The 72089-nt window shown below is 39.3% G+C and overlaps 2 protein-coding genes, 1 non-coding gene and 1 pseudogene across 7 annotated transcripts in view; 1 reads left to right on the forward strand and 3 right to left on the reverse strand.

Moving 5' to 3' along the window:
- Positions 1–20993: 20993 nt before the first annotated feature.
- On the reverse strand, positions 20994–21184 carry LOC143689260 (U2 spliceosomal RNA). Its single transcript, XR_013178708.1, has one exon. It is a non-coding gene; the product is annotated as a U2 spliceosomal RNA (small nuclear RNA).
- Positions 21185–23324: 2140 nt separating this feature from the next.
- Positions 23325–51100, forward strand: KAT7 (lysine acetyltransferase 7). 5 transcript variants are annotated; one of them, XM_077164718.1, is made up of 15 exons: positions 23326–23516; positions 25879–26026; positions 28299–28475; positions 29796–30035; positions 33657–33739; positions 36150–36239; positions 37720–37818; positions 40463–40573; positions 42147–42338; positions 44704–44793; positions 45018–45158; positions 46334–46427; positions 48015–48161; positions 48746–48852; positions 49503–51100. In XM_077164718.1, exons 1-15 carry the CDS (start codon positions 23502–23504, stop codon positions 49602–49604), a joined length of 1836 nt encoding a protein of 611 aa, XP_077020833.1. In that variant the 5' UTR covers positions 23326–23501; the 3' UTR covers positions 49605–51100. The 5 variants fall into 5 exon arrangements, with proteins under 5 accessions (XP_077020835.1, XP_077020833.1, XP_077020836.1 ...); XM_077164717.1 differs by lacking the exon at positions 23326–23516 and adding an exon at positions 24348–24481; XM_077164720.1 differs by lacking the exon at positions 36150–36239 and having other exon boundaries at positions 23325–23516.
- Positions 39905–40034, reverse strand: LOC143689336 (U2 spliceosomal RNA; annotated as a pseudogene).
- A 20345-nt stretch (positions 51101–71445) lies between the features above and the next one.
- The window catches only part of TAC4 (tachykinin precursor 4), a 7053-nt gene continuing 6409 nt past the window's right edge, over positions 71446–72089 (reverse strand). The window contains exon 4 of the mRNA XM_077164722.1: positions 71446–71906. Within this exon, the coding sequence (XP_077020837.1) occupies positions 71863–71906 (44 nt within the window). The 3' untranslated portion in view covers positions 71446–71862. The remainder of the gene's footprint in view (positions 71907–72089) is intronic.

Here is a 72089-nt window from a genome sequence, read left to right on the forward strand (position 1 = left end):
CCTTTGCTCACAGAGCAGCATTGAGCTAATATAGTTTCTCCAACTAATATTTCTGACCACTCCTGAGAGTTGAAGCTGAGAGCTCTGCAGACTGAAAGTGGGGAAGTTTCCAGGTTTTGTGCGGCCTGATGCCGAGATCATTTTGGGGTCCCTTTTAAGGAAAAGAGTAAAAAATTATAAACATAGAATTAGTTCCAGGGCCTTGGAAGGGGCCTGTGTAAATAAGGGGCTCTGACTCTTCGGTTTCATTTGCTTCATTGTAAATCTGCTTCTGATTGAAAGAATAATGCCCAGTGACATCCCATCCAACTCTTCAGCCCTGCCTGAATTAGGTGGCTATTCCTCGTCTTTCCTGTGGATTTCCTGTACCTAACTCATCTATTCCACAAGATGACTCCAGCTCAACAAAATGGCTTTGGCAGCCAACTCTCTCTAACGAAAAAGTCCCTGAAAGCTGGATTGACATTCTTGCCTCTTAGTAACTTGGTGGCACTTTCAGAGCGGGTGGTTTCTCCTGCTGTGTATTTGTGGAGGGTGAAAATCTTATAACCACTCTGGGAAGCCCCTGATGGCTTAATGCCTCTAGGAGTTGTGTTGTACAGTAGAAGGGCCTGGAATGTTCCAGCACATTCCACCAGTGACCTCTGTAACCCCTGCTTCCATTCAATTTGGTCAAAGGCTTGGTAGTGTACAAAGTGGCTTGTATTCTGCTAGGGTAGGAAGCAGCTTGGCCTTGCTTCCTCCGTGCCACTCTGATAATATCACACAATTTGGCATCTTCCCTGGAAGTCCCACCCAGACACTCCATCCAATTCTGTGACCTCCTGGGTGGTTGCCCAGAATATTGAGTCAGGCTTTAGATACCAACCCTGTCAATTTCTTGACCCTGAACACCCAATTCTGAATTCTTCCCTAAACAGGTTAGAGACCTTGGGATCCCTGAACCAGTGCCCAAGAAGTCCCCACTGGGTGGGCCACGGTGGCTCAGCAGGTAAGAGTGCTTGCCTGCCATGCCTGAGGACCCGGGTTCAATTCCTGGTGCCTGCCCATGTTAAAAAAAAAAAAAAAAAAAAAGAAGCCCCCACCATCTTAGAGACAGTCACATCAGGGCCTCAGGAAAGAAGCAATGTAATCAGGATGGTATAACTCATGTGACCCTGCTACAAGGCATAAAAGAAAGCTCCAGTTATTGAATGCTTACTACAGGCTATACAACTTGCACACATCATCTCATTTAGTCTCACAACCACACTATACAGTAGGTATAATTATCCTTATTTCACAGGTGAGAAAACAGAAGCTCAGAGAGGTTAGGAAAACTGTTGAAAGTTTTATAGCTGTAAGCGACAGAGCTCCGGTCCACCTGCTTCAAAGGCCTGGGTTTGTAACCACAACTAAGGTGCCCAGTGGACTAGGTCAGGGGGACCCAGCCCTAGATGTCTGCTTCCAATCTAAGGGTTGAAGGTCAGAGTTAGGAATACAGGCCTACCCCACTCTTCTGCCTTTCTGTCACCTTTCCCAGCCCTAAATTCCCTGGAAGTCTGATTCTGTTTATATTACAGGGAAGCAGTACTCAGAATTACAAAGGTGAGTCTGGTGGGTTCTAGCTGCTCCTGGTATGAGAGCTGAACATTCCTTGGAACTTCCCCAGGGCAAAAGCATTACTATCATGTGTCTGTCTTCAGTGGACTAGCTAGGACCAAATTCATTCCTTTTCTCCAAGCTTTCCTACCTTGGGGAAGGAGGGAGAGAGAAGGGGGAGCTGGGGATTTCCATAAGAGAAACCAGAGAAAGATTAAAGAAGGTAGAAGGGTGGTGCTGCCCTTTAAGAAAGCCTCCCAGAGCTCAGGAGCCAGGGACTCTTAAGAAACTTCTGAAGTGTGCCAGGTAAAGTGAGAAAGCTCTTTGTGGGGTCAAAAGAGAAGGGTTTTTTTTTAAGAGGAGGCCTTAGGGGGTACTAGACAGAAGAGAGTGAGAGAGGAGCTAAGACTCTACCCAGGCCGGAAAATGTGCTTTATTTCTGAAACCACCAAAACCAAGCGAAAGGGACTTACCCCTTGCCTCTGTCTCTCTACCTTTAGGGGTGGGGCAATTAAATAAGGGGAACTCTTGCTGGACTGTGCTTTCCACTGCCAGAAAACACTGGCTGCATCACCCACCCAGCCTGCCAGAACACTGCTGGAAAGAGTGACTGGGCGTTGTGTTTGGTTGATGAATGATGGGCATCCCTGCCTGCTGCCCATTTTCTCTCTCTCCTGGCTCAGTCTTCAGCCTTCTGCCTGGCAGGGAGCCCCAGGAGAGAGGTGGGGGAGCAGGGTCCTCCAGACAGTCTTTAATACTCAGTGATTTATAGGCTGCTAGAAGGGGAGGGGTGGGAAGCCTAAGCGGGGTTTCCCGGAAACATCACCACACCATTGACAAGAATCCATGTATCTATTTCCTTTATGCCTTGTGTCTTCATGCCCAGCTTTGGAACAAGAAGCATCTCTTACACTTCCTGGGCCTGGAGACTTTGGGGTGCCATCTATGGTGAAACCATGGAGCTGGCTAGGATAAGACTGGGATGAGTCTAATGGAAATAACATCCAAATCCTCAACCTTTCTTCAAGCTCCACAATGCTAGAAGGGGGAAGAAGTAAGTGAGGTCAAGCAGCTCAATAGCGGTTTCTGAAGGATTTATTTTTTTTAATGTGCAAGAATTCTTTTGAACCCTCCATGGCTCCAAGAAAAGCTATTTGAAATGTTCCTGCTTATGGGGCCAGGGGGTTAAGTGCCAGGGATGGAAGACTAAATGCCAGGGATGCTGGTTGTAGGGATTCTTGGGGCTGGGGCTAATGGCCTCCCTGCTGTGGACTCAGGAATACCAGGCCCAGGCTCTGGTTGCCCTTAGAGATGCAGCCACTTTCACTTTTGATTGAAGGGCATCACCTTCTGGGATTTTCCCTTCTTTTGTGGGAAACAGAGTGGAATATGCTCAGGGGACTAAAAGGGCATCTACCCACGAGTCAACACAGCTCTGAAGGAGATAAAAACGTGAGGTAGGATGACACAAAAGCTTTATACAATTTTGAAATTTGGCTCCTGCAAGTGGAAAGAAGAAGCATTTTAGGAGAGTACAGGGTAATTGCCCTTCATAAGGGTGACCTCAAAAGGTCAAAGGATGGACCTTGAATAGCCCTAATGTTCCTGAAACAGTCCATTGTGTAGCTATTGTCCATACATGTAAAGGAATCCTTCTTGACCCTATTCATGCTTTTTTCTTTTTCTTTTTCTTTCTTTTTTGTGTGTCTCTAGGGTTTCCCAACTGAATAATTACATGCTACCTATATCCAGACCCAAGTATACCGCCTTTAAACTTCAACAACAAACCAGTTCAATACATATGTCTTGAGCCCCTACTATGAGTCAGGCATTGTGCTAGATGCTGGAGCTACAGAGTTAAATAACACGAGGTCCCTTCTCTGGGCAGTTCAGACTCTAGTTTTCAAAAGGTTTTCCTTAGCAGATCAAATTGGGATTTGGTAAACAAATATGCATCTATTTCCTTTTTTTTTTTTAACTTTTTTATTATATAGTATAACATATATACAAAGCAAATGAATAAAAAAGCAATAGTTTTCAAAGCACTCCTCAACAAGTAGTTAGAGGACAGATTCCAGAGTTTGTCACGGGTTACCATATGATCCTCTCAGATTTTTCCTTCTATCTGCTCCAGAATATAGGAGGCTAGAAGGCTTAAATATTTTTTATCATCACAATCAACCCCCTTTTTTTTTTTTGCATGGGCAAGCACCGGGAATCGAACCAAGGTCTCTGACATGGCAGGCAGGAATTCTGCCTGCTGAGCCACCGTGGCCCGCCCCACAATTGACTTTTATTCCTTCCTTTTTGGTGAAAAAATAGCATATATACAAAAAAGCAATAAATTTCAAAGGGCAGCACCACAATTAGTTGTAGAACATATTTCAGAGTTTGGCATGGGTTACAATTCCAAAATTTTAGGTTTTTACTTCTAGCTGTTCTAAGATACTAAGACTAAAAGAGATATCATTTTAATGGTTCAGCATTCATATTCCTTTGTTAAATCCTATCTTCACTGTATAACTCCATCATCACCTTTGATTTTTCCATCCCTCTCTTCACGGGTGTGTGGCTATGGCCATTCTAATTTTTTCATATGGGAAGGGTCTATCACTAATATGGGGTAGGGAGATGGAACTAGCTGATGTTCTGCAAAGGCCGGGCCCTCTAGGTTTCAGGACTTATCTGGACCAGGGACCCTTCTGGAGGTTGTAGTTTTCTGAAAACTTACTAGTGCATGGAACCCTTGTGGAATCATATATTGCCGTAGGTGTTCTTTAGGAATGGTCCTGGTTTCCTTTTATATTTTCATATGCATGATCATATCCTCAGCCTCCATCTTCTTACAGTCTTGTTAATCTTGCCTCCTATGGTAACATTCCGTTTTTCCCTTGATGGATTTAGATGACTTTCTTTGGACTTTGATCTGCCTTCTTTGAGAGTAAAATGACAAGAATTAGACACTGTATTTCAAATGTGAATGCTATATGAATGTGTACAAGCATGACACTATGTTTTCTAACTTCTTTCATTTATCCACTCATCATTCATTCATTCATACACCTAAGTTATTGAGTGAATACTAAGTGCTGTGTACTCTGCTAGGTGCTGAGGATGCAATGTTAAGTAAAGTGGACATCGCCCTTGTGGAACCTACAGTCTGAGGTATGCACTGGGGAGACAGATGATAAACAATCCAAATAGCACACAAATAAGCATATAATTACAAACCGAGGCAAGTGCTATGAAGAAAAATACAAGGTGGTATAAGAGTGTGTAAGTGATGAAAGCCAGTACCATAAAACTCCTAGAAGAAAATATAGGGAAACATCTTCAAGACTTATTATAGGAGGTAGATTCCTAAACATTACACCCAAAGCACAAGCATCAAAAGAAAAAAATAGATAAATGAGAACTCCTCAAAATCAGATACTTCTGTGCCTCAAAGGACTATATTAAAAAAGGGAAGAGGCAGCCAAACTCAATGAGAGAAAATATTTGGAAACCACATATTGGATGAGGGTTTGATATCCAGTAATATAAGGAAATCATACAACTCACCAACAAAACAACAAACAACCCAATTTAAAAATGGGCTAAAGATATGAATAAACATTTTTCCAAAGAACAAATACAAAGGCTAAAAACACATGAAGAGATATTCATCTTCATTAGCTGTAAGGGAAATGCAAATCAAAACTTCAATGAGAAATCATGTCACACCTGTAAGAATGACTGCTGCTATTAAACAAACAGGAAACTACAAATGTTGAAGAGGATGTGGAGAAATTGGAGCACTTTGCACTACTGGTAGGAATGTACAATGGTACAGCCACTGTGGAAAGTTTGGCAGCTCCTTGAAAAACTAAATATCGAGTTGCCCAACGACTCAGCAATACCACTACTTGGTATATACCCAGAAAGCTGTAAACAGGACACAAAGAAATGTTTTACACCTGTGTTCTTAGTGGCATTATTCACAATTGCCAAAAGATGGAAACAACCCAATTACCCATCAACACATGAGAGTGGAGAAACAAAATGTGGCATATACATATGATGGAATATTTTGCAGTGATAAGACAAAATGAGGTCTTGAACCATATGACAACATTGATAAAACTTGAGGACATAATGCTGAGTGAAATAAGCCAGATACAAAAGGATAGATACTGTATGATTTCTCTAATATGACCTTAGTAAAGATAAACTCTTTTTTTTTATTAATTAATGGAAAAAAAGAAATTAACCCAACATTTAGAAATCATACCATTCTACATATGCAATCAGTAATTCTTAACATCATCACATAGATGCATGATCATCGTTTCTTAGTACATTTGCATCGGTTTAGAGGAACTAGCAACACAACAGAAAAAGATATAGAATGTTAATATAGAGAAAAGGAATAAAAGTAATAATAATAGTAAAAACAAACAAACAAACAAACAAACAAACAAACCTATAGCTCAGATATAGCAGCTTCATTCAGTGTTTTAACATGATTACTTTACACTTAGGGATTATTGTGCTGTCCATTTTTGAGTTTTTGTATCTAGTCCTGTTGCACAGTCTGTATCCCTTCAGCTCCAATTACCCATTATCTTACCCTGTTTCTAACTCCTGCTGGACTCTGTTACCAATGACATATTCCAAGTTTATTCTCGAATGTCCGTTCACATCAGTGGGACCATACAGTATTTGTCCTTTAGTTTTTGGCTGGACTCACTCAGCATAATGTTCTCTAGGTCCATCCATGTTATTACATGCTTCATAAGTTTATCTTGTCTTAAACTGCATAATACTCCATCGTATGTATATACCACAGTTTGTTTAGCCATTCTTCTGTTGATGGACATTTTGGCTGTTTCCATCTCTTTGCAATTGTAAATAACGCTGCTATAAACATTGGTGTGCAAATGTCCATTTGTGTCTTTGCCCTTAAGTCCTTTGAGTAGATACCTAGCAATGGTATTGCTGGGTCGTATGGCAATTCTATATTCAGCTTTTTGAGGAACCGCCAAACTGCCTTCCACAGTGGTTGCACCATTTGACATTCCCACCAACAGTGGATAAGTGTGCCTCTTTCTCCGCATCCTCTCCAGCACTTGTCATTTTCTGTTTTGTTGATAATGGCCATTCTGGTGGGTGTGAGATGATATCTCATTGTGGTTTTGATTTGCATTTCTCTAATGGCCAGGGACATTGAGCATCTCTTCATGTGCCTTTTGGCCATCCGTATTTCCTTTTCTGGTAGGTGTCTGTTCAAGTCTTTTTCCCATTTTGTAATTGGGTTGGCTGTCTTTTTGTTGTTGAGTTGAACAATCTCTTTATAAATTCTGGATACCAGACCTTTATCCGATATGTCATTTCCAAATATTATCTCCCATTGTGTAGGCTGTCTTTCTACTTTCTTGATGAAGTTCTTTGATGCACAAAAGTGTTTAATTTTGAGGAGCTCCCATTTATTTATTTCCTTCTTCAGTGCTCTTGCTTTAGGTTTAAGGTCCATAAAACCGCCTCCAATTGTAAGTTTCATAAGATATTTCCCTACATTTTCCTCTAATTGTTTTATGGTCTTAGACCTAATGTTTAGATTTTTGATCCATTTTGAGTTAACTTTTGTATACGGTGTGAGATATGGGTCTTCTTTCATTCTTTTGCATACGGATATCCAGGTCTCTAGGCACCATTTATTGAAGAGACTGTTCTGTCCCAGGTGATTTGGCTTGACTGCCTTATCAAAGATCAAATGTCCATAGATGAGAGGGTCTATATCTGAGCACTCTATTCGATTCCATTGGTCGATATATCTATCTTTATGCCAATACCATGCTGTTTTGACCACTGTGGCTTCATAATATGCCTTAAAGTCCGGCAACATGAGACCTCCAGCTTTGTTTTTTTTCCTCAAGATGTTTTTAGCAATTCGGGGCACCCTGCCCTTCCAGATAAATTTGCTTATTGGTTTTTCTATTTCTGAAAAATAAGTTGTTGGGATTTTGATTGGTATTGCATTGAATCTGTAAATCAATTTAGGTAGGATTGACATCTTAACTATATTTAGTCTTCCAATCCATGAACACGGTATGCCCTTCCATCTATTTAGGTCTTCTGTGATTTCTTTTAGCAGTTTTTTGTAGTTTTCTTTATATAGGTTTTTTGTCTCTTTAGTTAAATTTATTCCTAGGTATTTTATTCTTTTAGTTGCGATTGTAAATGGGATTCGTTTCTTGATTTCCCCCTCAGCTTGTTCATTACTAGCGTATAGAAATGCTACAGATTTTTGAATGTTGATCTGGTAACCTGCTACTTCGCTGTACTCATTTATTAGCGCTAGTAGTTTTGTTGTGGATTTTTCCGGGTTTTCGATGTATAGTATGATATCGTCTGCAAACAGTGATAGTTTTACTTCTTCCTTTCCAATTTTGATGCCTTGTATTTCTTTTTCTTGTCTAATTGCTCTGGCTAGAACCTCCAACACAATGTTGAATAATAGTGGTGATAGTGGACATCCTTGTCTTGTTCCTGATCTTAGGGGGAAAGTTTTCAATTTTTCCCCATTGAGGATGATATTAGCTGTGGGTTTTTCATATATTCCCTCTGTCATTTTAAGGAAGTTCCCTTGTATTCCTATCTTTTGAAGTGTTTTCAACAGGAAAGGATGTTGAATCTTGTCAAATGCCTTCTCTGCATCAATTGAGATGATCATGTGATTTTTCTCCTTTGATTTGTTGATATGGTGTATTACATTAATTGATTTTCTTATGTTGAACCATCCTTGCATACCTGGGATGAATCCTACTTGGTCATGATGTATAATTCTTTTAATGTGTTGTTGGATACGATTTGCTAGAATTTTATTGAGGATTTTTGCATCTATATTCATTAGAGAGATTGGTCTGTAGTTTTCTTTTTTTGTAATATCTTTGCCTGGTTTTGGTATGAGGGTGATGTTGGCTTCATAGAATGAATTAGGTAGTTTTCCCTCCACTTCGATTTTTTTTGAAGAGTTTGAGGAGAGTTGGTACTAATTCTTTCTGGAATGTTTGATAAAATTCACATGTGAAGCCGTCTGGTCCTAGACTTTTCTTTTTAGGAAGCTTTTGAATGACTGATTCAATTTCTTTACTTGTGATTGGTTTGTTGAGGTCATCTATGTCTTCTTGAGTCAAAGTTGGTTGTTCATGCCTTTCCAGGAACCCGTCCATTTCATCTAAATTGTTGTATTTATTAGCGTAAAGTTGTTCATAGTATCCTGTTATTACCTCCTTTATTTCTGTGAGGTCAGTAGTTATGTCTCCTCTTCCATTTCTGATCTTATTTATTTGCATCCTCTCTCTTCTTCTTTTTGTCAATCTTGCTAAAGGCCCATCAATCTTATTGATTTTCTCATAGAACCAACTTCTGGTCTTATTGATTTTCTCTATTGTTTTCATGTTTTCAATTTCATTTATTTCTGCTCTAATCTTTGTTATTTCTTTCCTTTTGCTTGCTTTGGGATTAGTTTGCTGTTCTTTCTCCAGTTCTTCCAAGTGGACAGTTAATTCCTGCATTTTTGCCTTTTCTTCTTTTCTGATATAGGCATTTAGGGCAATAAATTTCCCTCTTAGCACTGCCTTTGCTGCGTCCCATAAGTTTTGATATGTTGTGTTTTTGTTTTCATTCGCCTCGAGGTATTTACTAATTTCTCTTGCAATTTCTTCCTTGACCCACTCGTTGTTTAAGAGTGTGTTGTTGAGCCTCCACGTATTTGTGAATTTTCTGGCATTCCGCCTATTACTGATTTCCAACTTCATTCCTTTATGATCCGAGAAAGTGTTGTGTATGATTTCAATCTGTTTAAATTTGTTAAGACTTGCTTTGTGACCCAGCATATGGTCTATCTTTGAGAATTATCCATGAGCACTTGAGAAAAAGGTGTATCCTGCTGTTGTGGGATGTAATGTCCTATAAATGTCTGTTAAGTCTAGCTCATTTATAGTAATATTCAGATTCTCTATTTCTTTATTGATCCTCTGTCTAGATGTTCTGTCCATTGATGAGAGTGGTGAATTGAAGTCTCCAACTATTATGATATATGTGTCTATTTCCCTTTTCAGTGTTTGCAGTGTATTCCTCACGTATTTTGGGGCATTCTGGTTTGGTGCGTAAATATTTATGATTGTTATGTCTTCTTGTTTAATTGTTCCTTTTATTAGTATATAGTGTCCTTCTTTGTCTCTTTTAACTGTTTTACATTTGAAGTCTAATTTGTTGGATATTAGTATAGCCACTCCTGCTCTTTTCTGGTTGTTTTTTGCATGAAATATCTTTTCCCAACCTTTCACTTTCAACCTATGTTTATCTTTGGGTCTAAGATGTGTTTTCTGTAGACAGCATATAGAAGGATTCTGTTTTTTAATCCATTCTGCCAGTCTATGTCTTTTGATTGGGGAATTCAGTCCATTAACATTTAGTGTTATTACTGTTTGGAAAATATTTTCCTCTACCATTTTGCCTTTTGTATTATATATATCATATCTGACTTTCCTTCTTTCTACACTCTTCTCCATACCTCTCTCTTCTGTCTTTTCATATCTGACTCTAGTGCTCCCTTTAGTATTTCTTGCAGAGCTGGTCTCTTGGTCACAAATTCTCTCAGTGACTTTTTGTCTGAGAATGTTTTAATTTCTCCCTCATTTTTGAAGGACAATTTTGCTGGATATAGGAGTCTTGGTTGGCAGTTTTTCTCTTTTAGTATTTTAAATATATCATCCCACTGTCTTCTAGCTTCCATGGTTTCTGCTGAGAAATCTACACATAGTCTTATTGGGTTTCCCTTGTATGTGATGGGTTGTTTTTCTCTTGCTGCTTTCAAGATCCTCTCTTTCTCTTTGACCTCTGACATTCTAACTAGTAAGTGTCTTGGAGAACGCCTGTTTGGGTCTAATCTCTTTGGGCTGTGCTGCACTTCTTGGATCTGTAATTTTAGGTCTTTGATAAGAGTTGGGAAATTTTCAGTGATAATTTCTTCCATTAGTTTTTCTCCTCCTTTTCCCCTCTCTTCTCCTTCTGGGACACCCACAACACATATATTTGTGCGGTTCATATTGTCCTTGAGTTCCCTGATACCCTGTTCAAATTTTTCCATTCTTTTCCTGATAGTTTCTGTTTCTTTTTGGAATTCAGATGTTCCATCCTCCAAATCACTAATTCTATCTTCTGTCTCTTTAAATCTATCCTTGTAGGTATCCATTGTTTTTTCCATCTTTTCTACTTTATCCTTCACTTCCATAAGCTCTGTGATTTGTTTTTTCAGTTTTTGTATTTCTTCTTTTTGTTCAGCCCATGTCTTCTTCATGTCCTCCCTCAATTTATCCATTTCGTTTTTGAAGAGGTTTTCCATTTCTGTTCGTATATTCAACATTAGTTGTTTCAGCTCCTATATCTCATTTGCACTATTGGCTTGTTCCTTTGACTGGGCCATATTTTCAATTTTCTGAGCGTGATCCGTTATCTTCTGCTGGCATTTGGGCATTTAGTCAGATTTCCCTGGGTGTTGGACCCAACAGGTTGAAAGATTTTTCTGTGAAATCTCTGGGTTCTGTTTTTCTTATCCTGCCCAGTAGGTGGCGCTCGTGGCACACGTTTGTCTGCGGGTTCCACCAGTAAAAGGTGCTGTGGGTCCTTTAACTTTGGAAAACTCTCGCCGTGGGGGAGGTTCGCCAGCCGAAGCGGCTTGGAAGAGTGCCAGCCGGCCCGGGGGTCCGAACGCGGGGAGGGTCGCCGGCCGCCGCAGCCCGGGAGAGCGCCCGACCGAATTTCCTAGTCGGCCTGGGGCGCCAAGCATGGTGGGAGGGCGCCAGCTGCCGCGGCCCGGGAGAGTGCACTGTTCCCAGCCGGACCGGGGAGTCACATGTTTGGAAGGGATCCCCCCGGTCACTGTTCTCCGCGGTCTGGGGATTTCCGACCCAAGTCTCTCAATTGGTCCGGGGGCCTCGCGTGGTGGGGACGCCAGCCGCCGAGGCCCGAGGGCACCGCTTGCCCAATTCTGCCAGCTGGCCTGGGAAGGAGGAAGGGAGGGACTCCGGCCGCTTGCCGTCCCGCCCGGGAAAGCCCACGCCCCTCGGCGATCTCACCAGAGCTGGTTCTCCCAGACAGTCAGCCATTCCAGGATGGGGTACGCCGTCCCTTTGATCTCCGTCATGGCTCCGGGAGCTGCTCTGTATCATCTCCACTCCCCCAGTAGCTGTTCTGGAGGAGGAAAGGTGAGGGTGGCAAGGCTGTCGAGGACAGTGGTGGAGGAGCCGGTGAAGGCGGAAGAGGGCATGGTGGTGGTTGGAGAGCCGCTGGAGCAGGAGGAGAAAGGGAAGGATAAGATGGCGGATGGAGCGCCGCCGGCAGAGAAGGGGGAAAGATAAACTCTTATAGTGTAGAATATAGGGAACCCACAGATACACAGAAGCTAGAGATAGATGAACAGATACCTGATAGGCTGAACTTAAACATATGGGAATGAATACAAGTGAAGGTAGTTTATTAGCGGGTTTATAAGTAATATTGCCATATTGAAGATGAACATGATTGAAAGGGGTTGTATAGAGCCATGTATCCCACCAATTAACACTACAAATATAAATTTTTGCATGAACTACTTCAAAAGTATGAATCTTGTACAAAGAGTCAATAACAGAGGGCTACGGGGGAAAACTACTAGTGTATGCTATGGCCTATATTTAACACGAAGACAACACCAGTACCACAAAAATATTAGGGGTAAATAATTGGGGAGAGGAGAGGGACAAGAGTTAAAAGCAGGTTTGGGTTTTTTTTTCGTTTTTTTTTTTTTTTGGTGAGGGTGTGTTTATCAGTTATTTTTCTATTTGGTGCAATAAAAATTGTCTAAAATTGAGAGTGTTGATGATTGTACAACTAAGTAAGAATACTGTGAGACATTGATTATTTACTTTGGCCATTATCCATGATGCCCAGTGGATGGAGGTGGCCAAGGGGTACAATGACTGAGAAGCATAAAGGGAAACTGTGGTATATATATATATATATATATATACACATATATATATGATGGATTATTGTACAGCTACAGAAAGGATGAAGTCGTGAGGCATACAACAAAGTGAATGAATCTTGAAGACATTATGTGTTGCAAAGAGTTTATATGCTGGAAAGACATTGAATAACATATTGCTATAATCATATGGTTTTCTTTTCTCATTTATTAGTTTTAATTTTTTATTAGAGAATTTGTGGGTTTACAGAACAATCAGAAACAAAAGGACAAATATTGTATGGTCTCTTTTAGAAAATACTTATAAGAAAATTGGGGCCTGGATTGTAAGCTCTTATAGCAATCATATTTAGTCCAGAGCTTTAAGTGTTATTTCTAGATTCTGAGATGCTGCATATATTATATATATATATAACCTGGTATTTCCCTGGAACTTTGGGTACCTGTGTGACACTTAAGACTCAGAGTTGGAGTTCTGCAGCTCTGAAAGTCAGCGGTGCCATGTACAACAACTGTTAAAGAAACCAAAAAAGAGATCAGGCTTCAATTAGAGATAAGAATGCAGCCAACTGAGTCTGGGCTAAGGTAAATCAGAATACTGGCATAAGGATGACACTGTCTGTATTTTATAACTTTACCTACTGTATGAGACCAAAGGAAGAGAGGTTTATTTTGTCCAAAACCTAAATTTTATGTAGCACAAAATCTAAATCAACCTGTCTGGGTATTTCCTTTAAACAACCCAAATACATGGAGCCCAGAATGGAAATGAGGGCTTGCCATTCTGAATAGTTTTCTGTAATACCCAGATACATCCCAGAGTATGCTGGACAGATAATTTTAAAAGTATTGGCAAAGTCCCTAAGAGGGACAAGAGAAAAAATGTGGAACTATTAAACTCTCCCACCTGGGAACACTAGATACTCTCTCAAACACTAGGGTCTCCCATGTTAATAGCCCAAGTCCTTGATCCTGAGGCTTGCTCTTATTTCTGTAACAGAGAAGCTAAGGTTACCTATAATTATGCCTAAGAGTTACTTCCAGAGAACTGCTTTTGTTGCTCAGTGTAGCTTCTTTCTCTCTCTCTCTAAGCCCAAATCTGCAAGGAAAACCATTACTCTCACCCTTGCAGGGGACATGACATCCAGAACCATAAGTCTCCCTGACAACAAGGGACATGACTACCAGGGACGAGTCTGGCCCTGATACCATGGGATTGACAACGCCTTCCTGACCAAAAGGGGGAAAAGAAATGTAAGAAAATAGGTCTCAGTTGCTAAGAGAGTTCAAATAGAGTTGCGAGGCTATTCTGGAAGCTACGCTTATGCAAGCTTCAGCTAGATATTGCTAATTCCCACCGTTTGCCAAATCCCAACCAATATCATCCCTGTTAACCCTAAAGAACACCCAGGGCTCTATTTGAGATACTACAAAATTTATGTACGCTTAATTTACTTTTTGGAAGTCTAAAACATTCAGATAGTTCCTTGGCCAGATAAGTCCTGAAACCCAGAGGTGCCAGTCTCTCTAAGAAATTCAACCAGTTCCATCCCCCTATTGTCAACACCCCTTTTTTTCAACATGAAAAATGTTAGACTAGGCATAACCCAAATATCCCTAAAGATTGTGAGAAGGATCAAAAGAGAAAGAGGAGTTATAACAGAGAAGTTAGGATTTAACAAATGAGTATGACTACTGAACTATTGATATTTCTTTCTACTCTCCGGTGGCTTGGAGCAGCTAGAAGGAAAAACTTGAAATCTGCTCTGTAACTACTTGTTAAAATGAACTTTGAAATTTATTGCTTTTTTGTATATATGTTCTATTTCACAATTAGACGTTTCAAAAAAAAAAGGAGTGTGTAAGTGGAGATCCTGATCTAGTCCAGGAGGCCCAGGGTAGGTTTCCCCAAAGAAATGGCATTTAAGCTGAGATATGAAGGTTTAGTGGAAGTAGGTTAAAAAAAAAAAGAGTATGGGGTTAGAACATGCTAGGCAGAGTAAAAAGCATGTGAAAAGTTCCTTGAGTTGAATGAACCAGTGCACTCCTAGGGAACTATGGGAAGGCCAATGAGGCTGCAGCACAGAGAATGAGGCTGAAGGTTGTATGGGATAGGACTGGAGAGTTAACCAGAGGGCAAGCCATGCAGGACACCCCAGGCCAGGTAAGAATTTCAGTCTTTATTCTACAGCAGCACATGAAATTACAGTCTTTGTAGAAGAGCCAACAGTGGCTCTTTTCCCCAGGTTACTAATACTGCTTAAACTTGTACTGAAGGAGACCAGCAACAATGGTCTGAACTGCTCAGAACATTTCTCAGTAACCTGGCAAGGTGTGGCCATGCCTGGCTGGCAATGGGGACACCCCAAACTGATGGGTCTGTCCCAGCCTCTTGGAGGGGAGGGATAGCCCCTGCCAATGTGGATAGTGGGACAGGGGTGGAGTGGGTGGAGTGCTTTGCATGAAGTATCAGCTGCACAGTGACATTTGGAATTGCCCCAAGACTATGGCTCTTGTTCCTAGATAACTCTATCATGTGTACTCCCATTTCAATGGTCTGCTTACCCTGCTACCCTTTTTACAGCAGCTGTGCTCCCCACCCAATCTGGGGAAGGTCCTCTGGACTTCTTGGGTCTTGATTCGCTGAAGTTCAGGCTTCAGTACTGTCTGGAACCATGTGTATATACATATGTCCTTGATGGGTTACCACAGGTAGTAATGTAAGCCATGGAAGAAAAGAGACAGACAAGGGTCTGATGAAGGTCACATTCAGCCTTTCTGAAGCCTTCTTCCCTTTCAGTCATCTTTGGAGAATGTGGTTTGGTGTAGTGACATCTGCTGGCAAGGCTAGGCAGGTAAGGAAATGACCAGATGCCCACTCATCCTCATGAAATTTCCAGACTAGCAAGAAAGTGATTTGGTTAGGGTCAGGAACCTCAGCCAGATACAGCCTGGTGCTAAGAAGTCCAAGGTTGTAGGTTTGAACCACGTATGTTAGCCTTCAATAGAGGAGATGTTTTTCCTGGTGGTAACTTGCATCCCTTGCCTCGGCCAGATGATTCACATTTGGGTAGTTAGTCACAGGGGAGATTGGTAAACATGATAAATGATTCTGTGTAGACCCATTCCTAGCCCTTATTCCTGAAATGCATCTCCAAATAAATAAAATGGTCCTTATTTTACAGATAGCAGAATGCAGGGTCATTTTTCATCCTCCTGAGGTTGATTTGTTTGAGAAACTTTTTTTCTGGGACTCAATTACATCTTGGTCATCAGAAAAATAATGTCACAGAATCATCTCCATGGTTCCTATGGCTTTTAAAGTGGCCTCTCAACACTCGCCCTGGTGAGGCACGAACTGCCTCCTCACTCTTTCATCCATACAATCTATACATTCTGTTCACAAGTTTATTCTTCTTCTCAATACCATGTATAGATGACAGGCAGAATTTACCACTAGGTTTACTTGGGAAACTGGGGTGAGAGAGTGAAAAGAGGAGAAAATACTAGAGAAATGGGGCAAATTCTCTGCCATCTTAATAAGATTGACACTGTAAGTGAATGTAGCTCAGACAAAGCATCTATCTATCTATCTCTCATTCAAAGTTAAAAAAGAATCATCAAGACTCAAGCAGAGAAATTGGTAATGAAGATTTCACAGAAGAGGGAGGATAATTAGTAAATAAACACACGGAAGACTGAAGTACATCCTCACTAGAAATAAAATGCAAAAGCATATTTCAGGTGCAACTTTCATTTTTATTAAAATTGCATGATTTTAAAAAGTGGTTAACACAGTTGTAGGAAGAGGTCTTAAAACTGGCATTTTCACATATAGCTGGTGACACTGTAAATTTGCACAAATCTTTGGGGGAAAGAAATAAAGCAATATATACTAAGAGGCAGAAATAAAATTCAACAGGAGAGAATTATGGATGCATGCAGACACTCCGCATTATCTGACATAAAAGACCCTCAATTTGCCCACAACAGGGGGATGAGAACACATTATACTAGAGTGCTTTAATGCAATGTCACACAGCCACTTAATTATAATTATGAAGACTATAGGGAAACATGGAAAATGTTGAGAATATGTAAAAAAAATAAAACTTTATGTAAACAGTGACTGTGTCTATATTAAGATGTATACATATAGTAAAATGTATGCCTGTGGAGGAAAATTTGAAGGCAATAAAGCAAAAAATAAAAATAGCCTTGTAGCAGCAGTGGGATTAAGAATGGCTTTGTTTCCACAAAATGTATTTAGTGTCATTTCATTGGGTTAATAGTTTTTGAAAAGGTGGAGGGAATTGGGAGTAGGTAAAAGTCATATTCCCCTGCCCCTCCTGTATACACTTGTGCGAAATCATCAATTCCAGGAGCTGTTCATTCACGGTGTATAATCAGCTCCTAGTCCAATGCCTAGCACATTTCAGATGCTCAATAAATATTTCTTGAGTAAACATTTGAAAATGGCTGCATTCTAAGTCTAAACCCATGATTGAGTATAGTCTATCCTAGGGAATAAAGAAAAATTAGATTTTGCTGGAATGAAAAAATGAAGCCCTATCCAAAAAAGATAATTTCCTGGGTTTCTTCATAGGTGAACGTGGGCATGGAGAACCCAAGGAGACCAGTCCATTAAAGCAAACCTAATTACCATAGAGGAACATATGTTACCCTGAGGCCTCTGCTGCCATAACAACATCATGTAACTATAACTACAGACCTGGAGGGCTCTGATCCCCTGGCATATGGAAAAAGATGTCTTCATCATAAGATGGCTTTGTGCTCAGATTGACTTCCCTGGGGAGCTTGGATCAGGGAAGGGAGGTAGATAAGTGGGGGAAGCAGGAGATAAAGGGCAGGGTGGGAGAAGAACTACTATTGAATCAAGTTCAGAGTGATTTTCTACGCAATTTCAAACTGCGGCTATTTAACTGTTTAGATTTGGTGGTTATTTATAACCCCAGCTGCAGAGGCGGGGAGCTATGCCTGAACCTGCTGGGATCTGTCCAATAAGTTCCCCCCAGGTGGGGCTGGGGGTGTGGGATAAAGGTGATTACAAGAACCAAATTAACAAGTAGCCAGGAAGGTTAAGAGAAGCTCCAGCCTATCTCCAAAAAGAAAAAGAAAGGAAGGGTCATAGGTGCTGTGTTGACTCTATTTCTTTTTAGTTAATTAATTAATTAAAAATAACTAATTAATTAAACATAACAACATGCAAACACAAACATTCTTACCATATGATCATTCCATTCTTGATATATAATCAGTAACTCACAATATCATCACATAGTTGTATATTCATCATGATGATCATTTCTTAGAACATTTGCATCAATTCAGAAAAAGAGATAAAAAGAAGAAAAAAATTCATACATACCATACCCCTTACCTCTCCCTTTCATTGATCACTAGCATTTCAATCTACTAAATTTATTTTAACAATTGTTTCCCCTGTTATTTATTTTTACATTCTTTTTTATTTACGAAACATAACAACATACAAACACAAACATCTTACCATGTGATCATTCCATTCTTGTTATAAAGTCAATAACTCACAATATCATCACACAGTTGTATATTCATCACCACAATCATTTCTTAGAACATTTGCATCAATTCAGAAAAAGAAATAAGAAAACAGAAAAAAATTCAATCGTACCACACCTTTTACCCCTCCCTCTCATTGATCACTAGCATTTCAATCCACTAAATTTATTTTAACATTTGTTCCCTCCATTATTTATTTATTTTTAATCCATATGTTTTACTCATCTGTCGATAAGGTAGATAAAAGGAGCATCAGACACAAGGTTTTCACAATCACAGTCACTTTGCAAAAGCTATTATCATTATACAATCATCTTCAAGAACATGGCTACTGGAACACAGCTCTATGTTTTCAGGCAGTTCCCTCCAGCCTCTCCACTACATCTTGACTAAGAAGGTGATATCTATTTAATGTGTAAGAATAACCTCCAGGATAACCTCTCGACTCTATTTGGAATCTCTCAATCATTGACACTTTGTTTTGTCTCATTTCTCTCTTCCACCTTTCAGTCAAGAAGGTTTTCTCAATCCCTTGATGCTGAGTCCCAGCTCATTCTAGGATTTCTATCTCATGTTGTCAGGAAGGTTTACACCCCTGGGAGTTATGTCTCACGTAGAGAGAGGTAGGGCAGTGGGTTTGTTTGTTGTGTTGGCTGAGACAGAGAGAGAGGCCACATCTGAGCAACAGAAGAGGTTCTCTTGGGGGTGACTCTTAGGCCTAATTTTAAATAGGCTTAGCCTATCCTTTGTGGGGTTAAATTTCATATGAACAAACCCCAAGGTTGGGGGCTCAGCCTATTGCTTTGGTTGTCCACACTGCTGTGAGAGTATCAAGAATTCTCCACTTGGGGAAGTTGAATTTTCCACCTTTCTCACCATTCCCCCACAGGGATTTTGCAAATACTTTTTTATTCACTGTTCAAATCACTCTGGGATTTATTGGGGCATCACTCTGGACAAACCTACAAAATCTCATGCCCTACTCAAGGTTCCATGCACTTAAGGTGTTCAATTAAGCTGCCCACTTAAGTTATATTAGGAAATGCACTATTCAAAATATAAGTTTTGTACCAAATAAACACGACTCTATTTTTAAGACAACTGCAAATGAAAAGAGTTTAATATGAATTATGGTCCCATCAGAAACCTATTAGAGTCTTCCAAAAGAACAGAGACTAGGCCAATAATTTTAGTAAGAAATTATGGGTGAGATTGGGTTGGCGACACAAGCATTATTGCCCTAAAGAGGTCAATGCATGCTTCCCCACCAATGAAATTATTTGTAAACAGAGGAAACTGCTGTCCCCTAACTGCTCCTCAACATATCACTGGTCAAAAAGAGAGGATGTCTGGTTCTGTGCAAGTCTTGCCTAACAGAGCCATCACCTGGCACTGGGTTCAGGGATATTCAACTCAGTTCCACCCTATTTACTGAGCCCTTTTAGATCCCAGGCAAAGGAGAAGCTGGAGATGGTGGTGGCCAGCCAGGCAAGGCTCCCAACCTCTCCGAACTATACTTTGTATTTGAAATATGTTACCCATCTTTTTACTTATAAAGGGAATGTTTTAAAGGAAATTGAGGGATCTTTTACTGAGCTTACAAATGTAATCGAAGAGATAAGACACAGATACAAGTAAGACAATACAATAGAACATACATAAAAGATGGACCCCCCCCCACCTCTGCTCTGTTCAATTTCTCCTCATCTCTGGCCAAGTTTATTACAGCAGTGTTCTAACTGGTGGCCCTGACTCTGTCTCTCTGACACATATCAGTCCCCCTCACAGCTGCCATAAGAGATCCCTAAAGTGCAAACCTGATTGTATGACTCCTCTGCTGAGAGTACTTCAGAGGTTCCCATCGCTTCCATAGTCCAGGCTCCTTGGCAGAGCATTCAAGGCTCTTCATGAACCGATTCCCAAAACCATTCTTGCTTCTTCTGTCAATCACCCCAAGCCCAGCAGGCCGTTAGTCACCCCCATGTCCCATGCTGCTACAAACCTCTGTACTTTTGTACGTACTGTTCCCTTTGCCTGGAAAGCCCACCTTCTCCCTGTCCACCGGCAAATTTATTCATCCTGGAATTTTCATTCCTGTTTTATCTCTTCTGTGAATCTTTTCCTACACCTTCCAGATAAACCCATCCATTTCCTCTTCCGTGGCACTTTTGAACTTTGCTCATCCTTCTCTTTTCCCAGATAATATGCTGTAGTGTTTTGGAACTATGAGCTTATTGATCTGTCTGTCCCAGAAGGATTCTAAGTCCTTTTAGGGGAAAGATGGTATAATGCCTGGGTTATCACTCCGGGTCTGTTGAATTGAACTGAGGTTGAACAGACAAAAGCAAAGAACCACTGGGACCATGAAAAGATATATTTACAAACATTAAGACATTATAGCCATGAATTATACATATCAATAACAACAGTTATTCATTGAACAGTGCTGTGCTAAGTGCTTTGCAACAATCATCTCTTTTAAGCCTAATAACAGCCCCGTGAGGTGGGAATTAATATTCCTGTTCACAGATGTGAAAACTGAGATATGGATCAATTAAAAATCTTGTGCAAAGAGCATCCAGAGAGAAAGGAACAGACCTGAGATTTAAATCCAGATGTGACATGAAAGTCCTATACTGGACACTAGTAGATCTGATGAATAAGTAAGAGTTACTGTTCTTATCTGTTTGAGAAAGGCAGTGAGGAATAAACCATCTACCAAATTGTATAAGGAAAAGTATAAATATTGCAGTAACTGCAAAATTGCATAGCACCATGACTTACTACCTTAAAAAGAATAAATCAGGAAAAACTTTTTATACATTTATTGTCCCCCCGAGGGGCGTGCACTGTTCCTGGAAATACTGCAATACCAGGTCGATGCATGGAGTGGACGGAGCAAGCTCCTATTCCATCTCCTAATTCCAAAAATCCATTTAATATATTGTCCTCGGATAGAGGACATATCAGATATAAAACTGATAAGAACAGATACTACACTTGATCTTAGCCAAAAGGCCGAGAAGCGATAGGAAAACTTTTTGAAGAAAGTAAATTTTAAGGTGTGTTGGGAGATGCATGTAGGTAGGAAGAAAAGCCTGTGTGAAAGGGTAAAGGCAGGAAGGACAGTGGAGAGTATCTATGTAAAGTCTGGTGGCTGAAGATGGGCAGGGAGCAAATGGTCTAAGGCCTTGAAACCAAGTAAGAGCTTATTATGTCCTTACTTTACTCAAAGTAAAAATACTTGGTCTAAAACAAAAAGAAAGAAAAATGTAAGATTCCCGCTCCTTCTCTTTAAATACACCTAGTTGGTATAATCTCATGTTAAGTACACATTCTTTCCCCCTTAGGAATGTTATTTCTATCCTATTGGTGTTAAGTTTTTCATCTTTCTGCCAGAATGTACACTTTCCAAGTACAAGAACCATGTTTAAACTGTGAACTCTTAAGTGTTGGCCGCATGCAGAGAATGCAGTTTAAGAGCTTTACTAACATTTAACAGTTGTCATATTGGTATTTGTATTAGGAATGGTTTAAGTCAGGATAAGATCTTTTTCTCCAATACCAGTTTCCAGGGAGGGTGACTTAAATCCTGCACATTCAGAGACTGGAGAATAGAGATGATACTTTGATTAGCTTGTATTTAGTGTGGGTAGAACACGGTCTAGGCATTATTAGAGGGGATGTCACAAAAGAATTGAGATATGCTTTTAACACAAGAGGTCATTACTACTAGGTGGGGAGCCAGAAGCCTCAAAAGTGAACTCAGCACAGAACATTAAGTGCAAAATAACAGCGTAACAGTGTGATAGCCAAGGCTTGATTGCTGAGAGGATACAAAGCAAGAAGAAATATGAGCCGTTTTCAAATAAGTTCTTCTATGCAGTTCAACCTAAGTAGGCTATTCAAAAGTACTTCTACTAATTATTAAAAGCTAAATATCAAATTACTAAATACTGAAAGTTGCCTTTGTCAACACTGGTCCAGGATATCTCCACAGAGAGTGCTGGCATAGGGTCGGGCATCTTAACTCTTCAGAATCCTCTGTTCAGCCACCAATCAGATGTTTGCCTTCTGCTGCTTTGTTCTTGAACTCTGCTCCTTGGGGGAAATCTTCATTTTAGTAGGCTCAGGTTGGAACCCGGGTCCAGGATCCTAACTTAAGCCTGTCTGGATTCCACCCAGCTGCTGTTAACAAAGTCTTGGTCTTCTCAAGGCTTTTTTTCCAGCGAGGTTACATCTTTGACCAACTTCTTCCTAGGCTCTCAAAGGAGGCCCTAATCATCATCATCACCATCGTTATTTAAATATCTATACCTTTTTAAACTCTAGCTCAAAAACATCCCTTCCTCTTCTCCCCTGACCCCAACTCCCGGCTCACGCTATCTGGATTTTCAGAATTCACTCGGGATAAATAGGTTCAATGGTTCTCCGACTCTAGCATGGCACCCCCACGTTTTCGCTACATTTTTCATCCCTGGCCACTCAGTACTCTGAAATCCATACAAAATGGGGGAAGGAGGGAGAAGTTCACCACAGGGCTAAAATGGAAATTCTTAGGAGCTACTGCTTCTGGAGAATAATTGCCTCCTCCCACCACCCGAACGACCAATTTACGTACTGTTCGCCAAGGGCAAGGGGAGTATCTCCTCTACCAAAAAGAAAACTTTCTGATGATAGAAGCTACCCTTTCGTTCATTTTATAAGCCGCCATTCCCTCCCCTATCGAGCCACAGGCTGGTTCTTAAAAGTTTCCTGTGCAAAATACCCCTTCTCAATTTTGAGTTTACATGCTAAACGGAAATATCTTTAGCCAATTAGGCAACGAAGGAGTTAAACTTCAACAACTTCATGGATTTTGGGGGTTTCCTTCTTCGTCGCCAGTAATTTAAAACGACCTGGAAGGGAAACTTTGCCCAAGATAAAGATGAAAACCTTTAACTTCAACTATCAAGTTTTTGCCGCAAACAAGAATAGCTAACCACGCCCACAAAGGCCGCCATTCACCTAAATAGCCCTGGTTTCTGCTACCAGTGTCTTTTCCTGCCCAATTCCAAAATGGCGCTCACTAGCCTCACCAAAGAGGGCGAACGCCACGCCCGCTTCCCAGCACCATCTCTGGCCTGAGCGCAAAGTGACGCGACCACAGCCGGAAGTGAAGGAAAAAGCGCCTCAGCCCGCGGCGCCTGCGCAGAAGACTCTCGACGCTGTGAGGCAGGAGGCACTTGGGATCGTCCGCAGGATTGGGACTGCTACAGAGGCCGCCACGGAGCCCGCCGGAGCCACCGTTCCTACTGCTGCTGCCGCCGCTGCCCGGATCGGAACCGTCGGGCCGCAGCCGCCGGCGATGCCGCGAAGAAAGGTGAGAAAAACGAGAGGGGAGGGATGGCGGGTTTCTGAGGACAGTCGATTGAGCAACGTGATGCAGCTAGCCACGCTTCACAGTGGTTGGGGACCAACTTCCTGCTCCCCCAACTTAGCTCAGCAACCCTCTCTTCCGTCTGTACTCGATAGAAGAATGTGGGCCCGACCCTGGCCTGGGCCTATGCTTGCTACTATTCCCGCCCTCTGCTTGGCTGGATCGGAGGCGTTCTGATCGCTAATTGGTTGTTGAAACATCGAGACGTATATTGATTGGCTGGTGATACCGCCCATTTGGATCCAACGGTCACCTCCCCGCGTGCGGGGGCGGTGTCTGGGCCCGGCCTTACCGCGCTCTAACTGGCTGTAGAGAACTATCCCTCTTCTCTTGATTGGCTGTACTTGGCAGTCTGTCCCGTGGGGGCGCAGTTTAGCAGGACCTCTATTGGGCGGCACGGGACCCCTCCCTTCTGGGTGGGGATGCTGATAGGTGTAGAGGCGGGGTTTTTAAGGCTTCCTTTCTTTCCGGGGTGGGGGGGGCGAGCGGGGGCGGTGACAACAAAGCAGAGGACTCGGTGCTGTGGAACCAGTGTCCGCTCTCAAGGGATCCATTCAGGCCTATTGAGTCTAAGTCTTAATTTTTCTTTATGTCTTTAGCTCAGCAGCGCCTAGAAAATGCAGTTTGTAAAAGCAGAAACTTTCTAGAATTAGAAGAGAGTTAAAGGATTACCTAGGAACCACCCCGTCTCTCTTTTTACAACTGAGCAAACGGAGGCCTAGTAGTAGTGTGCCCAAAACCACTCTTAAGTGAGTGCAATGGCAGAGCCAGGACTAAACAACAAATCTAATTTGGTTGAAGAAAGGTTTGACTGCTTGTTATTGGCTGGCTTGCTGGGGATTGGAAAACTACTTAGACAATCCCTAGTTTAAGGGACTCGCAGTCTCATGAGGAAAACATACAGAACGGTAAGACAGTCTATGCATTCTCTAAGTGGAGAAATATGTAATACAAGGGCAGTGGGAAGCAGTTAAATCTGCTCTGGAGTAAATGGGGAGTATATTGGTGAAAGCCTGGGTAAAGCTGGGAAGGAATGTTCAGAGGTGATCAGGGGTTGAAATATCTGGATAATTGAACTAGATGATCTTTAGGACTCTCCCTCCATCCATTCTGTGACTCTGTTCTGTGGCCTCCATTTCTGCACAGACTTTCAAATTAAAAATATGTATTATATTTAAGGTCTCCTAAGATGACCTAGAGTTGGTAGGTGGTATTTATCTTAAGGCTCACCAAATGCAGGAATAGTGTTGGTGCATTGGAATAGGTCCACCATCCCCCTTCTGCAATTCCCAAATACAAATATCTTTGGAAAATTTAAGTTTTATAGCAATTTATTTGGTGTCAAAATCTGTCTTAAACTGTCCAGCAGCTATTTATGTTTTTTATATATCGCATTTAGTGTTACTGTTTTCACATTTTGCTGCAGAAATATTAATATGCTTGATTATAGGCTTTATTTGTATGTGAAGTAGTCTCTTTCCAATAATCTAAGAAATAATGAATAGCAAACTCAGCTGGACCCAAGCATTTTGAATAAAGGATTAGGGATTTGTAGTTCAAAGCTCTGTATTTTAGTAAATATTCTCCTTTCTCTGATTAAAGGATATAGTGTTAGTGCTCAGTTGATAAAAATTATCTTTATGGCTATTCACTCCTGAGGAAGCTAATGATTGACGAATAATTTTTAGGAAAACATTATTTTAAAAATCTGTTTTTTAATATCCCCAACTTTTCACATGCAAGCTGCCTTTTCCAGTCCTTTTAGAGAAACCTTTACGGGGAGAGGACATAAGAAAGAGTTTCTTTCTTTTTCTCTTTCTCTGGAAGTTCTCTTGGTAACATAGTTGAGGACCATGATATTTTGAATTAGCACATGGTTTCTTAACATATGATAGCTGTTTGTGGAGATTTAGAACAAAGGTAACCTGAAGTCGAATGGATCTTAGCCAAACATTTTTCTTACTGATTTGGACTTTCCATGTGCATTGATACATCAGCCAGACCATTTTTGAGTTGGATACTTTTGTTATGCTTATCTCCAAATGGATTAGTTTCAGAATTAGTGATAATACAGTAAGAGTTAATTTTTTGTTTATTTAACAAAAGTACCTTATTTGTAGGTTACCTGTTTAAATGTTCTTAATAAAGGCTAGTTGACTCTAGGCTGGCGGAGGAATTGTATCTGGAATCCTTTCTGAGGTAGAGCTTGGTGTTTTCGGCATCATGGTTTGTTTTATTTCCACTGTTAACACGATCCTATAGTTTAAATACTTCTGTGCTAATGTCTGGATCTATGGTGTTACAGAGGAATGCAGGCAGTAGTTCAGATGGAACCGAAGATTCCGATTTTTCTACAGATCTCGAGCACACAGACAGTTCAGAGAGTGATGGCACCTCTCGGCGATCTGCCAGAGTCACCCGCTCCTCAGCCAGGCTGAGCCAGAGTTCTCAAGGTAAAAGGCTTTGTTCTCTCTGACCACTCACAGCTGACCATTGGTCAGTCTGTTATTGTGGTAGTTAATTTGGAAACTGGTCCCTTATCTTGGTATAGATGTCAGAAACTGGTGAAATGCAGAATGAATAACTGTATATGTATCAGGTCTTTAAAAATGGTTCTGTTGGGGGTGCCATCCAATTTGTAGACCCAAAGGAACTATGACATAACGTGACATGTTAGAGTGTGCCATGATGTATGTCATAAGTCATTTAATTTTTTTAGACTACAGTTTTCCCTTCAGTAAAATGGGAATATTACCGCTTCATTTTCTATCACAACAGTTTAGGTTTAGGGACTTAACATAGTATCTTTAATCTATAGTTGAAGGAGCCTAGTACTTCTGAAACCATATTTAGTTGTGAAATATAGTCAGATACACACTTAATAAATACAAATGTACCCAAACATCATTGTGTAAATACCCAGAATTTGGGGGGAATAGTAAAAAATCTAGACTCTCAGAGTTGGAAGGAAGTTTAGGTTCTTTAGTGCCATTAGCCATCTGTACTTGGATTTGGAAGGCACCCTTGACTTCTGCTTCTACTCTAGAATTCCCTGGGGAGGAAAGAAGGTTGAAATGTGCAAAGCTGATGATCGGTAGGAGATACAAGATTAAGAAAAGAAAAATTATAATATGCTTTGAGTGCTGATTTGATCATTGCTAAATGCATGTTGCAAAACAGAGAAAAACTTCAATTTTTCAAGCAAGAAAGAGGGAATATTTTCTCAACAGCTGTCTTTAATTTTTTATTTTTAAATTTAAGAGTTTAAAGAATAGCTGTCTTTGATTTTGCAACTTTTAAGTTTTTTTCTACAATGGCAGTATTGATAAATGCCTAGTATAATTCAAATACTATGCTATGTAGTAGGATGCAGTGATGGAAAAATTATGTTCTTGCCCTCAAGGTAGGGCAGCCAACTAAGAACAGGTCTCCCAGAATGAGATCTTAAAGGATCAAGTAGGAAATGATGGGCTTGGTGTTCTAGGCAAAGGGAACAGCATTTTGCAAAGGAAGAGGCATAGGATTCTTAGAAGATGTCAGTGGTCATGCCCTGGACATCTGAAAGTTGTAAATACTTGAAACAGCTAGAAAATGTATGAGGTCTGGGTCTCTTTCTAGTTACTGTACTTCATTACTAGGGAATTGCTTGACTCCTAGGGGTTGCATTTGCAGTGTAATTTTTGTAAGGTGGCCTTCTCTAAGGCAAAACATAGACTACATTGAGAATGGAGCCCCTTGGAGGTGTACAAACTGACAAACTTTCTGAGTGCTAGCTTTATTCATCTCAAAGTTTGAGAGTTCCGGTTCTCTTCTTTGGAGAATCTGTAAGATTTATGTATTAGGAAATTTGTTTAAAATGTGACTTAATTTTTGCTTTGTATTTCTTTTATTTCATGATCAGTTGGAGAAGTAAAGCCTACTGTGTGCTTCAGAATAGGTTTTGTCATTCAAAAGTATTTAAAGGGCAGTGCAATGGTGGCTCAGAGACAGAATTCTTGCCTGTCATACCAGAGACCCGGGTTTGATTTCTGGTGCCTGCCCATGTTTAAAAAAAAGTATTTAAAAAGCTGTATTCTTTCTTTTGATTAATCTATTATGATTTTGCTTAAGACTATCAGAGGGCAATCAGGAAGAAAAAAATGAATCCTAAAGGAGGGAAAATATTTGTATATTGTTATACTTCAGTAATAGAACAGCTGTTTTATGAGCTGGGGTATATTAGCTCAGACCTTAAGTAGAAGGAGGGATCTGGAGCCTTCTCAACCACAGATGAAAGCATGAATCAGGGAAGAAAGAAAGGATGCAAATAATATTTATAAGACACTTCTGTGTACCAGGAATCAAGTTAAATGCTTAACATTCATTATCTCATTTATTCCTCACAACAACCTTATGAGGAATGTGCTACTATTGTTTTCCCTATTTTTAGATCAGGAAGCACGCTTTGGAGAGATTTAATTTCCCCAAGATGCCACAAGTAGTTGGAATGGTGGAGTGAAATTTAACCAAGTTTAGCCTTGATTGCAGAACCTAAACTATTACTGCTACCCTATATTGTATCTCTGTACCTGAGCTCTAGTCTCTTTTGCTTATATTTTTATAGATGTTTTAAAGGCTTGTTGTATTTTTTAAAATATGAAGAAGAGAAGGAGGAGTCTGTGAAATAAAACAGATTTCCTTCTTTTTTTCTCTAATTGTTTTATTATCTTTTAAAATTGGGTTCAGATTCCAGCCCTGTTCGAAATTTGCAGTCTTTTGGCACTGAGGAACCTGCTTATTCTACCAGGAGAGTGACTCGTAGTCAGCAGCAACCTACCCCAGTGACTCCAAAAAAATACCCTCTTCGGCAGACTCGTTCCTCTGGCTCTGAAACTGAGCAGGTGGTTGATTTTTCAGATAGAGGTGAGTGAGTATGGTATGATTTGGACTCATTACAGAGCTTTTATTCAAGTCTTTTGAGGAGGGCTTGGGGCAACTGCAGGTAGATGCCTAATACCAGCAAAGGTTTAAATTCAGCTAGGTGTATGCTATTTGCCTGATTCCTTTCTTCTGTCTTACACAGTAGCGTAAGACAGTAGCGTTGGTAGTAATGGATTCTTGGGACCCACAGTAGCTGGGGTATATTAGCTCAGACCTTAAGTAGAAGGAGGGATCTCAACCACAGATGAAGAAGGCATGAATCAGTTTTCTTAGAGCCGTGCTTGTTAATCCATTTGTCTCTGAATTTCTGAGTAGAGGTTGCAGATTGCTGAGCTTTTTCTAACCTGCCAACATGGTTGGTTGGTTTGTTAGATTATGTGTGCTTTTGTACAGAGTTTAAATGTTCTAAAAGCTATATTGCCAGTTTTTGAAAATAAGGAGATTTCATAGAAAAGCCTGGATTTCTAATCTCGTTTAAAAAAATGGAAAGATCTGGGAACACTGGGTAGTCATTCCCTCACAGCAGTAATTGGCTGAGCTCAGTAGTAGTTGTTCCTGTTTGATGGAGAGTGAGCTAATCATTTGCCATGGTCCATACCTGCTTCACTCCTATGTGTTACTCACCCAGCCCTGGTAGGCCTTTGGTTTGCAACTACTAACTTAAATTCTGGAATTTCAAGCTTGGCTTGTTAGATTACCAATGAGCTAACTCAGAGTCCACATTCTATTTATACTCTCCCACTAGGCCACCTCAGTGTCATCTAGAAAGAACCATTTTCATTTATCTTATGCAGCTCCTGGTAGGAGAGTAATATGATAATTTAAAAAAATTTACTTTCATCCAATGTTTTTTCTTTAATTTTTTTTTAAGTTGAGCAGTTGTAGATTTACAGAAAAATCATACAGAAAGTATAGAGTTCCCATATTCCTTCCCACCCCTACTGTCACCCCCAGTTTGTTATTAGCATTTTGCATTAGTGTGGTATCTTTGTTACAATGAAAGACAGTATTATTACAATTGTATTATTATTTTCATCCACTGATTACTCATGGTTGGGGTCTTAAGGGGAACATAGACAAGCGAAATATATTAGAAAAATTCGGACTTGATTTTAAGTTGCATAAAAAGGATGGTGTGTTGGTATCACTTTTCATTTTCCACTTAGCCTTACAGCAGATAGTAGCTAAAAGTTACTGGCTAAATCATAGAAATAGGATCTGGGAAACCCATAAACTCTTTTGAGTAATAAACATAAATACATGAACTCCATTTACAAGTTCTTCCAATCACATTTGCTTTAGAAACTAAAAATGCAGCTGATCATGATGAGTCTCCACCTCGAACTCCAACTGGGAATGCACCTTCTTCTGAGTCGGACATAGACATCTCCAGTCCCAACGTATCTCATGATGAGAGCATTGCCAAGGACATGTCCCTGAAGGACTCAGGCAGCGATCTCTCTCATCGCCCGAAGCGCCGTCGCTTCCATGAAAGCTACAATTTCAATATGAAGTGTCCTACACCAGGCTGTAACTCTCTAGGTTAGTGTGCCCAGGCTTCGTAACACCCTGTATTCTGTGGTTGTCTTTGGAAATGTTCTGTGTTCTGTTGTGATCCAGCTTCTTAGGCTCTTCAGTGGTCGTGTGCTCAATGAGTTGCCCACTTGAATGCAAGCATTTCTACTTCCTGGCCTACCGTCCATAATAATAACTTTTTTCTGATCTCTTTACAAGGAAATTACCATAAATTATGCAGTTAGGTAAGAGTTTTCCCCAGTGAAAACCCTGTTCTTTTTCTCAACAAAAAACAGAATGGAAGACCACTTATCTTCAAATATCTCGTTGTATGAAAAATAGTACAAGCTTAATGAGGTCTGTGGAAGCATAAGCTGATATAGAATTGTGGTTGTGTGATCCTAGCAATTAAGAGAAATCGTAAAAGTAATTTTTTTCTCAAGAAGCTGCAACACTAATAGGGTACATGTGAGATCCTGGCCTTTTGTGACTTCAGTAGTTTTGGTCTTGTGGCTTTGTGTACTGAATAAGTAAAAACAAGATAAACTATTCTTTCTCAGTTAAGTGAATAGCTCTTTGTTTTCTTAAGACTGACTTTTTACCCCTTATTATATTGCCTTAGGAATTCTTGTAATGGTTTTAATCTTATATGTGCTTTTTTGGTGAGCTTAGGTGGCAGATGCTGGGCTTAAAGTATCTAGGGTTGGAGAGCACTGACTGGGAGATAAGGGACCTTATGCTCCTGAGTCTGCATTACACATTCAGCTTTTGAATGTGGCCGTCAGGTTCAGAAAAAGGCCTCCTTTGGAGGCTAGCAGTACATTATTTATTTATTTGGATTCTTGTAATTTATTTGGATTATTTCCTAATAATAGCTGCAGTTTGTTGTATAATTTCAACTTATCAAAATGCATATAAAGAGCAAAAGTTCCTCTGAATTCCATTATCACCACTCAGAGATAGTTGTTTCAGGCCTAAAGTTGATTCCATTTGGGACAAGTAATAAAAAAACTAAGAATAGACAACATTCTATAAACACTAGTATCAGAGATGGCTAATATACTTTAAGAAGGGGAGATCTGCTTGCCACACAGCAGAGAAAGGAACTTTCCTCAATTTTTGCTAATCATTATCCATGCATTCCTATATTGTTACTTTTACTTTACTTACTATGTTTAATCAGTCATTCATCAAATATTTATTGAACGTTTGCCATGTACTAGACACTGTTAAATTCTGGAAATGCAGCTGTGGACCTGTCAAGAGTCCCTTGCCCTCATCAAGTGTTAAGTCCAACTGGAGAAGGAAAAGCAGGTAGATAAATTAATGTATAAAACATCAACTGGAGATAAATGCTGTGAAGGAAAATAAAGCAGCGAGTGCCCAGAGGGTAGGATGTTATTGTATATATATGGTGGTCAGAGAATGCCACTCTGATATAGTGACATTTGAGCAGAGAACTCAAAGAATTGAGAGAGATTGAGTATGAGTAGGGGAGTGGCAATTGCAGAGGCTATTTGCTTAACAGGTTTGAGAAGTACTTAAGGGCCACCATGCCTGGGACCAAGTAACCTGGGTGGAAAGGAGGAGATTAAGTCAGAGTGGGGGCCCTGTTAAGTGTCATGTATGCCCAGGGCTTACCCCCTTGATTGGGTGGAACATAGGGTAAATGTGAATCTTTTGCATCAGAGGAAAATTTACGTTAAATTTTGGTTTTAATATATTGGTGGAGTTTGAAAAGTATGAACCTGAGCTCCCCAAATCGTTCCTGATCCTATTTCAAAACAATGTGACTTTCTAAAAAATTTTAATATAAAAATATGTGTGAAAAATTAAAACTTACAAAAGGGTTTGAAGTGCATAAGTAAAAGCACTCATACTTTCAGAACCATATGCCCTAGATGTATAGCTACCATTGGTAGATTTTATGAATGCTTCTAGAAAGTCTGTATACATACATAAGCACATATATATGTGTACATATATCTCTTTTTTGCTAATGAAAGGAAAAATACTTATACGGTGGTTGTATGTCATGCATATTTTTTATTTTTGGCACTTAGAGTTCCATCTTTTTAATGGATACTGTGAATTCCATTGTATTAATAATCATTTAAATGGTTCCGTATTGATTGACACTTAGATTGTTTCTCATTAGCTTTTTTGAACATTTTAGCTCTTCTGAGCTTTGTACGTATGTATTTTCTAGAAAATCTGTGGGGAAAATTCATTGAACTGGAATTGCTAGGTCAATAGGTCCTCTATCTCTCTTTAAAGTTTTTGATATGGACATGTTAGATCTGTTTTAATTTTCATATTGTAAAATAAGACATGAGACAGAATTATTTACTCAAAAGTATTGGATACAGAATATTGAAAAAATGGCCCACTGTAGCAATGGCTCTATACATTTTATGCCTGGAGTTTGATCACTGAGTGTAGTTTTCTATGTCCAAGATAAATGGTATGGATCTCCAAAATTAACATTTTTAATAATATAGTTACAAAGAAATGGTAGCCTGTGTGTTGAGATTAATTCCCCCCCCCCCCCCCCCCCAATATTTGGCCTGGTTTTGCCCTTTAAAGCTTACTCTATAAATCTTTTTGTTTTTGTTTTTGTTTTTGCATGGGCAGGCACTGGGAACTAAACCTGGGTCTCGGGCATGGCAGGCGACAACTCTGCCACTGAGACACCATGGCCCGCCCTACTCTATAAATCTTATGGTATACTTTTTAAAATCCCTGTATCTCCTTTACCCAAAATTAAATGTCTTTTTTCCATGAAAGGTAGAGATTTCTGTGGACTTGGAAGTCACCTTAGCTAACTTTTTATCTCATAAGCATTGTTTCATCATCCTTCTCAGACTTAGGTATTTTGTAAACCTCTTGGTTGAAGAGATGTATAAAAAGGAAGTACTTTCAAAAACCCCATAAAAAAATGGAAAAATGAAGAGAAACCCCTTTAGATAAAATGAGCTTCTGTGTTATCATTAACATATTCCCTTCCTAAGAAAGCCTTGTGCTAACTGCCTGTTTAAAAGTTTGATTATAGAAGAAGCCTAAGTCACTTGTTTTGTTTAAATGAAACAAAAATCCCTTAGAAAAAAAGTTTATTATATCTTGTTCAAAATTATCAAAATATATTTATTTTTATAATAGAAAAGGCCATTCTTTCTTGATTTTTCAGAAAATTTATTTTGGCCATTTAAAGGAGTTAAGTTCAGATTGGCTCATCCTGCATAATAGAAAGAAAATTTATATATATACATATTTATAAATTTATACATATGATTTTATTAATATTGCATAGGAGAATTAAATTTCATCCACCAAAATAATATGTTCCTGCTTGTGATTTTATGCCTTTATTATATATGTTCAGCTTTATGATATTTCAAGTGGAAGAAACTGCTATTTATATTGAACTTACACAAGTTTGTTCCAAGATTGACATCCTGTGGAAGAAAAGAGTTTATAGTGTATGTAATTTGTGGCCCTAACAGCATTTACTTTTGGCGGATTCAGTCTGTGATCAGGCATATATTTGATTAAACTGATCTAGCCCAGAACAGGATTGTTGTAGCGAAAATATCTCTTTCTAGGTTTAAATCGTCTTCTAGATTGAGCTCAAGTTTTTCCCCTTAACAGGACACCTCACAGGAAAACATGAGAGACATTTCTCCATCTCAGGATGCCCGCTGTATCATAACCTCTCTGCTGATGAATGCAAGGTAATTGGATTCTCTTCATTTAGTCACTGAGGATTTACTGAGTGCTTCCTGTGCCAGGTGCTTTGCTAAACACTGGGGATACAGTGGTGAGCGAGATGAGCAGAATCCTCGATCTTATATTCTAGTGGGGGAAACATAATAAAAAAGAAAAACAAGAAACAGTTTTAAAAATATATGATGGGTATATTTTGAAAGAAATTAGCAAGGAGAATAACATCAACCTCTAGTGCATTGACTTGAAAAACTGCTAGGGACCTCTTCCACAATAAATAATTTGCATAAATGTGTGATCTCAATATTTATGCATTGATTTGAACTCCTTTCCTCTTTTTCTGTCCATTTGTGCTAAATATTTCTCCCTTTTGTACTCTCAGTCTGGCCTACTCTTGGCTAATTCTTTTAAATTTCTGAAAAATACAGCTCTTGTATTATCTTTGGGTTTTGGGATAAAGTACTTAGGGGTAGAGCCTAGGATTCTATCTTCTCTGTTATTGTGTGGGCTGCAAGGATGGAACCAAATAACTAATTATGTGAAGCAAGAGTTGAAATATTTTAAATGATTGTTCAGGTATTATTAGATCAAAGTATTATTGCTTTTGTTGCTTCTGTTATTTTGTTAATGAGGCCAGCATCACAGGTTTATTCTTGTCTGTGCCCGTTTAATTCTGAGAAAAATTAGATTCCCTAGCTAACATGAATTCTCCCCTGTTGAGGAATTTGTTCCCTTGTTTTCAAGTAGACCACAGGGGAAACATTTCCTTACTGTGTTTTGTCTTTTAGCAAAATAATATACTTTCAAAATGCCAGTATGGATTTTAAAGTCAAGGATCCTTATTCTTGTTTTTTCTTCTTTCTGAATCTTTTAAATAAGCAAGGAGGTATCTTCTACTCTTTGTGCAAGACTAAGTGGTGGGTCTTGCAATTTTCTATTCATTTTGAGACCAGGTCAACACAGGGGAGGAGCTCTGTGAACATCTGTACTGCTGTCTGACGAAACATTAGGGACTTCTTCCTCTGAAAATAACTGATCCCTGAGTTTTTGAGAATTGTCCTCTGCTACTTGTCTTTAGATTAAAGTTCTGATACTTCAGATAGTTTTACATAAATATCTTACTAAGTTATAACTTTTTAAATTGTTGCCTTGTAGCAAAATGAACGTGTTGTCATAAGCAATTTATGTTTTAAAAAAGAGAAAATTTTCAGTTTGGGAAGAAAATGCTGAAAAAAGCAAAATGTTTCTATCCTGATTTTTCCCCCACTTCCTCCCCCCCCTTTTCAAGGGGAGCTAGGCTGAGCGTAATCCATATCTTTAACTACTAGAACATGTGCTTGGAGAATCAAGAGAATTTCTGAAAGATGATGTATTTTTATTACATTTAAAATGCCACATGGAAACATTGACTAATTCCTCACATTTATTCAAAGCTCTAGAGTTTCTAAAGTACCTGCATATCCTTGATTGTTCTGAATTTCCCAGTACACTGTTGAGATCGTGATATTACCATTTTTATCCAGTCATATGTATCTGTGGCTGCATGTGCCAAACATTGTTACTAAGATAAAAGACTGCCTTTGAGGAACTCCTAAGGGAAGGCAACATAAACATGAATTAATTAATAACTAAATTTCATAAAGTGATAAATGCTGTGAGAAACAAGAATGAAGTATAGAAAGTGACTTTTGGGGAAATGTGGTGTAGCACTGCTTTTGCTAGAGTGGTTAAGGCATATCTGAGAATTGGCATTTGATGTGCTATGTAGATGACGGCAAATAGGCAGTAGTGTGAAGATCTAGAAGTAGAGAGAATGCTCTAAGTAGAAGGAATAGTGTTCAAGTTTTTGACGTGATCAGCTGTTTAGATAGTGTTGCCGTTTATTGATAAGGGGAAGATTTGGGGTGAAGCAGATTTGTAAGAGTCAGTCGTTCTGTTTTGACCATGAGTTTTAGTGAAGTTGAATAGGTAGTTGGATATATGTCTTCACTTACCATATGATTGAATTGAAACTATTGGAGAGCTATTATGGTTTGTCTAAGTTCATATTACTAGAATGAAGTGTCTGTATAGACTTGAACCCAAGTTTTCTGGACTTTTCTTTGTACTTCTTTACTCTATTCTTAATCCATTGTATAGTGGAAAGAGTCCAGTTTAAGAGTTATCAGAGTTAACTTAAGTCTTAGCTTTACCACCATTTAGTGGTAATGATTTCACTTCTTTGATTCTCAGTTAATGGCTGAGAAAATGTAAAATATGTAAAGTTTGTTTTATCTATTTCACGTAGGGATTGTGATAATAAATGTGAAAACCCTTTGAAACTAAAAGTACAGCCTAAATCAAGGGATTATTATTGTGTTTGTGCTTTTAATGTAGTCTAGAATCAGGCGGATTTATTGACGTTGTTGACGGTTGCAGGTGAGAGCACAGAGCCGGGATAAGCAGATAGAAGAAAGGATGCTGTCCCACAGGCAAGATGACAACAACAGGCATGCAACCAGGCACCAGGTAATGGGCCTTGTTAAAGCTCTGGCCATACACAGTTTGAGATCCATTTCTTGGATCTCCTTTGCCCCATAACTGTCTTTAGGCGTGTCCATGCCTATTTTTCCCTATGGTACATCTAATAACTGATTTTCCATTTGTAAACTCAGAATGATATTTGTTTTTTCAAGTACTAAATGTTCAGAAAACAAAACTTATTGAGGAATGATTCTATTTATAATAATGATACTAATAATAGAAAGATAGTCCTGATTATTTGAAAGTTTGCACTTACTGTTCCATTTCCTCATTTTGTATCCATTTTTTTAATCTATTGTACTTGGACTTCAACCCCTCCACTCTGCTGGCAGTTTCTAAGGTCACTAGACTTCTTTGCATTTGATAGTTGTTGACTATGTCATTTTTCTTCTACTTCACTCTTCCCTTGGTTTCCAGGATGTCTTTGTCCTCCTTGTCCTTCCTCTCTGAACATTCATGCTGTGTTAGTTGCACTTAATTCCTTGTTCCTGCCTAATACTTTTAGTCTTTACTCTTGCTGTGTTTCTGCTAGAACTCTCTACCTGCACCAAAAAAGAAGAGATTTTATTTATCATTCAAGGCCTTGAGCAACTCTTATTTATTCTAGGAATTCTTCCTAAATCTTTCTCACCATTAATGAATTTCTTCCTTATATACTCCCATTGTAATTTGCTCAAAATGTTAGTTTACCCCTTGTTGCATTATTTTTATATAGTTCATCATATGATGTCATTTTGTGGTTATATTAGGGTGGGGAGCAGAGGAAGCATGGTTTTGAGGGAGAAGTTTGGGCTTTGGAGGCCAGCAGATCTGAATTTGAATATCGTGGTTCTGTTAGTCTAGCTGTACAGTCTTGGGCGGGTTGGCTAACCTCTCTAAATTTTATTTCTTTGTTAATAAAATGGGGTTACTAAAACCTACCTAAAAGGGTAGTTAGGGAGTCAGCTACATTATGTGTATATAGTACCTATCCCCAGTGCTTTGCAAATAATAAGCACTCCATAAGTGATAGCTGTACTTTTTATCATTATATTGGGTTCTATTCTTATTCATTTTACCTATTTTTATTCACTTTTGTAGGAGCATTTTGTATCACTGCTGACCAGAATGCTACTGGAAAACAATAAGCATTCAGTGAATGATTAGTGAATTAAAATAGTCTTTATTTTATTCCTGTTGCTTTGATGGCGACTTCCATTCTTCACTAAAGTCGTTTGGGTTAATTAGTAAAATAAGGTTCCCTTCCTGAACTTACTAACTAGCAGTTAAGGGTAGTAGTGGTCTGGGTCCATTTTGGAATTTTAAAATTGCCTTAGTGTTTTCAGAATACTGCTACTGACGGACAGTTTCTCTTGGTTTGAGTTACACTTTCATTTTTTTCTTTTTTTACTTTCAATTTGAAGCTTACCTTCTAGGTAAGCTAGTTTTCTAGGTAGCCTTTCAGTTCTCTCTATTATCCTTCTAGGCACCAACAGAGAGACAGCTGCGATATAAGGAAAAGGTGGCTGAACTCAGGAAGAAAAGAAATTCTGGGCTGAGTAAAGAACAGAAAGAGAAATATATGGTGAGGAGAAAGAAGTTAAATATTTGATTAATGTGACTTTTAGATATATTTGATCATTGTGAATTTCTAAACTTCTACCTTTCAGGTTTGCTATTTGGTATTCTCTAAAGGAGAAAGACTCTTCTCTGGCAATTAGAGTTTACTATAACCCCCCCCCCCACACACACACACCAAATGAGCTGTTGAAAGTGGAAATAGAAGGTCTTAGAAAAATAAATATAATACGAATTAGATTTTTTTAAGAAAAATTGCATTTTCTAGTTGTTTGTGTCACTATAATATTAAAGGGTTAAGTTCACTCATTAGAACAGATAGCCTAAGAATGGAAATTTCTGCCTAAAGAAAAATTCAAGTCAAACAGTAGTCCACTTATTTTAATGGAAAAATAAAATTCCTATATGATAAAAGACATTAATTAAATGATATTCTAGAGTAGGTCTTTTAATAGTATTTTTACATTTTTTTCTGGTTATGAAAGTAATGCGTGCTTGTAATAGAAAATAAGGAGCAGTTAAGAAAAATATACAGTGGCATTACTCTCTGCAACATAAAGGTAACTGAGATTAGCATTTGCCACACATCCTTCTAGCTTTTTATATGTACAAAGAAACTTTATTTATATAACTAGGATCTTAACTATGTGTTCAACTTTGGATTCTTTTTTCACTTACACATCTAGAACTCTTTCCTCATTTTTATTAAAAACCTTTCCAAAATGTGTATAAAATTTAAATTTTAAGGTAAAGATTTATTTTATTACAAACGTATTAATACTTAATGTTGGAAATACCAAAATATAGTGGAGAAAAAATTCCAATAAAAATCACCCTCCAAATAGAAATTACTGTTAACAATTTGTTATGTGTCGTTCTACTCCTTTTCTGATGTGCGTATTTATTTATATTTTCATAGAATTGGAAGTTCATTTATTTAATTATTACAATAAATCAAATACATGGTTTCTGAAGACAGATAGTCAAAGCATGGTTTCACTAAGACGAAAATATGCCAGACTCTATATTTACTTTTTGTAAAAGGACAGTCATCATTGTCTGTCTTGAAATGATAATCTTATGAATAATAAATAAAGGCCAGCGTGAGATGGATAGGACTGTGAGATGAATTTTTTTTAACTAAACATCTACATCAGACCATTTTGGGTTTGCTGTTGATGCTATTGTAGATGGAGGATTCTAGGAGTGGGCTATAGAGAACCAGGCTGTGTATTAACCCTGTTCAGTGTTTTCATCTGCAAGTTGAGTAGAAGTATAATAATTAATAATCATACCATTTATTAATACTTAGGTGCTAGGCGCTGTGTTTATGTTGTTCTAAGTGTGTTTTTTCCTTTAATCTTTGTAAAAACCCTTTATGGTGGATGGTGTTTTATCTGTTTTGTAGATGTGTAAACTGAGGCTTAGGTAATTTGGCCAAAATCATAGCGTTAAGAGTATCTTGAAATAAAAGCATCTGCATGTTTTCTATCTTAACTGCTTTCCAGTAAAGTGGGATAGGTTATTCAGTAACCTTCTTGGTAAAAACAATGAAAAACATTGAAAAAGTATGGGATAAAATTTTTTTGTAAGCTTTTCTTTTTTTTTTTAACTTCTTGAAACTAGAAGAAATAGCTAATACTTGTAACCTAAACCTTAGATGACAGTATCCAATTTCAAACATATATACATCAGATGGGCCCAAATTAACTTGAAGAAATTTTAATACAGATAAAGGTACTAGTGAATGGTTCCTTCTTATGCTAATGTATGTGTGAAATCTATAATGTTCTTGTTGGGATGAGCCATCCACTCCACTTAACAGCCATTGTCTTCCATTCTTTGGGTGGGAGGTGGAGTCTAGAACAGAGTGGGAAGGGCTAGAAACAAAGGTTTAAAGGGGAATTTTCTTTTACGGAATTTCTTTCCTGGGAAAGTTTACTTGGAGTGGTTGCTATGGTAAGATTTGAAACGTATTTAAAACTGGATTATTTTTATACTTCTAATTTTCTTTGACTTTTTCTTTTCCTTAATATTTAGTAAAGCATTTTTTAGAGTCCAGCTCTCTTTTCCTGTGCACTTGGACTGGAGTTTTAAAGTAAAAATATTTTGGTAGTCTAGTGCCTAACAACTACCTGGAGATTTTCCTTCCAGTCTAAAATCATAGACTCTAAGATTTAAGAGGTACTACACTTGATCTTAGCCAAAAGGCCGAGAAGCGATAGGTTTAAGAGGTACTGTGTATATATATATTTTTAATCAGGGAGTATCTGCCAGGTTTCTTGTAGACTTAAGGATTAATAAGAATTTAGACTGCCTCTGGGTTTGTTGTATTTTATTTGTACTGTCATGCGCATTTTCAGATGAAGAAATGAAGGCATAGAGTTCTGATCCTTGAGATAGAAGAAAATAACTCCATTTAGAAGGTGTAGGAGCTCTTCTACTCCAGATTCACTAGGGTAGGTAGTGGGTATCTCTGGCATTATAAATAGTATGTCTTGTGCTGAGTTCCTAGCACCTAGTATAATGCCTGGCATATAGTAGGCACTAAATAGATAGTTTGTGGGTATGTTCGGCCCTTTGTTTGGCATAGATTGAAATGAAGTAAGATGGAATTCTTAGAGAGTATCTCACTCGGGTTCTTTTCCTAGGAACACAGACAGACCTATGGGAACACTCGAGAACCGCTCTTGGAAAACCTGACTAGCGAGTATGACTTGGATCTTTTCCGAAGAGCACAAGCCCGGGCTTCAGAGGATTTGGTAGGTATTAGAACCTCCAAACTGAGGACTACTTGTGGAAGGCACTTAGAACTGCCAAGAAAAATTATTAGGAGTCAGTTTGTTGGGAATTAAGTGTGCCTTGCTGCTTTCTCCTCCCCTCAGCTGTCCTTTTTCTAGACTGCCCTTTCCTTTCATATTTAAAACTCATCACCCCTCCTTCTTTCACTTATCCCTTAAAGTTTTTCCCCCCCTTTTACTCCAACTCCTGGAAAACCTGTTTGGCTTGAGATGGTAAAGCTGGATAAAACGAAAGGTGCCCCTTTGTCTTAGTTGGGTAATTTGCAATTTTGAGAACCTCCAGACTGGAAGATGCTCCTCTGTTCCCCTCTTAACCCAGACAGGAACTCTCACAGCCCAGCAATACATTTACATAAGAGACTAAAAATAACAGTGAGGAGAAATAATGGAAGGGCTATTGATAGGAATTTTAGAATTAATTAATTTTTAACACAGTCAATATTTGATGTGTTAAGGTGGTTTTCTGTTCTGATTCTTATTTACAATTAATTTTCACCTCACCTGCCTTGGGTGTCCTAGGCAGAATTTTTAACAGCTTTGCTTTAATAAAATTCTGGTGATTACATTTACCTCTGACTTAATAGATAAAATGTGTTCAAAGAATCTTAATTTGTAAAGTGAATCTCATCTTCCCTTTTGTTCTATTATAACAAATACTTTGTTTAAAAAAAATCCTCTAGTAGGAGAATTTAGCTACCGTTGACTATCCAGGGCATGGTTAGCTGCTGCTTTTGGTTTTCTTGATCCTACTCTGGAACCAGAACATTCTCAAGACTAGCATTTCACAACTCTCTACCTGGTTATTCTTAAAAATTATTTCTGTAGGGTGCACGGGTGGTTCAGTGGTAGAAGGCTCACCTTATGTGCAGAAGACCTGGGTTTGATTACTGGGCTATGTACCCCCCAAAAACTATATATATTTCTGTAGCCAATTCATAGCCCCTGAGTAGAAATAGATAGCAAGACTATTTTCTACTTTATAGATGGTACATTCCAGAATTATATTGTTATCAACATTTCAAAAATATATTTTAAAAACCCAAGTGGGAGAGTTGCCACTGTGGTTATGTCCTACTGATCCACACAGCTTTATATAAAACTAATGCAGATGAGCAAGGCACGTTCCAGATAGTCTTTTCTGTTTAGTTTTTAGAATGTTTTAAAAGGGTGGGTGGGGAGTTTATATTTGTGGTGGTTTACCTTTATAATTCAGTTTGATTCAGACTGATAAAAATGCAGTTTTATCGAAGACTCCTGATGTTAGAGTTGAGACCCAGTGTTAGGGAACAGAAAAACCACTCATGTTGAGACATTTACTCCCAGCATTGTAGATAGTTTTCTGTAAGCCTGTGTGGTTATCCCTACCCATGTAGCTGCCTGTAGTGCAAGTGTCTTGGGGGTAGAAGCCAAATCTGTCTGATGTTTTCATAGCCTAGCATAGTGGCTCACACAATCAAGAGCTTAAAACAGGCTTTTAAAACAAAGATGATGAATTCTAATCCTGCTTTGAATTCTGATTTCTTCTTGGCAATAGGAGAAGTTAAGGCTACAAGGCCAAATCACAGAGGGGAGCAACATGATTAAAACAATTGCCTTTGGCCGTTATGAGCTTGACACTTGGTACCATTCTCCCTATCCTGAAGAATATGCACGGCTGGGACGTCTCTACATGTGTGAATTCTGTTTAAAATATATGAAGAGCCAAACAATACTCCGCCGACACATGGTAAACTGTCTGGGTTCCAATGCCATGACTCTCAAGTATAGTCTCTCAAGATTTTGTCCTAAAGATGAATTTATCCAGGCAACTCTCAGTGGTCCACAGAAATGGGAGGAAGAAGGCTGTGACAATGACAGCCATGTTCCAGGGCAAATTTATGCAGCCTGAGGCATGACTAGTGCTGGGGGCATCTGAAGTAGCTGATGGCCTTTACCCACATCCAGTTGTGTGTATCTCCTTGACTTTTTTTCTGCTCTTTACTCTTCATTTTTTCCTTGGGATATGAATTATCCTTGCCTATAAGTTTTATATGTCCCACCCAAGATGAAAGTAGACTTCATGAGACAGGGCAGGGACAACATTGTGGTTCACCTTTGTATCCCTAGCACCTAGCCCAGGCAATAGATTAAATGTGTGTTGAATGAATACTTACTTAAAGGAGATGGAGTAGCGACAAAGTATGAAATTAACAAAAGGAGTCCTTCTGTGCCTTCTACCTCAATAACGAGCATTCTCTCCCTCCTGTTGTTTAGTACTTTGTAGTTCTTAAACAGTCTTCCTATTAAAAAGGAATGAAGATTTGAATCTCATTGTGTTGTTGACAAATGTGTTTACTAGTTTTGCAGCTTTAAGCCAAATTTCTTTCCCTAATTGTGGAATGAAAAGATTTGTCTTAAAGGGAATTTCTGTCATGAGAAGGGATGGAGAAAGACAAAGGGGGTGGAGATTATCTTTCTAAAAGAGAAACCTTTCTTTTTCTTGTTGCTAAAGTCACAACATAATTTTTGCTCTAAGGTATTTTATAGTGTCTCTTCCATCTTTATTTCCCAGAATTTCCATATACTAAGTATATACAACCTCAACTTCCTATGATTCTGTCATTATACTTCTTTCCCCTGTTTAGTGATACTGTTTCTTTGTGCGTCCCCAACTCTGCACTGTCTTTAGCTTTGGGGCCCAGAACTGCTGTTATGATAAAACCCTCCAGGCTCTAGCACACTTGACTTGAGATGGGAACAGAATGTTGGCAGGGAGATGACAGGCAATGACTGGTAGAAACAGTAGAGCACAGGAGATGATGGTATCAGAAAGAACTGGACACAGACACAGATTGTAGACCATGAAGATAAACTAAAAATAAGGTTTTATTGTGTGAAATTGACTGGTGTTTTTATTCATATGAACTGCTTACCATTTATACCTTTTTCTTCCTCTTGTGATACTAACCAATGAAATAGCCAAAAAGGGCAAGAATTGCAAGTGTGGAGTTGGGGTGGAGAACAAATTCTGAATGATTTGAGGACCAAATAAACATTCTGAATATTTGAAGATCTATATTTATACAAGTTTGAAAAATTGAATTTCAGGAAATACAAATCTGTTTTAATCCATGTCTCTTCTTATTCCTTTTGCGTCAGGTGTAATCGCTGAAATGGCATTTCTTTGGCTTGATTTCTATTTCTAAGCAAATAATTGTTGTATTGATTTGGTTATTGTTGGAAAAAGCCAGCATGAGTAAAGGGGTGGAGGTAGGAACAACAGGTGGAGCATTCTTAACAATCCCAGTTAATAAATATTTGAATTTATACTTACAATAGCGCATGACTCTTGGGTTGATAAAAAGAATTGGGATAAAATTCGTTTAATAGAAAATGCCCCATACACATTTCAAGAATTTCCCTATTTGTAGCAATAGCTGAGTGACTGCATTAAAACTATTAACATTTGAATAAGGAAAATGCTATCTTGTGTCCCTTGTGGCCAAGAACACCCTCTTACCCCCCAGCTTCCTGCTACTCACTCAGGCTGCCCTGTCTTTTTTAGCCACTGAAGGGCTCACTCCTATTTCTTTGTATGACTAAATACTTTGGGGTAGGAGTGGGGAAGCATAGTTTTTATCATTGTAGATCTATTTTCTAATCTGAAAAAAGGCCATTCATAATGGTTAAGTAGTAATAAGAAGCTGCTGGTAAAGTTGAAAGTAAAGTACCTAGCAACTCTAAGCTGCTGGAAGTAAGCTGCTTAAGTATTTCCTGTTGGTGTGAGGTGTTTTATAATAAGCAAGGGTATTTTTCTTCATCTGGTTTTTATATAGTGGATGATTTTAATCTCCTGGGCTGAAACAGTGCCAGAATATAATCCAGAAAACTTGTTCCAAACTGCTATAAAAATGTCATAAGTATATTGTGATAACTTTGGAAGCCTTTGTTTGTTGTACTGGAAAGTTTTCTGCTTTGCTTTGCTGCATGTTCTCAAATGTGTTCAAATGTCCCTCAGCTCAGTTAACTAAGTTTGACCTGTGATTCCTTTTACCTTTGGAACAGCATTTTGTCGGCAGGGTTTCCCTGATGTGAATCGCCTTCTTTTGCAGGCTAAGTGTGTGTGGAAACACCCACCTGGTGATGAGATATATCGCAAAGGTTCCATCTCTGTGTTTGAAGTAGATGGCAAGAAGAACAAGGTAAAGACTGATGACTTAAGAAAGAGGGGTGGTAATACTATGCATTCACAGGTTTCAGAAGTGTATTTTGTCTATCACATTTTGTAAGGAAGATAGAACTTTTCTGTTGGCCAAAATACACAATTTCTGTTTCATGAACAATGGTATTATCTTTAATTTTAGGCCTTTATCTGATAAACTTAGGTCACTGGCCCACACATGTACTCTGTTTTCTCTGCTTCCAGATCTACTGCCAAAACCTGTGCCTGTTGGCCAAACTTTTTCTGGACCACAAGACATTATATTATGATGTGGAACCCTTCCTGTTCTATGTTATGACAGAGGCGGACAATACTGGCTGTCACCTGATTGGATATTTTTCCAAGGTCAGCAGGATCTGGAGATTAAGAATCTGATGACCAGAGCAGGGTGATTGATGTTGGCGTCTGTGAGCTGATAACTCAGTCACAGGAAGAGGTGGTACCCTGAGCAGTCATGACATCCCTTCCTTTAAAAAAAAAAAAGTAAAGTAAAGTTACATATAAAAGGTTGCTTAAGGAAAATCTGCATTTCTTCATTGAAAACTTCTAGCTTGTTCATTTCTGGATTTGTGGAATAGAACAATTTTATCAGTGTAATTCACATACCACACAATTCACTCACTTAAAGTATACAGTTCAGTGGCTGTGTTCCTAGTTGTGCAACCATCAACACTACAAAAAGAAAACCTAAACCTATTAGCCATGATTGTATTTCCCCAACCCCTCCCAGCCCTAGACAACCATTAAGCTATTTTCTGTCTCTATAAATTTGTCTATTCTGGATCTTTCTATAAAGGGAGTTGTGAAATAGGTGATCTTTTGTGATTTTGATTTTTAAAATGTTTTGTGATGCAATTTAAATATTTTTATGTGCATAACACAACATTTCCCATTTTATGACTTCTTTGATCCCCTTCCAGAATGGAGTTGAAGCACTTTTCTTTTCTTTTCCATAGGGTTTCTTCCCTTCTCTAGCAGGCAGCCTCCTTTTGAATAGTTGTTTTCACGAGGGCTGCTGTATCCTGACTCAGCAGTCTTAACCTTTTTGCCCTGTTCCATAATGGTAAAGAATCTAGAACTGGCCATCTTAGAGATGAGTAGATCTCTGCTTCCAGATCTACTGCCAAAACCTGTGCCTGTTGGCCAAACTTTTTCTGGACCACAAGACATTATATTATGATGTGGAACCCTTCCTGTTCTATGTTATGACAGAGGCGGACAATGCTGGCTGTCACCTGATTGGATATTTTTCAGGGAAACCTCTGGGATTAATGGCTTTAGCCATTATAAAGCTGTGAGCTTGACAGCTGCTCCCCAGTACTAGCCAGGTATTTTGCTAGCAGTCTTTTTGTTTTTTTTTTTTTTTTGATTATAGAAGTTGTAGATTTACAGAAAGATCCTGCATGAAATACAGAGTTCCATATACCTGTCCCCAAGCAGTCTTGTTTTATATGTGCTGGTGGTGGCACCTCTGATTACAAACCCTCATGACGTATTCATCTGTTTTCTCTTGATTTTAGGAGAAGAATTCATTCCTCAACTACAATGTATCCTGTATCCTTACCATGCCTCAGTACATGAGACAAGGCTATGGCAAGATGCTCATTGATTTCAGTAAGTGAAATCTCAAAGTCGTAAACTCCACAAGGCAGGGACAATGTGAATATTGTTGTTTGTCATACTATCCTTTGATCTATACGATCTTTGATGTGTAATGGAAGTACACTGATAATTTATTAAGTGAATGAATAAATGGGGAAAAGCCGAACAGTGTTAGTCTTCCCAAAACACATTAAACCCAGTGATTATATGACCAATGAAATATTGGTTTGGTACCTAATTAGTAATATAGAAGATGGTAGAGTAAGCTCTTTAGGATTATCACAGTTTTATGCATATGTGGATAAGGCTTAAAATATGTTCCTGGATGTCAATTTTTAAGGTCTTACTTTGTAAGAGGTAATTCATATACCCGATAGAGGCTTTGAATGGATATTATTCAGTATCCATTCAAAGTGTTATAACATTTTGATTTGAAATTAGAATTCTTAAAATTAGCCTTCTAAGTCTTTCATTTTTAAGTCACTTGAGAAGAAATGGCATAATCCACTGGGGTGGAAGTAAGGGGACAGGGATGTATATCTATGAATAGGTAATACCTTTTTTTTTTTTTGGTAATGCCTTTTAAAAAAAACTTGATATTATGGAAAATTTTCAAACATGCAGAAGTAGAATAGTATAAAAAAAAACTCCTGTACCCATCATTGACTTCATGACACCCAATCTTAAACTATAATCGTACCCTTAATTATTTTGCTGTCTCTAAAAGGTAAAATCTGTTATACCTAAATAATCTTTAAAAAAATTCCTTAATGTTAATTATTTGAATACAGTATTAAATTTTCCTTGGTTTTGTGATTTTTTTTTCAGTCGTATACAGATAAGATTGATACATCAGGATTACTTGATATGACTTATAAAAATCACTTTTTCTTTAATGCAATTTTATTGAGATACATTCACATACCATATAAACCATCCAAAGTATACAATCACCAATACTGGTAAAAATCACTTTTAATTGAAAGTTCCCCCCTTCTTCCCCTTATTTCTTCAATAAATAAAGAGTGAGGAAACCTGTTCCTGGCAGATTACTTGCTTTCCATTATTTCCTTGCTCTTTGTTTATTGAAGAAATTAGGTTAGTTGTCTTGTAGAGTTTCTCCAGAGGATGAACTTTGCTGACTGCATTCCCATAGTTTCGTTTAATATATTTTGTATAAATTGATGTTACATATTAAAACTAGTGGCTTGATCAGATTCAGGGCCTCCCGCACCCCTACTCCTACAACGGTGGTATTAATAATAGTCCGTTAAGTTCAGAGATTTGAAAAATATAAAAACCTATATAATAACAAGGCTTCCCATCTACCTTATTTCCAGTACACAGCTAGAGATAAAGTTTCTAGTGAATCATTCCAGAATTTAAAAATGCCTATTATAAATAAAAATACATTCTTCTCCTTTTGTTTATACAAAGGTGGCATATGAAACAACCACACTATTTCATTTAATGAGTGAACCATAAATGATATGACAAAGTGAATGTATTTTTTAAAACTTCTTCCATGGAGGCACATTGTCCTTGCCATTAGGATGAGATACGCTGTTGTTAGAGAAAGTGTGTATCTGTTCCTGGCAGGTTACTTGCTTTCCAAAGTGGAAGAAAAAGTTGGCTCCCCAGAACGTCCACTCTCAGATCTGGGGCTCATAAGTTACCGCAGTTATTGGAAAGAAGTCCTTCTCCGTTACCTGCATAATTTTCAAGGCAAAGAGATTTCTATCAAAGGTTGGTTTTTGACTCTTAAGAAAGGTTTTCCACTTGTCCATGTTTGTGTTTGTAACCTGCAAAGATATGCTTCATTCTGTGTTTCATCTGCATATGAGAACGGAAGGCCCCCTGTATATGGGCCACCACAGAGACCCTCACTAAAGGTATCTAGAGCATTTGGCCCTTAGGAATGGCTTTATAAATTGTTTTCTCAAATTCAGGATTGCTAGTACCAATTCTTTCCAAAAGTCATGAAAAAGCAAAAACTCCTTTCCTTCAGATGTGTTGGCACATGTAGGAGCTTCAAACTAAGTAAAATGGTTTCTAAGTAGAAACTATCCCTGTGTATATATACAAAGTTGGAAGAATTTAGTTTGGTCTGTTTTTGACCTTGATTTCTAAGGGGCCAAGAGTGATTACCTGTTGTAATATCTCTTTTCTATAGTTACTTGGAATAGTCAGATGAATGCTTTATAAATTCTTTCTGAACATGTTAGGATTGAGTAGCGAAGTACTGGCCATTTGGATTTCCCCTAAGGTAAAGGAACCTTGCTAGGGCAGTCTGTACTTTGGCCAGGTTCTCAATAACCCTACTTTTTCAGAAATTAGTCAGGAGACGGCTGTGAATCCTGTGGACATTGTCAGTACTCTGCAAGCCCTTCAAATGCTTAAGTATTGGAAAGGAAAACACCTAGTTTTAAAGAGACAGGTAAGGTTTTTATCAGCTCCTTGTTCATTACTGGATGTCCCTTGAGGCTTAGCAGAGCAAAGTGGTGGTGGTGGGTAGGTGTCTGAAGATCCAAAAGGTAGCCTTCCTCTTAAATGAATTTCAGTATGTACACCTTTTAATTGGTTTCATTTCTTTAGCTGGCAGTGATGTCTGTGTTGCCTTGATATGCTTATCTCTTTCTTATCCTTATCAGAAGCTATGGATAAGCTCCTGTTTCAAATTTGGGTGATACAAGTTAAGCAGCTCCAGTTATGCAGCTTTATGTTACACAGCACTTACATCGTTTGATTTTCTTAGATTGGAAAAAAATGCCCACATGTAGAAAGGAATCTTTGCAAACTCCAGGGCATGTGGAAGTGGTTTTAAATTTTAACAAATGCCATCCCAACTCAGTGTCCACTTTTAATTTTTTTAGTTGATTCTTGGAGACTGAATAATGATTTTTCATTTCTCACTGAAGGCCTAGTGGGAAAAATTGTTTAGATAGAAAAGCAATTTGTAAATCAAAAGAATATTTAACACATTATTAAACCTTTGTGAGGATCACTTTTGGACCAAGCCATTTGGGAATCCCTATAAAAAAGGCATATTGGTTGAATGTGTATAATTTTTACCATTTTTCTCCCCAGGACCTGATTGATGAGTGGATAGCCAAAGAGGCCAAAAGGTCCAACTCCAATAAAACCATGGATCCAAGCTGTTTAAAATGGACCCCTCCCAAGGGCACTTAAAGTGATCTGTCACTCTGAGCCAGCGAACCCCAGCAGTAAGAATCCATACCCTAGGGATCTGTCTGTCATTTCTGTTGCTCTTGTGATTGGCAAGTACAGTATCCTTTGGGAAGGCCATCCCCCTCAGGACTGTCCTGGCTCCGACCTTCATGTACACTGCAGACGCTGGTTCTGAGGAACTGTTGTTTCGGCCTCAGTGAGGTTGCCTGGATTGGATCTGTGTTGGAAATTCGCAGATCCCTCATAGCACTGACCCAAGGAGTTCTGTTATGGTACTGTACCTGTCCAGTCACTGGTTCTCTCCTCCTATTCTCTAGCCCCATGAGGTTGTGTTGTGTCTTCTAAACTGTTTGTAATAGTGCTTCTTGCCACCTGGTAGCAGACTTTCGAATATGGTTGCCACCACTAGGACCTTTCCAATTACTCCTTACACATGTATTTTGTGGAGGGACAGGGAAGAGGTAGCACTTCTGAATGTGTCTATACTGAAAGGGGTCCATTAATCTAATTTTATATTTTTTTTCCTCCAGTTTTTATTAAATGACATATTTTGATCCATATCAGGCTGACCAGAGCCATATACTTTTGAAGAGTTTCCCAGGGATTACTCTGAATGAGATGGAGAGAATTAAGAGGTGGTGATTCTGTATTTTGAATCTACCTATGGGCAGTGTCTTGGTGGAAGGGAATTGCAGTAGTAAATATTTTCTTCTCTGTTTAGTCCCTGCCCCTTTTTACATTTGCAGATACCAAAATAATTTTCAGTTTTCCCTTTCATGCCACGTTAGTTGGTTAATTATATTGCAATGTTCTTTTCACCTGAACCAATCTGATACAGTTCACCTATACTTCTATATAAGTTGAACTGGGTTTTGTCCAAACGTCCTCAGAAAAGTAGAAAACTTGGAAATCACTTCAGTATCAGTCCACGATTCACCAAGGCAGAGTAGCTACTCTTGCCAAGGTTTTCTTCTCTTTTCAATGGTGCCTCACCCTAGGACTAAAAAGTACTTCTGCCCCTCCATGAATTCCATTTCCTTTTTGGCCTTTGCTGCCATGCCCCTAGTTTCTGGTCTCCTAATTTTGGTGTTCAAGTGAAGGAAGAGATGTTCCCTCTAATTCTCTCTGGCCCTTTATAACCTGCTATCTTGGGGCAGCTTTTGATGTATGACATGTCACCCTTCCCAACTTGGTCTCCTACCACACTGCTGTTTTCTTGTGGAGCCTTCACAGTCCCAAACTCTGGTCATTTGTGCCTTTCTCTTGTCATCTCTGTACACTACTTATATTCACTGTGGGTTTGGGGGTTTGATTTTAAGCATGTTCAGTGGCAGCCCCCTCCAGTTTCAGTGTCACTGTTGAATTTATCCAAAAGCAACTTCAGTAGGGGTTTTCTTGAGGGGTAAAGGCCTTTTACAGAAGCTGAACCCTACCCCACATGTGGTAGAATGTGCTCTTCTATATATACTTCTCAATAAAGCATGTTCTCTGCTCAAGTCTGTTTCATCCAGGTACTTTCTTTTACATATGAAATGATGCAGCTGATCTGCTACTAATAGGAAATGCACTTAAGATTTTTTTCCCTAGCAGTAAACTGGCTTTGAGGGATGTGATTTGTGGCTATGGAGATTTTTTTTCTCTATAATGCAGGCTAACTATATAGAGGGAGTGTTTTCTCTTAATTCACCTAGGTGGTGGGATAAATTAGATCTACCTCACTTTAGTTCCAGCTGATAAGTATGCATAAGGGTGATTATTCAGTATTATTCATTCTTTAAGTTTATTTTCCCTTGATATCAGGGGCAAAGGAATCAGCAGAAAGTTGGGATGGGTGGGAGGTGGGAACAGGTGCATCCTTCTCATCTCCAAGTTCATTTGTTGTGGAGGACAACGACTAATCATTAACTTTATCCCAGCTTGGGATGATTATACTTCTGAAAATAGCTGCATTTTCCTCTAACATCCAGTGCAGGAAAAGGGAGGATGGGCACTTAAATCTCTGTGGTAGAAAGGGGAAGGGTGGGGACTGTATTTGCTGGGATGGTCTTGGTCAATGTGATCAGTAGTGATGAGAGCCTAACCCAGAGGACAAACCTGAGGGCTCTCCATCTGCAAGACTAGAGTCCTGTATGTCACCTTCTAGACTGGAGGATGGGATGAAGAGAAGCTTGAGGTTACAAAAAGACCCTTTAATTTTAGAATGCTTGCCCATAACTCCCTGTTGTAGATACATGCATCAAAGGGAAATTATGCACTCCTTTTCAAAAGAATCCTGAAGATGGAATGCTGAGAGACAAAGGCCTCTACTGGTTTTCAGCCACTTATGTCACCTAAAAATAAAAAAATTTCCTTTTACACATACAAGAACACAATGTTCACTTCCCTTGGCAACTTTGAGTAAGGTTATCTATCCCCTTAGACTCCTTCTACCTGCACAAAAGAAGCTCAAATTCCTGGGCTCCTTCATCGGAAAGGCAAAAGCCTGGAATTATTCCTGGATCTCCCTCTAGCAGCCTACCCCATGGAAGCACCTACTCTACCTGTGGAGGAGGAGACGAGCTCTAGCATGTGCTGGTTGCTTTCTGTGTGCCCACCATTGTGCTGGGTGCCTTCAAACAGCCTCATTTAGCCCTGTGGATGAGCTGTTCACCTTGGTTTTACAGAAGGATACTTGGAGCCCAAGGCAACACAAGAAGCAATTAAGCAAAGAACAGGTGGAAATGTTCACACAAAAATAATTGATTTCAGTTGATCCTAAAGGCAGCAAGTTAGGGGCCAGAGAGCTATACCAAGAAGCAAAAGGTGCCACACTCTGGCTTTACTTCTGATTTATTATATGTGTAGGAAGGAACTGTTTAGCAAGTATGGGTATCTTCACTTCCTCACATCCTTGCAACATAAGGTTGGTATTATATACCTTTTTCAGATGAGAAAATTTGAAGGCCATAGACAATCTAGCAGGTTTACAGAAGCAGAATGAGAGCCTGGTCCTCCGAGTCTAAATCCTATGCCCAGGACAGTGCTGTCGTGGGATAGTGGAGCCCTTATCTAGTCATTTGATGCCTTTATGTCTGTTTTACCTTTTCTTTCATGAGAATTATGTAATTCTTAAAAACTTTATTTTGAAACAATTTCAGACTTATGACAGTTGCAAAAATAATACAACCCCATATAGAGAGTGCCAACATACTCCCATTCCCCCCAGATACCCAGATTTACCAATTTTAATGTTTTGCCACCTTTGCTGTATTCTGTCATCTATTTTCATAATGTCTGAGAGCAGGTTGCACACATCATACTCTGTGGACACAACACTTACACATTTCCTATGAACAAGGAACTTACATAATCACTTTATACAGTTATCAAGGAAATTTAACATTGAGATAAAGCTTACATTCTATATTCCAATATTTTCTTATGTCCCAGTAATGGCTTTTGAGCCTTTTTTCCTTCATTCTTAGACTTCATCCAGGATCATGTGTTGCATTTAATTATCATCTCTTTGTAGTTGTGAAAACATGCGACATAAATCGTCCCATTCCATCCCCTCCTAAGCATACCATTTGTGAGATTAATCACATTTACAGTGTTGCAGTGCCCTCACCACTATCCAAAGTCTGTAACAATCTCATTTGCGTTTTACCAATTTAACCTCAATAGCATACATAAACTGTTCTATACTCTCTCTCCCCACCCTTACATAGTTTCTGTCACAAAGTACGTATTTATTATGCATTATAAGTTCAAAACTTTGGTCATTACATTTTATGCATTTGCCTTTTAGATCCTATAGGAAGTAAGAAGTGGAGTTACAAATCAAGAATACAATAGTACTGGTATTATATTTACCCATGTCATTATCTTTACAGGAGATCTTTATTTCTTCATATGGCTTCAATCAGCTCTGTTCCTTCAATCTGCAGAATTCCCTTTAGCATTTCTCGAAGTCCTTCAGGTTTGGTTAACTGGAAATGTTTTAATTCCTCCCTCTTTTTAAAAAATTTTTTTATTATGAAATATATATACAAAAAAGCAATACATCTCAAAATACATTGTAACAAGTAGTTAGAGAACAGATTTCAGAGTTTAGTATGGGTTACTGTTCCACAATTTCAGATTTTTCCTTCTAGCTGCTCCAAGACATTGGAGACTAAAATTACCAGTATAATGATTCAGCAGTCATACTCTTGTTAAATCCTATCTTCTCTGTTATAACTTGTCCTTTTCCCAATCTTTAGGGATATTTGGGCTCTGCCCTTTGTAACTTTTTCATGTTGGAAAGTAGTGTCAATATTATGGGATAGGGGGATGGAACTAGTTGATGTTCTTGGAGGGGCTGGCCCCTCTGGGTTTCAGGATTTATCTGACCTAGGAGCCCATTTGGAAATTGTAGGTTTCTAGGAAGTTATCTTAGTATGTGAAACTTTTGTAGAATCTCAGAGCCCTAGGTGTTCATTAGGGTTAACTGGAATGGTTTTCGTTGAGGGTTGGCAAACCCTGCAATTAATATCTAGCTAAAGCTTGCTTAAGAGTAGCCTCCAGAATGGCCTCTCAACTCTATTTGAACTCTCTTAGCCACTGATCTTTATTTTGGTACATTTCTTTTCTCCTTTTTGGTCAGAACGGCATTGATTCCATGGTACCAGGGCCTGGCTCATACCCGGGAGTCAGGTCCCACATTGCCAGGGAGACTCAACCCTGAATGCCATGTCCATGTAGGAGGGAGGGTAATGATTTTACTTGCAGAGTTGCACTTAGAGAAGAGAGGCCACATCTGAGCAACCAAAGAGGTTCTCTGGAAGTAACTCTTAGGCATAATTATAGGTAGGTTTAGCTTCTCTGCTACATAAATAAGCCTTATAAGAGCAAGCCTCAAGATCATGGGCTTGACCTATTAGGAGGAGTTCCTAATATTTCAGACAATATCAGTGTTTTCCTGGAGGTAAAGCTTAATAGTCCCATATTTTTCTCCCATCCCTCAAGGGACTTTGCCAATACTTTTTTTTTTGGTATGCTGTATGCCAGTGTTCTAGTTTGCTAGCTGCTGGGATGCAACACACCAGAAACGGATTGGCTTTTAATAAAAGGGGATTTATTTTGTTAGTTCTTCAGAGGAAAGGCAGCTAACTTTAAACTGAGATTCTTTCTTATGTGGGAAGGCTCAGGGTAATCTCTGCTGGCCTTCTCTCCAGGCCTCTGGGTTCCAGCAACTCTCCCCAGGGTGATTTCTTTCTGCATCTCCAAAACTGAATCTAACTACCACAGCCGGGGTCACATTTCATTCTTTTTCCATGTGAGCATCCCATTATTGCAGCATCATTTGTTGAGTTTTTGCTTGTTTTTTTTGTTTGTTTGTTTGATTGCTTGTTTGTTTGGGAAGTGCATGTGCCGGAAATTGAACCCGCTCTCCCGCATGCAGACTAGAATTCTACCACTGATCTAACCTCGCACCCCCGCCAATACATTTTAATAAACTGCCTGACATACTCTGGAATGTTATCTTAAGCTATTCAGAATGACAAGCCCTCATTCCCATTCTGGGCTCCAGAATGTGTTTGGGTTGTTTAAATGAAATATTCAGACAGGTTGAGTTAGATTATGTGCTACAGAAAACTTAGGTTTGGACAAAATAAACCTCTCTTCCTTTGGTCTCATACAGTAGGTGAAGTTCTAAAATACAGACAATATCATCCTAATCCCTATTTTCTGATTTACCTTAGTCCAGACCTAATCGGCTTTGTTCTTATCTCTAATTGAAGCCTGATCTCTTTTTTGTTTTTTTTTTAGCAGTTGTATGTAGCAATGCTGACTTTGAGAGCTGCAGAACTCCAACTCGAGTGTTATGTATCACACAGGTACCTAAAGTTCCTGGGAAATACTAGGAATAGTATTTAGATAATATAGCACAGCATCTCAAAATTTGTTCTACCTGTTCCCCCTGCCAATTATTTACCCCTGGTATTGCTGTGCTATTGTTGATGTCTTCCTGTTACATTTATGTATTTTTTCTTTTTTTTTTTACTTGGGCTTTGAGTGTAAAGTTTAGGAAGCTAGCTCCAATTACTAGGTCTTGAAGATGTTTCCCTATATTTCCTTCTAGCAGTTTTATTGTACTGGCTCTTATATTTAGATCTGTGATCCACTTTGAGTTAAATTTTTTATAGGGTATAAGGTCTTTGTATTGGTTTGCTAAAGGTTTTGGAATGCAATATACCAGAAATGGAACAGCTTTTAAAAGGGAAATTTGATAAGTTGCAAGTTTACAGTTCTAAGGTCATGAAAATGTCCAAATTAAGGTACCAACAGAGGATACCTTCACTCAAGAAAGGCTGATGCTGTCTGAAATGCCTCTGTCAGCTGGGAAGGCATGTGGCTGGTGTCTGCTGGTTCTTGTTCCCAGTTCTGTGGCTTTCAGCTTCTGTTTCCTGTGGGAGTTCCTCACTTGGCTTCTCCAGGGCTGTGTTTCATCTTTTGATTTCTCTTAGCTCTCTCCAGGTTCTTGCCTGTTTAGCTTCTCATGGGAAGGCCCATGGCCACATCTGCTCAGCTCAGTCCATGTATAGGCATCTGCTCCCTCTGTTGGCACTCCAAGCATTTGCAAACATCTTTGTCTCTATCAGCTTTTAAGCAGCTGTTCTCCAGTTGTTTGCATCTGAGGCTTCTCCAAAATACTTCTCCTTTTAAAGAACTCTAGTAAATTAATCAAGACCCACATTGATTGAGTGAAGCCACATCGCCATCTGATCAAAAAGGCCACACCTACAACGGGTGCATTACATCTCTGTGGTTGTAATCTAACCAAAAGGTTATGCCCAAGACTGGGTGTGTCACATCTCCATGGAAACAATCAATCAAAGTTTCACCCCAAACAATAGGTCTGCCCCCACAAGATTGGATTAGGAAAGAAAACATGGCTTTTCTGTGGTACATAATGATTTCAAACCAGCACATTCTACCCTCTGGACCCCCCAAAAACATGCTCTTTTCACTTACAAAAGCCTTAAACCATTTCAGTAACAATACAAATACTATCCAAAGTCAAAAACAATACAAAATCTGATCAAAGCCAGTTACAGGCATGGTCTGTCCTAAGGCAAAAAATTCTCTGGCTCTTGATCTGTGAAACTCAGAACAAGTTATCTGCTGCCAGTATACATTGGAGGGACAGTCATAGGATACATGTTTCCATTGCTACAGGGAGAAATCAAAAGGTAAACAGGTCACAGGACCAAAACCGTTCCCAAAACCTGCAGGGCAAACTTCATTGAATGTCCAAGTCTGAGAGTCACTCATCCATGGGGCTTTAGAAAATGACAGTTCCACCCTTTCCAAGAACCTATGCAGTGGCCTTGCTCTCTCCAAACACTGGGGTGAGGGTTGAAGGACTGGGATTCGTTGAAGGGATCACCTTTTTCTTGGCTCTACTCTCTGCAAACATGGCAGCACCCGAACTCTGCCATCTGTAGGGCACACACTCAACCCCCTCAGAACAACGTGGTGATCACCAAGCTCCCCCCAATACCAGGTTCATGTGCTCCACCCTCTCTGAGGCCTGAGGCACCAAAAACTCTTCTGAGCAACAAAGCGAAAGGCTTGCTCTCTGCTTCCAGGGCAGACGCACCCTTTTCATATGTACGGGTGAGCCTGCTCTCCTGGCCCAAGATTTCCTGGCTCCAAACCTTCATGGTTCTCCCTCTGAAGCCCTTTTTCCTTTAATTTGTCCCTTTTCTGTCCTTTCTAGTCCAGACTTGCAGTGGGTCCATTCATGCAGATCTCGTAAAAAAAAAAAATTGTTGCTTTTCCATACAGTACACAAGGTTCAAAGCCATCAGACAATAGGATTTTCCACAGATCTTTCTAGATAACTCCATCTCTAATCCTGGCTTTTTTCTGAAGTGGCTGACTGGTTCCAGGTTTCATTAAAGCCTCAAGTGGGGCACTGTGCTCCAGGGTCTCCCTTTCTGGAAGCCCAGAATTTTCCAAGCCATCAATTTTTGTTTTCTTTGTACCCAAGAGTTAAATTCTTAATTTATCTATTTCCTGTTGCATTTCACTATAAATTGCAAGGAGAAACCAGGCCATACTTTCCACATTTTAATTTGGAAATCTCTTCAGCTAAGTATTGCAGCTCATGGCTTTTAAAATATACCTTCCATCCAAAACCAGTAGTCAATTTTACCAGATTATTTGCCACTTCAAAACAAGGATCACCTTCCTTCACTTTGCAATAACACATGCATCATTTCTTAGTCCTTATCAGAAGTATCCTTAGAGTCCACATTTCTACCAACAGTCTCTTCAAAGCATTCTAGGCCTTCTCTATTAAGCTCCTCACAACTCCTCCAGAATATTTCCCTTATGCATTTAAAAAACAATTCCAACATATCTGGTATTCGCAAACCACAGAAGCACTCCAGTTCTCCAGTACCAAAATCTGTTTTGGTTAGCTAAAGCTGTCAGAATGCAATATACCAGTAATGAAATGGCTTTTAAAAGGTCTGCCTCTACAAGATTGGATTAGGGAAGAAAACATGGCTTTTCTGGGGTACATAACTATTTCAAACCACCACAGTCCTCTTTCATTCTCTTGGCTATTGATAGCCATGCCAATAAAAGGGCATGGCATTCCCATGCCCTTTTATTGAAAAGTTTATTCTATCCCAGTTCAGTGAATTTGGGGGTCTTTTCAAAGATCAATTGATCATAGATTTGGCGGTCTATCTCCACATTCTTGATTAGATTCCATTGGTCAATACTTCTCTCTTTATGCCAGTACCATGTTGTTTTGACTATGTGGCTCTGTATTAAGCTTTACAATCAGGAAGTATTAGTCCTCCCATTTCATTCTTTTTAAGGATATTTTTATCTATTTTAAGTCTCTTTCCCTTCCAAATGAATTTGATAACTAGCTTTTCCAAGTCTTCAAAGTATCATGTTGAATCTGTAGATCAGTTTGGGTAGAGTTAACATCTTAACTACATTTAACCTTCCTATCCATAAGCAGGGACTACCTTTCTACCTATTTAGATGTTCTTTGATTTCTTTTAGCAATGTTTTGTACTTTTCTATCTACAGGTCCTTTACTTCCCTGGTTAAGTTTATTCCCAGATACTTGCTTCTTTTAGTTGCTATTTTGAATAGAATTTTTTCCTTAATTGTTTCCTCAGGCTATTGCTTGTGTATAGAACCATTACTGATTTTTTTTACATTAATCTTGTATCCTCCCACTTTGCTGAATTTGCTTATTAGCTCAAGTAGCTTTGTCATAGATTGCTCAGGATTTTTCCATGTATAGTATCTGCAAATAATGCAAGTTTTACTTCTTCCTTTCCATTTTGGATACCTTTTATTTATTTTTCCTGCCTGATTGTTCTAGCTAGAACTTCTAGTACAATGGTGAATAATAGTAGTAACAGAGGGCATCCTTACCTCATTCCCAATCTTTGGTGGAAGGCTTTCCATCCCTCCCTGTTGAATATGAAGCTGGCTATGGGTTTTTCTTATATTCCTTTATCATATTGAGGAAGTTTCCTTGGATTCCTTCATTTTGAAGTTTTTTATTAGAAAAGGATACTGAATTTTGTAGAATGCTTTTTTAGCATCAGTCAAGATGATCATGTGAGTTTTCCCTTTTGATTTGTTAATGTACTCTATTACATTGACTGATTTTCTTGTGTTGAACCACCTTTACTTTCCTGGTATAAACCCTGCTTGATTGTGGTGTATAATTCTTTTCATGTGTCATTGGAGTCAATTTGCTAGTATTTTGTAGAGAATTTTTGCATCTATATTCATTATATAGATTGGTCTGTAGTTTTCCTTTCTTGTAGCATCTTTACCAGGTTTTGATATTAGCGTGATTAGCTTCATAAAATGAGTTAGGTAGTATTCTAGTTTGCTAGCTGCTGGAATGCTGGAATGCAATATACCAGAAACAGAATGGCTTTTAAAAAGGGGAATTTAATCAGATGCTAGTTTACAGTTCCAAGGCTGAGAAAATGTCCCAATTAAAACAAGTCTATAGAAATGTCCAATCTAAGGCATCCAGGTAAAGATACCTTGGTTCAAGAATGTCAATGAAGTTCAGGGTTTCTCTCTCAAGTGAGAAGGTACATGGCAAACACAGAGTTTCTCTCTCATCTCGAAAGGCACATGGTGAACACAGTCAGGGTTCCTCTCTCATCTGGAGGGGCACATGGCGAACACGGCATCATCTGCTAGCTTCTGGCTTCCTGTTTCATGAAGCTCCCTGGGAAGCATTTTCCTTCTTCATCTCCAAAGGTCGCTGGCTGGTGGACTCTGCTTCTTGTGGCTCTGTCCTTCTGCTCTGTTCTCTCTGAATCTCTTTCATTCTCCAAAATGTTTCCTCTTTTATAGGACTCCAGTTAACTATTCAAGACCCACCCAAATGGGTAGAGACACGCCTCCACTTAACAACCAGTTTAACCTTCTTGATTAAATTACATCTCCAGGGAGATGATCTAATTACAATTTCAAACATACAATGCTGGATAGGGATTAGAAGAAATGGCTGCCTTTACAAAATGGGATTAGGATTGAAACATGGCTTTTCTAGGGTACATACATCATTTCAAACTAGCACAGGTAGTGTTCCTTTTCCCTCAATTTTTGGAAGAGTTTGAGCAGGATAGGTGTTCATTCTATTTTGGAATATTTGATAAAATTCCCCTGTGAAGCTATCTGGCCCTGGGCTTTTCTTTGTAGGAAGACTTTTGATGATTGATTGAATCTCTTTACTTGTGATTGGTTTGTTGAGATCTTCTGTTTCTTCTCAAGTCAGTGCAGGTTGTTCTTGTATTTCTAGGAATTTGTCCATTTCATCTAAGCTGTCTATTGTATAATTGTTCATAGTATTCTCTTATGATTTTTCTTTTTTAATTTCTTCAAGGTCCATGGTAACAATCCCCTTTCCATTTCTGATTTTGTTTATTTGCATCCTCTCTCCTTTATTTTTTTGTCAGCCTAGATAGGGGCTCATCAACTTTATTGATTTTCTCAAAACACCAACTTTTGGTTTTATTGATTGTCCCACATTTTTTGAAAAACAGTTTTGTCAGATAAAGAATTCTTGGCTTAAAATTTTTTGCTTTTCAACACTTTAAATATTTTTTTCCCCACTGCCTTCTGCCTCCATCGTTTCTGATGAGAAATTGGTACTTAACCTTACTGAGGCCCCCTTGTATGTGACAGGTTGCTTCTCATGGCTTTCAGAATTCCCTGCCTTTGGCATTCAACAATCTGATTATAACATGACATAGTGTGGATCTATTTGGGTTTATCCTGTTTGGAGTTCACTGAGCATCCTGGATTTATATTCTTTTTTTTTTCCCCAGTAAATTTGGGAAGTTTGCAGCCATTATTTATTTGAATATTCTCTCTTCTCTTTCTTCTGGGACTCCCACAATGTGCATATTGGCATGCTTGATGATGCCCCACAGATTCCTCTGTTCACCTCTCTTCATTCTTTCTGCTCTTCAGACTGTGTGATTTCAATTGCCTTATCTTCAAGTTTGGATTAATCTGCCAACTTCAATCTGTTGTTGAACCCTTCTAGGGAATTTTTAAGTTTTGTTACTGTGGCTTTCAGCTCTATTTAACTACTTTTCATAATTTTCATAATTTCCATCTCTAATGATATACTCTTTGTGTTCATCTGTCATTTTCCTGATTTCCTTTAGTTCTTTGTCCATGTGAGGACTTGTTTTGGTTTGCTAAATCTGCCAAAATGCAATATACCAGAAATGGGTTTGCTTTTACAATGGGGATTTATTAGTTTACAAATTTAATAAATTTGGTAAATTTTCTCAGGAAGATACCTTCTCTGAGGAAAAGCTGCTGGCATCCAGGGTTCCTCTGTCACATGAGGAGGCACATGACTGGTATCTGCTGGTCCTTTGCTCCTTGGTTCTGCTACTTTTAGCTTCTGATTCCAGTGGCTTTCTCTCTTAGCTTCTGTGGGTCCTCTCTTAGCATCTCCAGGGTATTTCTCTAAACACTCTCGCTTTGACCTTTATCTTCTCATAAAGGACTCTAGTAAAGGATTAAGACCCAATCCTTTCTGTTTCAATTGGGTGGGTCACATCTCAATTGAAATAACCTTAATAAAAGGTCCCACCCTTAATAGGTCTGCACCTCCAAGAGTGGATTAAAAGAATGGTCTTTTCTGGGGGCACATAACAGATTCAAACCAGCACAGGACCATTTTTTAAAAGTCTGTAATGTCCTGGGTTTGATTCTCTTCACTGATGCTTTCTAATGCTTTAATCTCCTTTGCCTGGGCCATCACTACCTGTTCCTTTTATGTTTTATAATCTTTTGTTGAAACATGGACATTTTGATAATTTTACTATTTTATTGCTGGAATTTAGACTCTGAGGTGCCTGTTCCTTAATGAAATAGTAAGAAGGAAAATACCTTTCCCGACTTGCAGATTGATCTATGTGAATGCTCTCCTTCAGGGCTTATCCATATTAGGAGTTTGGAGAATAGTTCCAGACCAAAGTGTAGGGGCCACCCTGATCCTTCTGGACATGCTTTTTTATCTTGGGTATGCACATGGGGACCCTTCACCTGTTATACTGATATATGTGTCCCCTTTTCCCTTACAAAGTTTCCTCACCATCCCAGGCACTGCACTGTCTGTCCTATAGCCAGCAATGTCTTGTCCCCAGCAGCACAACTTCTCTGCTCTCCCACAGTGTTCTGTAAAGGATCTCTGTAAGCTGCCTTATACATGCAGGGCAAGTTCTGGAACAGTGATTACCTCGGGCCGTTGCCAGACAGATTTGGCTAGAAGTATATGCTTTACAATGTTCATGAGTGTTACTCTGCTCCCTCAGGAACCTTGACCAGGGATCTGCAATGGTAGCGTGTAAGTCAGTGAGGAGTAGAGGAGGGGGCTACCAGGGTGCTGGAAATACTACCGCTTTCAAGTAGACTTTTTCTTAATTTAGCACTCACTCTGTTATCACAATGCTTTAACCATTTCCTGGAACCCTTAAAAAGATGTTTCTGCCAGTTCTTGCTTGTTCAAAACCTTCTTTGGGAGACAATACCCTGAAGCATCTTACTCTAACATAGTGATCGGGATGCATCCCATAGTCAGTAATTTTTGGCATCAAAATGATACTTTTGACTTGTCTTCAGCTTTAAATTGTCCCAGTAGTTCTGAGGTAGACTGTGTGGTGTGCATGGCCCTCCTTGTAGCCCTCCTTGTACTTTTGGAAAGGTCTTGAACGGAATTGTCCATATCAAGCCAGTTGTTTCAGATCATGGTTGGGGCCACATATGAACTAAAACCAGTATGCAGAAATAGACCACAGCTTGCTTATAGTACACATTCCTTTTGTGCATGAAACTAATCAAAGCAGCTTTTGTATGTACATTACTAGTAACTTTTTAAGGGTGGTTATAGACATACCGCCTTTTTCTCCTTTGGAGAGCACTGGTAAATCAAAGGAGATATTAAAGAAGAATAGTAGGGTTTTTCATTTGTTTGTTTTTGAATTTAAGCAGTTTTATTGAGATATAGTCATATACCATACAATTCATCAAAGGTGTATAATCAGTGGCTTTTAATATAATCATGGAGTTGTTCATTCATCACCACAATCAATTTTGGAACATTTCCATTACTCCAAAAAGAAGATCCCATGCCCTTTAGCAGTCACCTCAATCCCTCTATTCTTCCCCAGCCCTACATAACCTCTGATCTAATTCTCTGTATAGACTTATTTATATTTAAGGAATATTAAAATATTACTGTTAACTATAGTCCATAGTTTGCATTAGATATATTTTTCCCCATATAAACCCCCCCTTTTTTTTTTGCATGGGGAGGCACCAAGAATCAAACCTAGGTCTCCAGCATGGCAGACAAGAACTCTGCCACTGAGCCACCGTGGCCTGCCCTATCCCCCCCATTTTTTTTTTTAACTTTTTTTTATTAATAAAAAAATTAACAAAACATTTAGATATCATTCCATTCTACATATACAATCAGTAATTCTTAATATCATCACATAGTTGCATATTCATCATTTCTTAGTACATTTGCATCAATTTAGAAAAAGAAATAAAAAGACAACAGAAAAAGAAATAAAATGATAATAGAGAAAAAAAAGACTAGATATACCATACCCCTTACCCCTCGCTTTCATTTACCACTATTTCAAACTGAATTTATTTTAACATTTGTTCCCCCGTTATTTATTTTTATTCCATATGTTCTACTCTTCTGTTGATATAGTAGCTAAAGACATAAGGTTTTCACATTCACAGAGTCTCATTGTGAAAGCTATATCATTGTTCAATCATCATCAGTAAACATGGCTACTGGAACACAGCTCTACATTTTCAGGCAATTCCCTCCAGCCTCTCCACTACATCTTGAACAACAAGGTGATATCTACTTAATGCATAAGAATAACCTCCAGGATAACCTCTCGACTCTGTTTAGAATCTCTCAGCCATTGACACTGTCTCATTTTACTCTTCCCCCTTTTGGTCGAGAAGTTTCTCTCAATCCCTTGCTGTTAATTCTCAGCTCATTCTAGGGTTTTTCTCAGTCCCTTGATGCTGAGTCTCAGCTCATTCCAGGATCTCTGTCCCACGTTGCCAGGAAGGTCCACAGCCCTGGGAGTCATGTCCCACGCAGAGAGGGGGAGGGTGGTGAGACTGCTCGTCATGTTGGCTGGAGAGAGGGGCCACATCTGAGCAACAAAAGAGGCTCTCTTGGGGGTGACTCTTAGGCCTAAATTCCCCCCCATTTTTAACACCTTGTAATAGTGGCATACATTTGTTACAGTTCATGAAAGAACATTCTTATACTTGTACTATGCACCACAGACATAATCCTCCATAGGGTTTCACCACAGGGTATGTTATACAGTCCCATGTTTTATCCTCTAGCTTTCCTTCTAATAACAAACACAGCCTTAAACTTGCCCTTTCAATCTCATTCTCACACATAATTTAGGCTGTTAATACTCAAAGCAATGTGCTACCATCATCTCTATCCATTGCCAAACGTTTAAGGTCAACCTGAATAGGAATTCTGTACAAATTAAGTATCAGCTCCCCATTCTATCTCCCATAATTTATATTCTAGATTCTAACTCTATGAATTTGCTTATTGTAATTAGTTCATATCAGCAAGTTCATATTATGTTTGTCCTTTTGTGTCTGTTTTATTCACTCAAACATAAATGTCCTCCAGGTTCATCCATGTTGTCGCATGTATCAGAACTTCATTCCTTCTTACTGCTGAATAATATTCCCATCATATGTGTATGCCACATTTTACTTATCCATTCATTGGTTGATGGGCACTTGGGGGTTGCTTCCATCATTTGGCAATTGTGAATAATGCTGCTATGAATATTGGTGTGCAAATGTCTGTTCATATCCCTGCTTTCAGTTCTTCTGAGTATATATACCTAGTAGCCTGACTGCTGGATCATATGGTAATTCTATACACAGGTTCCTGAAAAATTGCCAAACTGTCTTCCATAGAAGTTTGGCTGCACTGTTTTACATTCCCACCAGCAGTGACTAGTGTTCCTATTTCTTCACATCCTCGCCAACACTTGTTGTTTTCTGTTTGTTTTTTTTTAAGTGGCCATTCTATGCAGGTGTGAAATGATATCTCATTGTTGTTTTGATTTGCATTTCCCTAATAGCTAATGATAAACACTTTTCATTGTGCTTTTTGGCCATTTGTATTTCCTCTCTGGAAAAATGTCTATTCAAGTCTTTTGCCCATTTTTGAAGGGTTATTTGTCTTTTCATTGTTGAATTGTATGATTTCTTTATATATTATGTATATTAAACCCTTATCAGATAAGTGGTTTCCAAATATTTTCTCCCATTGAGGGGCTGCCTTTTCAGTTTCTTGACAAAGTTCTTTAAAGCACAGAAGTTTTTATTTGAGGAAGTCCCACTTATCTATTTTTTCTTTTGTGGCTAGTGCTTTGGGTGTAAAGGAATAGTGTGTTTTTATGACATGTTAGGATCTCACAGCCCTCAGCAGTGAGAGTTGCTCTTCTGAGTTCTTTGGAGGATCTGATCAGATAATTAGGTCCTTTCTTTGTGTGTATGAAAAAATGCCCATATGCATACAAATTTGTCTACAGTTCAGGAAATTGTGCTCTTGAAGTCCATTCCTGGACATGAGGTTAAGAAACCCTCATTTGAGAAACGGCTCCAGTGAGGAAGCAGGAATCCTTTCTGCCTGCTTTCACTTTTACCCCAAGGCCCTAAGCTAGTTCTGCCATCTTTGTGTTCTCAGGCTCAGATAATAACTAGTCCCATAAAATGAGGTGAAATGACAATGGAGGGATAAGACCTCGCTCACTGACTTGCAACTTTAGTTTCTTTCCATCCTTCTCATGGTCCTCACAGGTGCACATAAGTACAAAATGGTGTACAGGATTTTGTATTTCTAAGAATAAAATATGGGAATTCTATTGCTGTTCATTAGGATCATGAAAGTATAGAATTAGATCTCAGCTAGTTTTGCCCCAGCACTTGCTGCCACAAACTTGTATGACTGCCTCTTCCAGAGTGTTTCCTGCTGTCAGGGACAGCATAATTGCCCACTTCCTTGTGGTATTGTCAACAAAATCCCAAAGATTGCCATGAAGAAGGAAAGCAAGTGCCCAATGGTGAAGAATGTCCTTGGTGCCGAAACATTTGTCTCTTCCCTCTTGTGCAATACCTAGGCCTTTAGATGTAGGTCATGTTGCTATCATTTTATGATTTGTTTATTTGTGCCCAAGAGTGGAGAAAATAACTGTGCTATTGCGCAACTTAGGCTTTACTTCTCCTTCCAAATGTTCCATGTGAGATATAAATACCTTTACAAGTCATTTTCATTCCAAGAAGCCAGTCTTTGTTCTTAACTGGGTATTTGTATCTGGAAACAGTATACCTTATATTTACAGTATTCCAAAGTTATCAGAAGCCTATACTCATATCTCAAATATAGAGATATGATCATTCCACAGATGGCCACCAACAATTCCTCCCATCTCTGTATTTGTGTGCTACTCCTCTTAATAAAAGGTCTCATCTCAGGTGGGCCGCGGTAGCTCAGCAGGTAGAGTTCTTGCTTGCCATGCCGGAGACCTGGGTGTGGTTCCCGGTGCCTGCCTATGCGAAAAAAAGGAAAAAGCTCTCCTCTCTTGAATGGGGGCTGGCCTTTAAACTTGATATGACCAACAGAATGGCTGGCCTTCTAACTTGACCTTTTAACTTGTTATGACCAACAGAATGTGATGGAAGTGATATTCTTGGCAGCATCCACTTTTTCTTGGAAACCAGCTGCCATATAAAGGAGTTTGAGCTAGATTACAGAATGACAGACCATGTGTAAGAGAACCAAGGTGACCCAGCTGACAGCCAAAAACCCAAATTTGTGAGTAAGGGTATCTTGAAGGTTCCAAATCTAGCCAAACTCCCAGCTGTGTGCAGGCTCCTAAGTAACCCCTGCTAATTCCACATGAAGCTAAAGAAACATCCACCTGAGTCCAGCCAACACAGAGAATCATGAAGAACACTATTTAAGCCATTGTGTTTTGGGATGGTATGATGTACACCAATGAAAAATGAAACAAGGGGACTTCTGAATCCAAAGGACTAGAGTTCTCTTTGACACTAGATTTCATTATTAATTGCCCACGATTGGAAGTCAGATGTGCCCAGAGGGGTGTTTCCACCGTACAAGACTCCAGGAGAATCTGTTCATGTTTTATGTAAATGGCACCCTTAGAGGCAGTTCAGCCCCTGTTTGGTCACTGAACATATTTTAGCTACCAATCAAATTGCTTCTGAGATCCTTGCCTGGCCTTGGAATTTTTCTGCCTTCTTAAGGAAGTGGATCAGGAAGAAATGAAGAATATCCTTTCACTATCAAAATATGGCTTATCATCTCCCTTCTCAAGAATTCAGTGACTTCCCACTGCTTATTGGATTAGGTTCACATTTATCTAGGCTTATCAAGAATTTTCATAAACTGGTTCAACCGACATAGCTTTCATCATTCTCTTACACATAACCTCAATGTGCAACTGGAAAACACTGAGTTAAAGTTAACTATCAGGAAAAGAAAAAAAGGAAAATATTGGTGTGCTTCTTCACTGCAGGACTGTCAGCACGCTGATGAACATTGGGATTTTCCAAGAGGAGGATGCAATGTAACATTTCCCAAAATGATTTGATATGGGATCTTTTTATTTGAAGGAGCCTGTTGAGGGACTGGTATTCAGGGGGGCAGAGTTTGGAAATGTTTCTTTCCCACCTATTCAAATAGGCCCAGCCAAAAAGTATGTTTTCCTCATGAAGTCCCCCTTATAATTGTGCTTGAGACTTGTCTGTATTACTCTAATACCGACCAAGTAGTGTACAGGCTGAATGTCTTGGCTCAATTTCCTGTTCTGTCTTTTTCTGTGAACAAGTGGCTTATCCTTATCTGCAGAATGGGGTTAGCAGTTGGAAGGTAAATTGTCTTGCAGAATGCCTTACATATATTAATTTATTCACTCAATTAGCAAATATTCATTGAATACCATGAGGCCCTGAGAACTGGGTATTCAATGCTATCCAAAAGATTTTGAACTTGCAATCTCCTGGAAGAGACAGATATTAAATATAATTATTAATTATGATTGGTATTACAAAGGAAAAGGACAGGGTATTGTGCAAGAATAATAGGAGGGAACTAGTTGAGCTTGGGAATCGAGGAAACCTTGTCTGAGGAAGGGCTTTTATCCCGGGACCTGAAAGACAAGGAGTGACCCAGAGGAGTAGAAGGACTGGTAAAGTGTTGCAGAGAGAGGGAAGAGCCTGTGTGCAGACCATGAGAGAGCCTGGTAACTGGAACATGGTGATTGAGGAGGGAGAGATCAGAGAGCACAGGACCTGGGAGGCCTCAACAAGGATGTCATTTTTATTCTAGGAAACAGTTCAACTGTGTCAAGTAGGGATAGATATGATCCAATTTCCCATTTTGAAAGGCCATTCTTTGGATGGAAATGGATGGCAGTAACTGGCTGGCAATAAGACAGAACCACAGTCAGTTAGGCAATATTTTAATGGTGGTAGTGAAGATGGCAAGAAGTAGATGAATTTGAGATAGATTTTGGAAGTAGAAGCAACAGCTAGGGGGATGGATTACATGTGGAAAGACTTGAGGGTAACTCCCAGGTTTCTAGCTTGAGCAGCTGGATGTGCCATTTGTAGAGATGCAGGGAGGAGTGGCTTTGGAGCAGTGGATCAAGAGTGTTGTGGGTGACAGACTTTGGAGCAATATGCCTTCTGATCTCCTGCTATGTGTCTAGTAATAAACTTTTCCTCTCTTTGAAGCCCTGGTGTCTCAGGAATTGGTCATTTGAGCATATCAGGCATAAGAATCCACCACCTTCGTCCAACAGCAATTTGATGATCCAGATGGGATGATGCCTGAGGCTCTGGAGCCTTTGGGGCTGCTGAACTGTATTTAGTCTAGAGGCTCAAGAACAGGGGTTTTTCTGTTCTGCCGGCACTCCAGAGACTTTTGGTGCCTTAAAAAGCTTCAAAGAGAAAAAACGTATCCAGTTCCATGTCCAAACATGTGACTGGCAGTTAATGGAACTTTTAAGTATCTGTGCTTCATCTGAGATTCGGATTTAATTCTCCAGCTCTGAAAGTCAGAATTACTCCATGTAGCAATTCTTAAAAAAAACTGAAAAAGATCAAACTCTGATTGAAGACATGACTAAAACTGATCTAATTAAAACTAAGAGACTTAAAACCTCCAGATTGTTCCAATGCCAGATAAACTCTTAAACCCAGAAATACCAGACTTTCCAAGGATAACAACCAATTTCATCCCTCTACCCCTTACTGACAACCCCCTTTTTCAGCCTTGAAGAAGTTAGAAGAGTTGTTGCCGAGATATCCCTCATGATTGAGAGATAACTATCAAATGAGAGGGAGGAGTTATAACCAAGAAATTTCTGTCTTCCAGGACTCCCTGACCTGAAGGAGCCATGAGGGAGCCAAACTGAGTATCAGTAATTGAAGTAAATAATAATAGCTACTATTTATTGAACACATATCCTGTAGGTCTTGGACCTTACCATGTCCAAAACACTTTCTTTTTTTTCAAAGAAAGAAAAAGTTTATTACTAGGTGTGTAGCAGGAGATCAGATGGCTTATCAGCTAAAATATCTGTCTCCCTGGACTGCAGTAATTTTGATAGTTTTATAGCACAAAAGATGGATAGGCTTCAGGATAATGAGTACAGTGGCCCCAGATGATGTAATTAAAGGTGATTTAATTATTGGGCATGCGCAGATTGCTTATATGCTTAGTCACAGAATGTATGTAAGAAAATGGCAGCCCTAATATGATGATAGCTGTGGTTTTTAGAGGTATAGGTGACTTTATGGGTTAAAGTTAAAGTTTAACTTATGGGTTAAACTTATGCTACTACACATGTCAGGTAGGCCCATTTTGGTTAGATCCAATCTCAGTTATCAAGATAAATTTGGATTTGGGGTGGGTTAGTTCTCCATTAATAAACATTCGAGGCTGATTTTAGTGGTTACTAAAAGCATCTAAAGTCAAAAAAGTGGATAAATGGGTACAAAGTGAAGGTTAGTCACAGAGGTTTTAGAATCACAAGGGCACAGAAAAAGGCTGTACAGTCATTACCAGAGATAAGGCAGCTGGATTACAATTCACTATCTTGGTTATTTCCCTTTGTCCACTCTAATACACCAGAAAGCAAAAAGGAACATGTCTACAATAATTCAGTAACCAAAATCATCCCTTAAATCCCAATTTCTTGTGCTGCCTCCTCCCCGCATAGTTTCATTGTGCTATACGGGACAGGATAGTGAGGTGTGAGAATGAGTACATCGTCATCAGGAAACGCAAAGGTTTACTGTTGAGATTTACTGTCTTTGGGGAATGCAAAGCTCACAAAGAAGTCTTGGGACAGAGACTTTCACTACAGGTCAAACTCAAGAACTCTCAGTGGTTGTACTGGCACCCGGAAGATGGTCCTGCCCGCTCACCAATACCCACCTTCCCCACCTTTTAAACATAGCTCAGGGACTCCCACTCCCCCTAAGGATAATAGACCTGAGAAAACTTGTAATTCATTCACTTCTTTTTGGACTGAAGGACAGAGAAGCAAAATGTTACATAGCCTAGTGGATTCACGAGTACTCCTTTACTGCTGAGTTCACTCACATGATTCCCAGCTCGTTGCTTGATTCGATGCCTCAACATTTGACTTTTAGGATTTCACTGGTTATGTGCCTCTTCCTGAGCTCTGGAGTTCTCTGTACCTGCCTGCCGACAGGCCAATAGGACAAGGACAGGGTTCTCTCCTGCAGCTGGGGTTCCTGGAGGATGGGAACTGTTTTCCTCTGGGGCTCTTCCCAACTCAGTGGATGACTAACTGCTCATGCCTTAAAAGCACAGCATTTAGTTGAAGGGAATTTATGAATGACCTGGGCCCAATTCTCCAAGTCAGAAGACACATGGATTTGAATTCTGGGATGGTGACTGGATAAGAAGAGGGTGTCTTCTCTTAGGCTGGGGTGTCATTTGATCTAAAGGGAAAGAAGACTCCCTTCCCTCAAATCCCCACCACTCCAAGATGACTGCAGTCCCGTCCTACCCAGTTAGGGTCTGTTTCTCATTTCTCACCCATCTGCTATCCTCAAATGTGTACCAAGCCTGTTCGTTCTCCCACCCTTGGGTGGGGACCAGGTCTGTTTACTATTTATCTTTGCACTTCTGAAAAAAGCCACCTGGCCTGTTGCAGTGTTGCCATGCCAGTTTGGCCCCTGGACAGACAGCAGAGCCATTCCTACCCTCTGCCCTGCCCCAGAGAAGAAGCCATTCACTGTTTATTCATTTATTGAGCCCCTACAGTGTGCTGGCACAAGGGATAAAGAAATGTGTGATAGTCATCCCTGCTATCCAGTGAGATGAGGGCTCAGAGAGCTGAGGGAGCAGGTGTCACTCCAGCTCACATGGTGACAGTGTTGATGTATGATTGCTGCTTGAGACCAAGAGTCCTTGAAGGAGACATAGTGAGTTCAGTGCCAGCCTGGGGTGAGATGCCAGTATTAAGAGCAGGAGACACACGAAGAGGGAGTTGGCCTGGCTGACTGCTCACTGTGCCGTCGAGGGAGAGAGCAGAGGGTTTTGTCCTCTGGGAAGCGTGCCGTTAGAGTTTCACTCTGAGCCTTGGTCCTCATCCTCTTGGTCTGGGGAGAGTTCTGTACATGGATAGGTGGTCAGAGGAGGCTGTGTCTGTCTCCTCCACCCTTGAAGGCCTGCCCCGGATATGTGATTTCAGGCCCTCCATTTCCCTGACTCATTTTTCTCCTGTCTGTAAATATCAAGGGCACTCAAATCACAGGATCATCTGCCATGTCTTCCATTCAATTGTAAATGCCTCC

This window comes from Tamandua tetradactyla, chromosome 6, assembly GCF_023851605.1.
Source record: "Tamandua tetradactyla isolate mTamTet1 chromosome 6, mTamTet1.pri, whole genome shotgun sequence".
Lineage (NCBI taxonomy): Eukaryota > Metazoa > Chordata > Mammalia > Pilosa > Myrmecophagidae > Tamandua > Tamandua tetradactyla.

Excerpts from the sequence above, each read along its gene's own strand:
- KAT7 (XM_077164717.1), top strand. The coding sequence starts at position 24,461 with ATGAGGAAAACATACAGAACG. Across the intron at positions 42,339-44,703 it reads CAATACTCCGCCGACACATG|GCTAAGTGTGTGTGGAAACA; the intron begins GTAAACTGTCTG and ends CTTCTTTTGCAG. Across the intron at positions 48,162-48,745 it reads CAAAGAGATTTCTATCAAAG|AAATTAGTCAGGAGACGGCT; the intron begins GTTGGTTTTTGA and ends CTACTTTTTCAG.